The sequence below is a fragment of the Miscanthus floridulus genome, chromosome 19 (assembly GCF_019320115.1).
Source record: "Miscanthus floridulus cultivar M001 chromosome 19, ASM1932011v1, whole genome shotgun sequence".
In the NCBI taxonomy this organism is placed as follows: Eukaryota; Viridiplantae; Streptophyta; class Magnoliopsida; order Poales; family Poaceae; genus Miscanthus; species Miscanthus floridulus.
In genome coordinates, this window is record NC_089598.1 from 101,345,089 (window position 1) to 101,416,857 (window position 71,769).

Consider the following 71,769-nt stretch of genomic DNA (forward strand, 5'->3'; position numbering starts at 1 on the left):
CCAGGGTCCTCACTTCACTCCTATTGTTATGAGCTTCACTCTACCTCAGAGCTCCTCAGTGCTAGTGACTAACACCCCAGTATCCAAGAGTCTCGGTGCGACATTCAGTGAGCTTACAGGGTAGCCTACACCGCTAGAGTTGCGAGTCCCTATACCTACCATAGTTGCTCTAGTTACTAGGACTACAGAGATGCTCCCATCATCTGTTGCATCATCAGAGTCACCGCCTACAGTGATACCTCTAGAGTCATAGGCCACACCAGTCCCAGAGCAGACCCAGACCGCTTCAGCTTCACTTCTAGTGACAGAGGGTTAGACTGCTCAGAGCTCAAGGTCAGAGAATGATGATGCATAGTTCCAAATTTCTCACCACACCTCGGCGCCTGACTCGTCTGCTCCTGCCCCACCGTCCGACCCTTAGGTTTTGGTGCTTGACGCCAAAGGGGGAGAGGGATCGAGTATGTTAGATCTAGGGGGAGCGTTATATCTAGGGGGAGCATATCTAGGGGGAGCATATGGTTTATTTCTTTTGGCTCTTTATGTGTGATACATTATACATTCACGTTTACTTTCATGCATTAAACTACATACGTGTGATTGCGATACTTACATGTGATTGTGATACTTATGTGACATGTGTGCTCTCTACTTTAATTTATATATATGTCATGTCACTTCATTATGCTCATTTGCTTTGCTTTCGGGTTTTACTCCGATTCAAATGAGCTCTATTTCTTGTACTCATGCTTATTTCATATCTATTGAGTACACCATGTTGGCTTGGGTCATATAAGCATGTCTAACTTTTTTGCTCTTATTGTCAAAAGCTTATATGAACCAAGCATGTTGAAAACCTCATCTCTTTTACATATTCGAGGTTGTATTGTCATCAATCACCAAAAAGGGGGAGATTGAAAGCATCTAGGCCCCTAGTTAGGTTTCTGTGATTAATAACAATACGAGATTACTATGACTAACGTGTCTTTTATAGAGGCAATTAAGTTAGGTCATGGTAATGGCAATTAATTGGGCAATCATGGTTGTCATGCCCCTATGATGGAAATCGTTTCGGTTTTCAAAGAATGGACAACAAGGTTAAGGATGGACTAGTTCTAAGTGTCGTTTGGTGTTGAAGAGACACTTATAGTAGTTTATGACTTTATTTTTCCTTTGGCCATACTATTAAGTGGGGTATGGATAGGTAGCTTGACCTAGGTGAGTCTAGTAAGTTAGGTGTAGTGCACACTTGTCAAATCTAGCACTAGGTAGCTCCGGTGTAGCCCTAAGATCAATTGGAGCAAACTCCACTCACATATAATTTTGAGTTGGAAGTGAATAGAGAGTCAAATGACTGACCAGACACTAGTCTGGTTGTGACCGGACGCTGAAGGGTGAGTCCGGTCAGTTCATTTGATCAACTAGAGCCGTCTAGTTGTGACCGGACGCTGAGTGAAAAATGACCGGACGCTGGGTGCCCGTGTCTAGTCAACTCTAGAGAGGTTCCAGAGAGGGAGATTCCTGATCGGACGTGTCTGGTCATTACTGACCGGACGCTGGTCTGGATCCGGTAACTGACCGGACACTGAATAGCGAAGTGACTGGACTCTAGGTGCCAGCGTACGGTCAACATCAGTAAGGTTCCAGAGAGTAGTTTTCACAACCAGACACGTCCGGTCAGTGCTGACCAAACATAGGTTAGAGTCCGGTCAGAACTTAATAGCTTTTTCTAACACAGTGGTGGGGATAATTGACCGGAGCGTTTGGTCAGCCTGACCAAAGCATTCGGTCACCACGCAGAGTGATGACTCAACCTCCAAACGTTATGTTTTGAATGAGGGGGTATAAATACTTCACTTGTCCAAGGGAACTCTCTTGCCCATTTGTTCAGCTGAGAAACACCCTTGAGAGTGCAAAGGAGAGCAAGAGCCTAGTAAGGTGATTGAGATTTGAGAATCCAAGATTAAGGCCTCATTAGTGCAAGGAGAGTAGCAAGTGTGCATCCACCCTTCTCATTAGGCTTGTCATGGTCAAGTAAGAGTTTGTGCTTGTTACTCTTGGTGATCGCCATCACCTAGATGGCATGGTGGTGATTAGGAGTTTGGTGATCATCCGACGGAGCTTGTGGATGGCCCAACTCAAGTTGTGAGCGGTTGTGGGCGATTCACCACGACGAAGTGTCGAAGAATCAGCCCGTAGAGAGCACTTGATCCTTGCGTAGATCAAGGGAGAGCTACACCCTTGCGTGGATGCTCCAACGAGGACTAGTGAGGAGTGGCGACTCTTCAATATCTCAGCAAAACATCACCGGGTTTCTTCTCCTCTCTTTACGTTAAGCATTTACATTTGAGCAATTTATTTCTTGTCTTTACATTCTTAGAATTGCCATGCTAGAGTAGGATTGAAACCTAGGGTGCAAAACTTTTGTGCGGTAGAACAATAGGAACACATTTTAGACACAAGGGGTGAAGTGGGCTAAGTGTAGGATTTAATTATTGCAAAGAATTTTAGAATTAGCCCAATTCTCCCCCCTCTTGGGCATCTTGATCCTTTCAAGTGCAAAAAGAGTGGAATCTAACAGCAGCTAGGACAAAGCTTGCGAGAGCTAGAAGAATAGCAATGAAAATGGTAATGGGTGATGAAGCAGAGCAATATAAGCTGCTGTGGAACTATGCTCAAGAGCTAAGAAGGACCAATCCAGGCAGCACATTGTATCTGAACCTTAATGGTAATCTTTTTTTACCTCACTTTATATGTTACTTGATGCTTGCAAGAGGGGCTTCCTTGAGGGTTGCAGACCTTTAATATGTTTAGATGGATGTCACTTGAAAACCAAGTATGGGGGGATAATGCTGACAGCTATAGGTATTGATCCTAATGATTGTATTTATCCAATAAGTCTAGCAATTGTTGAAGTTGAGTCACTAGCAACTTGGAAATGGTTCTTAGAAACTTTGAAGGCAGACCTTGGCATTGAAAACACATATCCATGGACACTTATGACAGACAAACAAAAGGTGAGAACTTGATGATTCATTGTTGTTATAGTAACTTTTATTGTTATTTACCTGATGTTCTAGACATAATTCATATTTTCACTCTGTGCAGGGCCTCATTCCAGCATGCAGCAAAGTTTTCCCTGAAGCTGAGCTTAGAATCTATGTTAGACATTTATACAACAACTTCCAGCAGCACTTCAAAGGTGAGAACCTAAAGATACAACTATGGAAATGTGCTAGGTCCACCACTGTGGATCAATGGAATAGAAACATGGACAAAATGAGGGCACTAAACCAGAAGGCATATGAGTGGCTAGAAAGAATGGCTCCAAACACTTGGGTGAGGGCATTTTTTAGCACTTACATCAAGTGTGACATACTTTTGAACAATAGCCGTGAGGTTTTCAAGAACTATATCTTGGATGCTAGATGTCGGGTTCATAAACCCAAGGTCCCTCATGGATCGGCTTCCCAACAAAGTCTCGGCCTAGCAGACAATGTTGCGAATGACGCACAAACTCTTGGGTTGGCCCAAACACCTAAAATGATAGGCCAAAAAGGCGATCTAATCTCCGACAGGAAGGCCTCGCAAAGGAGGAACAACGCTCGCTTTCGACTCTGGCCCACCTCTCCGACTAGAAGGCCCGGCCAAACACCGCTTCCAAACTCTGAACTACGTCTCTGACCGAGGATGCACCGAACCCCTGCTTACAGGTCTTTTCTAACTAGCACAGCTGAAGCCAACTAGGACCAACCGATTAGGGACGCCCGCTCGGTGAGGACCAAAAAACGGACGGAGCAAGTAAGGCAGGGCGCCCAAGTCAACCGCAAAACCGAGGACCATACCTTATACACCTATAGGATAGTACCAACATGACATGTTAGAAGAGTGCCCTCAACCTTCTAGGTATGTCAGAACCTAAGCAGTGTTGTGGGTGTCGACATTTGCCCTATAGTGTTGTGGGAGCCCGCAACACTCCCATATCGGACGAGCACGGTAAAACCCCTTGCATGCCTCTAGGCATCAATAGTATGGCAGGCACTGACATCTGCCATATCAGAAGAAGAAGACGCAATCTCCCATGTGCATCTAACATTAACAGTGTTATGGGCGCCTACAATCATCTTGTACCCAACGGCGTGGGCAACAAGACTTAGCATACGTACACACTCTCTCTCACTTGTAAGGCCATCCCCTTTATCTATAAAAGGGGATGCACTCTCTCCCAACAGATAGATCCCCTCAGTTCACTCACACACCACAATAGAACCACTAGGTTCAAACCTCGAGCACATGCTCGAACACTTAGCACATAGCGGAGCTCCCGTCACTCTTGGCCCTTTAGACTAGAGTCCGACCGGACCTCTTGTACCCCCCATCTTTCTCCCTTCCATTTGTAACCCCACAGCAAACTTCGAGCACCTAGGTGAAAGGTCCTTGTATGGTTTTGGTAATTGAGTGACAACCTAGGTGGACTAATTATGTTTATGTGAGATACACATATGATTAGTCCACAGGTACATATGTGTGAGCAACATATGCCATTGAGGTGGAAATGGCTTGGAAATGTTGCAAAGCTGACACATGTGATGATAAAGGAGCTTATTGCACATGAGACATGACATTGAGTCATGTGATCAAGGTGGAGAAGATCAAGACAAGACTTGGCTTGATGGATCGGTTGCAGGCATGAAGGGCAAATCGGAGGCTTTGGAGCGATGGACCGTGTGGCGGTGAAGCTTTAGCAAGACTTGGCGCCAATGGACGAAGGCAACGGTGAAATGCAAGTGAAGTCAAGATCGATGAACCAATATGATCACGTGATAATATGAAGTGGATCATATCATTGTTGATCATGTTGGTGCATGTGTTGCATCGACTTTGGAGGAGATGGAATGGAATACGCAAGGCAAAGGTATAACCTAGGGCATTTCATTTCACCGATCATAGGTGTGTAGAGAAGTTGGTGACCGGGTTTAGGATAGATGGCCATACTATCAAGAGGGGCAAACTTGTTTGCATATCGGTCATCTAGTGCCACTCGTGTGATCTAACTTTGCATCGTCGCTAGGATCGAGTGGCATGGCAAGTTGAGTGGCTAATCCTTTGGGAAATGAGTGTGAAAATGCTAACACACATACACATGGTGGTGTACACTTGGTGGTATTGGCACATTTACAAAGGAGATAAAGTTGGAGTTGATGTGGATCAACTCGGCGATGAAATAGAGGTGAGAAGGGTTTGACACTTCACCGGTGCCCTATATAGAAAAGACAAGGTTCCATAGTGTGCACTAGACGCTGGTCACGTAGTGACCGGATGCTGGGGTCCTACGTCCAGTCACTGGCAGCGGTAAAAGCGCAGGTGTCGGTCTTTGACCGGACGCTAGGTCACTTCATGACCGGACGCTGGGTGGCTACGTCTGGTCCCACTGATGTGGCAGCATAGAGAAGAGGAGAAACGACTGGATGCTGATGCTGTGTCCAATCATGACCGATTGAACGTGTCTAGTCATGAATTTTTACCTCTAGAAGCTTACTGGAAGTGACCAGACACTAGGGTCCTATGTCTAGTCACTTTAAGCAGTTGTGTCCGATCATCACTTGACCGTTGAGATCAAGCGGATGAGGTTGAATGGAGGCAACACGTGGTGAGCATCCGTTGACCGGACGCTGAGGTCCTGCGTCCGGTCGATATGACCGGCACGTCCGGTCAACCGAAAAAATGTCTAGTGAAGGGGTAACAGCTATTTTAGCCCATGGGGCTATAAATAGAAGGGGGTCTCGGACATGGCTTGAGTGGAGCACCTCAGGGGACTTTGTGTCCATGCTTGAGAGTGCTTAGGAGCCCTCCATCTCACATATGCTTGATAGTGATCATTTGATTGTGTGAGAGAGCGATTCTAGTGCGATTGCATCGAGTGACACTAGGTGATCGAGTTGCAAGCCGGTGGTGCTTGTTACTCTTGGAGGTTGTCACCTCCTAGATGGCTTGGTGGTGATCTCTGTCGAAGCCCACAAGAAGCTTGTGCGATGCTCCGGAGAAGAGCTTTGTGAGGGGTATTGTGCTCGCCCCGCGGGAGCCACGAAGAGCAACTCTAGTAAAGCGTGTCATTGAGCTACCCTCACTTTTAGGGTAGGTTCTTGTGGTGCCCGACGTGCGGGCTTGGTGGGTGATGCCAATTAGCCGCCGAACCACCAAGTGAGTGGTCGACACAACGGGGGCTAGCGTGTTGGCAAGCACGTGAACCTCGGGAGAAAAATCACCGTGTCAACTTTATTCTTCCTGTTGGTTTGCATCCTCCTTACACAAGCTTGTAATTACTTTCATATACATTGTGCTTGTGTAGTTGCTCTTGTAATTAGTTTGCTTGTATAGCTCACTAGTTACCTTCTTGCTTGATTAGGTGAACTCTAGCTAGCCCAGCACCTTTGTTGCTTAATTAGGATCTTTGCAAGGTGCTAGAGAACATAGATAGAGGGGTGTAGTATTGGCTAGACTGATAGTTTTAATTCCGCACTTGTTTCAGTTAGCCGACGCGTTTAAGTTTTAGTAACGACTATTCACCCCTCTCTAGTCGCCATCTCGACTCTACACTGGGCTCAGGAGTAAAGTCACCGACCAACTCAAACTGGACGTAGGGCATATTGCCTGAACCAGTATAAACTCTATGTCATTGAGTGCGAGGCCACCTCCAATCACAACGTATAGTAAAACTACAAATATTTACGTGTTGGTCACTTTCTACACCGATAGTTCACGCCGTCCGTGGGGAAGACGCTGTACATTCACACTTTTGGTCATCGGATGGCCCACATTTCTGCCACCTTCATCATGGCAGGCTCAAGCGATACGACTCGCTTTAGCTCGTTGGAGTTTCCTGCATCCCCACCTGTTGGGACATGGGTTCCACCCGTCTTTGTGCCATCCTAGGCCTTCCTCTTCAGAAGCCTGGACTTCGTCGCCGACCGGCTCGGTGTACTACACCTCCGTGAGGAGGCACTTGTTCCGGCGCCCGTCGGAGGGGCACCCTCCATCAGCTCCGGGACACATGACAACTTCAACGACGAGGCACCTATGCTTCATTCTAAGCAAACGCTCTACTCAAACCCCACTGTGAGTAATGTACGTACTATTATTTACTCGCTCTTTATTGTCTTTCCCCGATTCTCCGGAGGGACCCCGTTGCCCTACCTCAACCTCCATTCGATCGGTTCCCCTACAGCCTCACGTCCCCCGTGGACGCGTACACCCAGGGGCTCCGAAGGAAGCTAGCGTCGCCCCCTCTCATGTCCGAATTCATGGGGATGGCGATATATGCTCCCACCTGTTTCCTCGACCTCATGGATGATGATATCGAGAGTGACGGCTCCAGCATCGGTGACGTGGCACCTAGCCACCATCCATCCCAGGAGTGTGCTATGGTAGACGCTCTGGGACATCCGCCAGTGGTAGCGGAGTCCTTGCAGACTCACACCCCTCTGGACCCTTGTGCGGGGGCCCTCGTGCTGGCACAAAAGCACAGCGAGGAGCTACGACAATGGCGGTAGAAGCAGCCGCCACCTGCGCTGGCGTGCTTGGCGCACCATGCTACGCCCTGTGCGTGTAACCCAGCGAGCGGCGCCCGAGGTCATCCCTACCAGGTCCAGCGCAACATCATGGATGAGGGGAATGACCCGCCATAGTTCGCTCAGGCTGGCCAGAACATCGCCGCCGTGGCAATGCTTCTGCACGGCCTTCTCGAGCCAAACGACCCCTAGGAACAGGCGATCCATCGAAACCTCTGAGCACTGGTGGAAACCACCACCGTTCAATAGGCGGAGGGCTCCGTATTGGGACACCAACTCACGGCCTCTCTTCCCACCAGAAGAGTGGGGACGCACCCAACGAATTGCTCCATCCGCTCACCGCTACGGCCGCCGAGCGCGGCGTAGGAGGCCGCAGCCACACCATGATCTGACCTGGCCCCCGCTCCACACCGACCACCTGTGCGCAAGCGGCTCGGGCCAAACCAAGATGCTCGTAGCGTCATCAGCAACTGGCGTTGGTCCCGGCATGATGATGATGTCCATTGAGCGGCAGTGAGGGTAGGTGACATAGACCCCGGTCGAACCATCATGGGGAGTGGTGAAACATGCCCCAGGCATAGTTGCCGGCCAAATGACCAGAGTCCCAGCCCGAATGGCTCAGGACCACGAGCCTTTGGCCAACACATCCAGAGAGCGCCGTTCCCACCGTGCTTCCGACTGCCTACCAACATCACCAAGTATACCGGGGAGACAAACCCTGGTATATGGCTTGAAGACTTCTGACTCGCCTACCAAACCAGTGGAGTGGATGATGACCACTTCATCATTTAGTACCTCCCTATCTACGTAGGGGAACATGTTCGAGCTTGGCTTGAATTCCTCCCGCACGATAGCATCTGTGACTGGGTGGACCTCAAGAGGGTCTTCGTCGAGAACTTCCAGGGGACGTATGTCGACCCTAGGAACTCCTAGGATCTCAAGAGCTGCTAGCTGGACCCCAATGAGTCCCTGTAGGATTACATTCACAGGTTCTCAAAGTGGTGCAACTCCCTTCCTGATGTCATCGGCGCAGACATCATTAGTGCATTCCTCTCTGGGACAACCTGCAAGTCCCTGATCCATAAGCTTGGCTACCTGAAGCCCCATACCACCCATGACCTACTCGACATCGCCATGAACCATGCCTCCAGCGAGGAGGTGGTCAGAGCGGTCTTCAATGGAGGCCGGGACAAAGGTAAGGCCAAGCACGAGGATCAGGACGAGGGCTCCTCCATGCAGAGGGGCAAAAAGAACAAGAATGATCGGCGCCGACCGACCAACCCTGCGTTGGTCGCCGTGGCTGATCGCATGAGCAAGTAGCCCTAGCAGGGCCAACCTGACCACTTCAACGAGCTCATGGAGAGCCCATGCACCAACCATGCCTACCCTGTCAAACAACTCTACAAGGACTGCGAGCTCCTCAAATGTTTCCTACGATAGGCCGGTGGGCCAAAAGAAGGAGACGACAAAGAGGCGACAGCCAAGAAAGGAGGCACGGCGGGCAAGGATGGGGACAACTTCCCCAACCCCAAGGAATGCATCATGATCTTTAGGGGATCCGATGCCATCTACTCCAAGCACCAGCACAAGGTACGCTATAGAGAGGCATGCACCACCGAGACGGCCGCCCCCTCCTTCCTTAGCTGGTCAAAATCTCCGATCACCTTCGATTAGAGGGACCATCCCTCTCGCGTCGCCAGACCAGGACACTATCCGCTCATCGTCGACCCCATCATTCGCAAGAAGCGCCTCACCAAGGTGCTGATGGACGTTGGTAGCGACCTCAACATCCTCTACGTCGACACCCTCGACACCATGCGCATCCCCCGGTCGAAACTCTGCCCAATGGGCTCTCCCTTCCACGGCGTGATCCCAGGAGCGCAGGCGTACCCGCTCGGGCAGATCGATCTACCTATCATGTTTGGCAACCAAGCCAACTTCTGCTTGGAGGCCCTCACCTTTGAAGTGGTGGACTTCCCAGGGTCCTACCACACCATCTTGGGGTGACCATGCTATGCCAAATTCATGGCGATCCCCAACTACACCTATCTCAAGCTGAAGATGACGGGACCGAACGACGTCATCACCATGGGTAGCGCCTTCTCGCACGCCTTCACATGTGACCATGAGCATTTCAAGCTCGCCACCACGGTCATCAACTCATCCGAGCTCCCGTAGCTCAGGGAGTCATCGACCCCAGCAGTCCTGAACTACAACAAACCAACATTCACGAACCTCCGAAGGTTCAATATCAGATTGAATCTCGACAAATGTGTTTTCAGGGTTCCAAAGTGGAAGCTGCTTGGATACATTGTGTCCGAGCGTGGCATCAAGGCCAACCCTAAAAAGATCACGGCCATCTCCAACATGGGCCCTATATGCAACATCAAGGGCGACCAAAGGCTCACCAGCTGTCTGGCTGCCCTGAGCTGATTCATCTCCCAGCTCGGCGAATGGGGGATGTCACTCTACAAGCTCCCCAAAAATACGATCGGCTTCGTTTGGACTGAGGAAGCTCAGTAGGCTCTGGAGAGCCTCAAAGCATCACTGACATCAACCCCAATCCTCGTCGCTCCCAAACGGGGAGAACCCCTCCTCCTCTACGTTGCAGCAAGCAACCATGTGGTGAGCGCCACCCTGGTCGTCGAAAGGGAGGAGCCAAGACACCATCTTAAGGTCCAGCGACCCATATACTTCGTTTGGGAGGTACTCACCAACCCCAAAGTCCCATACCCCCAGGTGTAGAAACTCCTATACACCGTGCTGATGGTGACTCGGAAGCTCCTACACTACTTTACCAACCATGAAGTCACGGTCGTCACTTCATACCCGCTCGGGGACATCGATCGTAACCGCGATGCCGTGGGATGGATCTCCAAGTGGGCACTCGAACTCATGGGCCACGATATCAGGTATATCCCTCATACTGCTATTAAATCTTAGGCTCTCGTGGATTTTGTTACCGAATGGACGGAGGTCCAGCTACCGACCCCGGACGTCACCCACGAGTACTGGACAATGTACTTCGACGGGTCCATAATGGCACCCGGCTCAGGGGTTGGAGTGGTTCTAATCTCCTCAGATGGGAGCAGGCTCTGCTACACCATCTGCCTCCATTTCTTGGCCTCAAACAACGCCACGGAATGCAAGGCCCTCATCAACGGGCTACGCATCGCCATCGAGCTTGGCGCTATGCGACTCTACGTCCGCGGTGACTCAGAGTTGGTCGTTGACCAAGTCATGAAGGAGTCCTCCTACAAAACCCCCCTCATGGTAGCATACTACCAGGAGGTGTGTAAGCTCGAGGACAAATTCTAGGGGATTGAGCTGCATCACATCCCCCGAAAGGACAACGATGCCACTGATTTTCTCGCAAAATTGGACGCCAGGCGGGATCCATCTCTGAGCGGGATCTTCAACAACAATCTCCATGAGCCGTCCACTCACATCCTAGAAGGTCTATTCTAGACACACCCCGACGCCAAGCCAGTGCCCGGGGGCTTTGACCCCAACGCCAAGCCGGTGCTCGGGGGCTCTGACCCTAGTGCCTCCATGACGATGTCACCCACCGACGTCGCTGTGTTGGCACTCGGTCAAACCAACTAGCGAGTGCTGCTACTTGCCTACCTCCTCAAGGAGGTTCTCCCACCCAAAAGGACTGAAGCCCGATGGATTACTCAACATGCCAAGACCTTTGTCGCGCTCAGTGATGAACTCTACAAACGGAGTCCATCGGGGGTGCTCATGAAGTGCATCCCTACCAACCAGGGGAAGCAACTCCTCCTCGAGGTCCATGCCGAGATCTGCAGACATCACGCGACCTTGAGGTCGCTGGTCAGAAAAGCCTTTTGCCAAGGTTTTTACTAGCCCACTGCACTATGAGATGTAGAGGAGGTCGTCTGCAGGTATGAGGGATGCCAATTCTACACTCGGCAAACTCATTTGCCGGCATAGGAGCTTCAAACCATCCCCATCACCTGGTCATTCATGGTCTAGGGCTTCGACATGGTAGGACCCCTTAAAAAGGGCCCAGGCGGCTTCACTCACCTACTCATAGTGGTCGATAAGTTCACCAAGTGGATAGAGGCCAAGCCCATCACCAACATCTGCTCGAAAGAGGCGGTCAAATTCTTCCTCGACATCATCTACCGGTTTGGCGTTCCTAATTGTATCATCACTGACCATGGGACTAACTTCACCGGGAAGAAGTTCCTAGACTTCAGTGATGGATACGGCATCAGGATCGACTGGGCCTCGGCCGGACATCCATGTACTAACGGTTAGGTTGAGCGTGCCAATGGCATGGTCCTCCAAGGACTTAAGCCATGCATCTTCGACTGACTCAACTAGTACACTAGACAATGGGTTATAGAGGCCCCAGCGATCCTCTGGAGCCTGAGAACGACCCTGAACCGATTCATAGGGTTCACACCCTTCTTCCCGGCCAATGGAGCTAAAGCAGTGCTGCCCTTCGACCTCGACCATGGTGCCCCAAGAGTGATGGGTTTCGACCATGACCGAGCCATGGAGGCTCAATAAGACGCAGTCAACCTGCTCGAGGAGGCCTATGAGACAACCGTCATCCACTTCGCTCACTACCAGCAAACTCTCTGCAGGTACCACAAAAGGAAGATCAGGGGGAGGATCCTCGAAGTCGGTGATCTCATACTCCGGAGGACCTAATCAATGAAGGAGAAACACAAACTCTCTCCACCATGAGAAGGTTCCTATACGGTGACCGAAGTGATCCGACCGGGCGCCTACCGACTGAAGGACGACAACGACAACGTTCTCACCAACACTTGTAACATTGAACATCTACGTCGTTTTCCCCCTAAATTCGGTCTTACCGCTTTTATTCAACACTTACTCCTATAGAGCACCCTAGCCTAAACACTTTCAGCCCGGGTCACTTGGGGGCTCCATGAGGGTACAATACTAAATACTACCTCATTTTTTTACTATCACATGGTAAAAACTTTTTTGCCCGAACGAAAGGGCATTCCATTCCTTTGATTACCCTATGTGACTTTGTTTTTTCTCCCAACCGAGCGCACACCGCCATGACCTATGGTTACGAGTAGCTAAGCCTCACGGGCCACGCCCAGGTTCTTAAAGTTGCAGCCTACGGAACGAACGGGTAGGTGCGAAAAAGAAAGGATAAAACAAAGTCACGTTCGGATAAAAAACAAGGAACGGATAGTGATTCTATCACAAAGTGGAACTGATATATTCATTAATACAACAACTGTTCACATGGGGGCTCTCCCATGAACTTAACGATTACATTTACTGACTGCTTCTACTCCAAATGCTATTGTGGCCGCTCGGCGGCATCGGCTAATACCAAAGGTGAGGCCACGACACACGCCGCCAGACATAATCACCACCGCAAGGGCCTTGCCCGGTTCTGCTCCCTCGACTTCGGTGAGCGCAATGGGTACCTCAAGGGCGTCGCACCCATAGATGCTTAGTAGAAGGGCATAGAGCTCCTGACCTTCTCATGCAGTCGAGGCAGCTCCTAGACAGGGACGCTGCCCGCCAAAGTACGACCACCGTGGCTAGAGGATGTCTCATCAAACTTTATGAACTCACCAACCTGAGCAGTTGCAAGGGCGAAACCTCCCACCGGCGCAGTCTCGGGCATCTTCCTCTCTGACAAGGCTTGCCTAGAGAAGATTCGCCGGAAGGAGTCCACATGTGGCCCCATCCCGATGAAAGCCTCACAGACGGTTGAAAGTTCTAGTTTGGTTTTGATGAATTGATGAAACCCTAACTGCTAACCTAGTTTATCAAGTTATCATGAGATATGTAGCACATTCCAAGTGGTGAAGCAAATGAAGATCATGACATGATGATGGTGATGCCATGGTGATGATCAACTGCTTGGACTTGAAAAGAAGAAAGAGAAAAATAAAAGGCTCAAGGTAAAGGTATAAATGGTAGGAGCCATTTTGTTTTGGTGATCGAGACATTTAGTGAGTGTGATCACATTTAGGATCGATAGTCATACTATTAAGAGGGGTGAAACTCGTATCGAAATGCGGTTATCAAAGTGCCACTAGATGCTCTAACTCATTGCATATACATTTAGGATCTAGTAGAGTGTTAACACCCTTGAAAATGTTTGTGAAAATATGCTAACACATGTGCACAAGGCGATACACTTGGTGGTTGGCACATTTGAGCAAGGGTAAGAAACTTCATCGGCGGAGTATCTGGCCATAGAGTGCGGATAGTCCGACGGTGTCACCGGTGCTCTATACAGAAAAGACAGAGGTCACTGTAAGTGACCGGACGCTAGTCTCGGTGGGACTGGCGTGTCCGGTCAGGGGTAGAAGTGAACGTGCGGTTTTAGTCTCATGACTAGATGCTGGCATGAAAAATGACCAGATGCTCAGGGCCTGAGTCCGGTCAGTATGACGTATGATGACATTGAGTGACCGGATATTGGGTGTGTCTGGTCGGGCATGACCGGACATGTCCGGTCATGATTTTTTGCTTCTAGTACCTTACTAGAAACGACCGGACACTGGTGTTGGTGCATCCAATCACTTTGAGCAGCGCGTTCGGTCACTACTTAAATATACTGATGACCATTAAGATTGGGCGATCAACGTTTGAAGCCGATGACACATGGCAAGCATTGGGCGACCGGACGCTGGGGTCCTGCGTCCAGTCGATCTGACCGGCGCGTCCGGTCACCCCGTGTTGTGCCCAGTGAAAGGGTACAATGTCTTTATTTAGTGGGGGCTTCTATTTAAGCCCCATGGCCAGCTCAAGCTCATGCTCTTGGCCATTTGCATTGACATAGCAACCTTATGAGCTTAGCCAAAGCCCTTCCACTCATCTCCATCATTGATTCATCATCTTTGTGAGATTAGGAGTGAATTCAAGTGCATTGTTTGAGTGTTTGCATCTAGAGGCACTTGGTGTTCGTGTTTTGCTGTGGGATTCACTTGTTACTCTTGGTGGTTCCCACCACCTAGACAGCTTGGAGCAGTGAGGATTGTTGAGCGGAGGTTGGTGATTGTCTCCAGTTCCGATCATGGTGATTGTGAGGGGTTCTTGACCTTTCCCCGGTGGAGAGCTAAAAGGTACTCTAGTGGATTGCTCATGGCCTGTGTGATCCTCACCTTGTGTTGGTTGTGTAGCACCCAATTCAGGGTTTGATGTGTGATGTCAATTAGCGCATGAACCTTCAAGTGAGTGTATCGCCACAACGAGGACTAGCTTGACGGCAAGCAAGTGAACCTCGGTAAAAATCATTGTGTTATCATTTGATTCCGAGGTGATTGGTCTTCATTGGTATTCATTCTTGTGATTGATTGGCTCCTTTCTCAACACGGCGGTATAACCATCTTGCGAACTCTCTTTACATGCCTGCAAACTAGTTGTCAAGCTCTTTAGTGTAGCTAGTTGTGAGAGCTTATTAGTTTAGTTAGTGTGGCTCTTTAGTTAGCATTTGAGGGCGCCCTAACTTAGTCTAGTGACATAGCTATTGTGTGGATAGAAACTATATAAACTAGAATTGTGGTAGGTGGCTTGCATTTTTAGTAGGCTAGCAACACTTGCTTCACCTCATAATTGTCTAACCAGTTTGCTAAGTGTTGTTATAGAAATTTTTAATAGACTATTCACGCCCCCTCTAGCCATTAGGACCTTCCAACAGTGACGAAGCCGACAACATGCAATACCCTCTAGTGCGCCACCTCCTTCGACAGAAGTAGCCCCTTCTCGGTGAAGGCGGCCAGCACCACCTCATCTACGCTGGATGACCTCCAGCTCAACATTTCGCTCTAAAATCATGAATGGGTCTATGAGTTCTCCTTTCCCTCTCCCTTCCCTTATTTAAAGAAGAGATGCAACAGTTGAAGAAGGGCAAAGGATTGAGGAGAAAAAACCTCTCCCTTTCCCCCATTCAATGCGGATGGGAAACGATGGGACGCGCCCTGACCGATGGGACACACCCTGCCCAACGGAATGGCGCCTGGTCAAACGGGATGTGGCCTGGGTATGGCCCACCACTACCGCACATCGAGTGCGAGAAACAAAGTACCATCATGCGCAGGCGGCCCTCCGCCTTCCTAGGCAGGACATGGAAAGGCCCAACTATGGGATCTCCGCCCAGGAGAAACCATCGGGCTTCCTGAGTCAATCGGACGGCTCAGGCAAACGCCGAGAGATAGGTAAGGAGCAAAGGGACACCCCATGTGGGCCATGCCGACTCCGTCACAAACGACAAGCGTGGATCCCGGTCGGACATTTCTGATTGGAGCTCCTCAAACCCCATCACTCGAGTCATCAAGGTAACATTACCAACCCCCACTATTTCTTTATCTAATCATTCATTCATCTATACACACATTCATTCATTCCATACATCTGAGGCATCGCATATGCAGTTAAATGCATCACAACGCTCCGTGTTGTGTCACGAAGCGGTAGTTGCCTCATTCAACATGAGCAATGACCGACCAGGGTTTGAAGGCCAGCCCACGAAGGGCTTAAGGCTGCCTTGCATCAAACAGAGCTGGGGGAGAAAACATAGATGAGCCCCGAGCGGCCCTCGCCTAGTCTGCCCCAAAGCAGACAGGGTCATCTCAACCTTCTCGTTCGATCCAAACCTTAGCCAAACCCATAGAATCTCCATCGTGGGGAGGCCAGCGGGCCACCTGGGTCAGTCTCCAGAACAACCCAGGCATCTGCCGGGTTGCAGGTTAAGGAGTAGTGGAATGTCATATGAGGGCTATGGCGACCCCATCACGAACGATGGATCCAGATTTCACTCGAACATGCCTGTTAGCGAGCTCACCGAGTGGGTCACTCGAGCCATTAGGGCAAGCGACGTTAGCTCAGCCCCTCTGGTTGTTGTTGATGTTTCACCACCGATAGCCTGCCATGGGGGTCCCCAGGGCAGTATTGTTCGGGCTTCAGCGTATGCGGAACTCAACGGTGAACGCAAGAGACAGTCGATTTATCCTGGTTTAGGCCCTCGACTGTGGTCGAGTAACAGCCCTACGTCCAGTCGGCGTTAGCCTCTGCGTTGGATTGATTGTGTTGTAGAAATCATGATCTCCCTTCTCTAGGAATCCTACCCTCCTTTATATAGTCAGGAGGTCAGATTCCTAGTCGGTTTACAATGAGAGTTCCTAGTAGGATTACAAAATAATACTACTACTAAGATTACATGGGGAGAATCCTAGTTAGACTAGATCTTCTCTCTTCCTTGCGGGGCATCCTGTGGGTCCTACACCGACAAGCCCCCGAGCACTTCATGGTTGTACTTCGGAAGCCTTGTCTTGTTCCTCTAGGTCTTGCCGAGCAGGGACAAGCGTCGTCCGAATGCTTTCTTGAGTGAAACCATGTAGCGCTTCTTGGAATCTTCGAGTGGCGTGCGCTTTTTTGAAGAAAAAGGTACTCCCATCTGAGTGTAGCCCCCGTGCCTCTTGCTTTTTGGAACAAGGAGCTGGAGGGTCTTGTCCTGAAATTGCTCTGATTCTTCGTCGAAGGGCTCTTGAGCATACTATATCTGAGTTCTTTTTGGGTGGGTGCAATTTTTCATAAAAATTGCACTCATTGAGTGTAGCCCCTGAGCCTCTTGCTTTTGCTTGCAAAAGTTGGAGGGTCCAGATTCTTGTCTTCAAAAAATTCTGGGGCTATGTATCCCGCAGCCCAGACCCTTCTCACCGATAGCCTGCCACGGGGGTCCCCAAGGCAGTATTGTTTGGGCTTCAGCGTATGCGGAACTCGATGGTGAACGCAAGAGACAGTCGATTTATCCTGGTTCAGGCCCTCGACTGTGGTCGAGTAACAGCCCTACGTCCAGTCGGCGTTAGCCTCTGCGTTGGATTGATTGTGTTGTAGAAACGTGATCCCCCTTCTCTAGGAACCCTGCCCTCCTTTATATAGTCAGGAGGTCAGATTCCTAGTCAGTTTATAATGAGAGTTCCTAGTAGGATTACAAAATAATACTACTACTAAGATTACATGGGGAGAATCCTAGTTAGACTAGATCTTCTCTCTTCCTTATGGGGCATCCTATGGGTCCCGCACCGACAAGCCCCCAAGCACTTCATGGTTGTACTCCGGAAGCCTTGTCTTGTTCCTCCAGGTCTTGCCAAGCAGGGACAAGCGTCGTCCGAATGCTTTCTTGAGTGAAACCATGTAGCGCTTCTTGGAATCTTCGAGTGGCATGTGCTTTTTTGAAGAAAAAGGTACTCCCATCTGAGTGTAGCCCTCGAGTCTCTTGCTTTTTGGAACAAGGAGCTGGAGGGTCTTGTCCTAAAATTGCTCTGATTCTTCGTTGAAGGGCTCTTGAGCATACTATATCTGAGTTCTTTTTGGGTGGGTGCAATTTTTCGTAAAAATTGCACTCATTGAGTGTAGCCCCCGAGCCTCTTGCTTTTGCTTGCAAAAGTTGGAGGGTCCAGATTCTTGTCTTCAAAAAATTTTGGGGCTATGTATCCCGCAGCCCCGAGCCTTCTCCGAGTTCTTCTCTTTAGAAAAGAAATTGGATGAAGGGTCTTGATGTGTTGTCGTCGTTGTAGTCTTGAGTTTCTTGTATTCTTGGTCCTTTGTCTTTGGTTCCGAGCCTCCGGGAGTAGTTGGAACGAAGGCCGAGCCCCCTAGCTTAGTGTTGATTAAGCCATGATGCTGGCCGAGCCCCTGAGCTTAGTGACATGATATATGAGTTGTTTTCGAACACTCTTACTGTTTGGAACAAAGAGTTGGAGGGTCTTGAGTCTGATTTGTTCGAGGAACTGAAATTTAACTGAAAATTTCTCTTGTTGTGGTAGTCTGCCGTTTGCCAGGTGAGGTTGTATGGTGGCGGTTGGGTATAAATGTTGCCTGTTCACATGTTGCACAGTGTTGGTATATTCTTCCGAATATGCTCGATTTCAAGTACTGTGCCTGAGTCTTCTATTATTGAATCCTGTCTTTTCACTGTGTCCTTTGTAAGGCCTGTTTCGTTGGTACTCCTAGTCCATGTGCACCGCTCCTTCGATCTATAAATACCCTCCTGGAGTGCTTGTTTTCTTCCATTGAACATCTTGAATCTTCGTAGTCATGAACATGGTTGTTTGCGAAGTAGAGCAGCCCCTAGGCGTCTTTTGTAGTTCCTGTGCATCTTGTTGTAGCTAGAGGAAGTCTTGTGATAGGGGTTAGAGGTAGACTAACCCTGCAGCAGCAATGTACTAGGAAGTACGTAGCGGTAGTTGGAGGAAGTCTTGTGATGTGGGCTTCGTTCCTTCATCCGGCAGTTCTGGGTTGATCTTCGCCGTCTGTCTTGAAACTGTTCGGTGCAGATCAACACCTGATCCTGCATCACATCGGGCTTGGGTAGACAGATGCCTACCGACTTCCCCTGGTCTTTGTCGTCCTGCCGTGGTGCTGATTTCCGCCTTGGATGCACTTTGTCCTTCCTTTGAAGAAAATAGTGTAGCCGATCGCGGTTTGTTCTACCGAGTAGCAATTTGGAGCACGTAGTCGTTCTAGAGCCTAGTTGTGTCCAGGCTCCTCTTTGCTGCCTTGCTTATCGTAGTGCCGAGTTCATTGGGTCTTGTAAGATGTGTAATCTTCTATCTTTGAAGCCATTTGTAATGGAAAGAATCTTGTCTTCAGAGTTGTCGTTCATTTTTCTGCTGTAATCCTAGTTACTCATGAGATTCCCGAGTTCTTTCTTTAATAACCGGGTTCTTTTGTTCCTTGCGAGGTAGCCCTTTCTTTCTTCTTGGTTGACGGGTTGTTCTTGTAGTGATCTGATAACCCTGCCGTGGTGCTGGACGGATAAGTCTGAAATCTGCCCGTTAAATTGTACCGTTGTGTGGGTTTGTGCCGTCCGTCATTTTAGCTGTGTCAGTAAATGGACCGTTGCATTCCCACACCGTGCTTTAATGGGCCTTGTGGGCCATTTTTATCACTGAAAAATCTATTTAAAGACCTTTTATCTTCCTTTCCTTTGCTGCCCAGCTCTTGCCTTGAAACCCTAGCTTTCAGAAATCCGCCGCCGTCATCGTCGCCGTCACCCGAGCACCACCATCCTAGCTTCATCTTCCCCAGTACCTTTTTGCTTCCGCTAGTTCATGGGTAAGAAGAAAACCGCGAGCAAGTCCTAGGCGACCTTCGTGGCTGAGGAGTCATCCCTTTCTTTGATCGAGAACCAAGAGTTCGTGGCTATGAGGGCTGCTCAGAAGGTTTGGCCGGCTCCAACAACAAGCGAAGACCAGCTGTGCGAGCTCGTCAGCGACGGCTTGATCCAAAGCAAAGACATCGCTGAATGGAGAGTTCTGGGTGAGCATCGGGTTCCTGCTCCGGGTCCTGGTGAGATTGTCCTTTTTGTTTCCTTTGTCCGCGCCGGACTTTGCCTTCCTGCTTCCGCCTTCCTTCACCAGTTTCTTGGTTATTTCGGGGTTAGTCTGAACCATCTAACCCCTAATGCCGTTCTCCATCTTTCCGTTTTCGTTCATCTCTATGAAGCTTTCCTTGGAATCCCTCCTTCTCTATCTCTTTTTCGCTACTTCTTTTGTTTGAAGCCTCAACCCCGTCGTGAAGAGACCAATGTTCTCGGCGGCTGTGGGATCCAGTTTCGCTAGGGTCTTAAAAGCAAGTTCTTTGACTATGTCCTGGTTGATTCTGTGAGGGATTGGTGTGCTGATTGGTTTTATGCCGCAAATTTGATTCCTTCTCTTTCCGTACATTCTGGATCTGGTCCCTTGGTTAATGACCGGTGGGATAAGAACCCCGTGTCGCCCGCTGAAATCCAAGCAATCCAGCCACTCCTTAATAAGATTAGTATGCTAAAGCAGTAGGGTTTAACCGGTTTTGGGATTGTTTTGAGTTTCCTTCATTGCCGAGTTCAGCCTTTGAAGGAGCGTGAGCATTTTGGCTTCGAGTATTCTGGGGCTGAGGATCCTTCACCTATGGTCCCAGCTCTTGAGCTGACCGATGAGGAGGTACTTGAGCGTCTCCAAAAGATGTTGAAAGGGGCGAGCGTCGTCCCGCTTACTATCTTCGAGTTCTCTGCTAACAACTCGCCTCCAGCTGTAAGTTGTTTATCTCTTTGTCCGGGTACTTTGTGTACTCTTGTTGTATCCATTTTTGTTTAACTTTTCTCTGTCTTGTTGTATAGGAGTTTGGGCGCAACTTTGTTGACCCGATCCCCCTAGATGTTCTCCCTGTTTTGGCAAAAGCTAGGGAGAAACTTGCTAGAGCTTCTGCAACCAGTAAGTTCCCGTTCTCCACAGTGCTTCCTAGAGTTTCTTCTGGATTTGTCGACATATATGAAGAATATGTTCCTCGTCTAGTCCCTCGTGGTCCTCGTAGTGTCCTGAAGAGGGGGCGAACGGATGGGTCTTCATCTGGCCTGCCTGTTTCCAAGAAGTCTCGCAAGCCAAGTACTCTTCCAGGTACTCCAGTTGTAGCTAGCATGCTCTTAGGTGAGCATATTTAATACTCTTTGTCTCTTTGTCTTCTCCTTTCCTTTTATCTTGAACCGGGTACTTTTACCCTTCCTTCAGCGGGCGGTCTGGTGGCCTTGGTTGAAACCGAGGAAGAAGATGATGAAGTTCCCCTCATCGTGCGGCGGTGAGTTGCTTTTATATTCCCCTTCTATTGCATTCCTCCTCTTTGTCTTGATTTTTAGTCTTGATCTTTTTGAAGGAAACGGGCGTCGGGTACGAGTTCTTCTGAGGTCTCTACGCCGGCTTCTTCTGAAGCTCCGGTGTTGAGTTCCTTGGTACCGAGCTCCTCCGCACTTCCGATGCCTAGCTCTTCCGCGGCCTCAGCTCCGGCTTCTTCTGAAGCCCTGGTATCAGCTACACCGCTCCTGTCGCCAAGTGGTGGGAACGTTTTCGCCGCCGTTGTTCCCCCTGCGAAGCCTTCTTTGTGTTTTACGAAGAAGAAGATAGTCGGGTGAGTAACTTCTGGCTTCGTCTTTTTGCATCTGCTTCCCTTTTCCTTTGTTCTTATTGGTAAGTTTATCTGTCAACTTTTCAGGCCTTCGTTTTCTCTTGACCCTCTGCCGACTTCTTGCCAGTTTTCTAGTGTGCTATCGAGTACCGAGCCTCAGGGTTCGGAGCGCTCGGTAGGCGAAGCGGTTGCTGAGGAGACAAGGTTTCCTGGTGAAGGCGTTGTTGTTGGCTTGGTTGCTTCTGAAGTGACCACGGCTATGGTGGTAGGTTCATCTGAGGGATTGGTCTTGACTTCCCGTGAGATTGCTCCGGTCGTGCCTTCTTCGCCTCGACCGGCTTCTCCTTCTCCTTCTCTTACTTCCGGTGGTCTGCCTTTTGCCGATGAGGTGGTGCAGCAGTTTGATGCCACCCATCGACTATCGGAGTTAACCGCTGCCTGGGGGAGCTTATCGGCCCTCGTGACTTCTTTTGGTGAAAAGCTCCAGGTAAGTTTTACTGCCACTCCTCCTTTGTATGCTTGTTTTTCTTCTGTCCTTACACCTTGTTTTTCTTCGTCTCTTCTTGCTCAGTCTTTCTCTCATGATCATTCTGGCTTCTTTTTCTCATCTGAAAATGAGAAAAAGTTGTCTTCTGAGGTGACCGCTCTGAAAGCCGATCTTGACCTCCTCCGGGCTTAGTTGGAGACAGAGCGTCAAATGCACCAAAAGGAGGAGAAAACCCTTCGTGCCCGGGTAGTAGAGACGGAGAAGCAGAGGGATGCCGTGGTGGAGTCTGTGAAGAACGAGTGCAAAGGTGCCGCGGGTTCTGCTTGTTTCATCTTGTATTTTGACTTCTTTTTTCGCTGACTTGTTTTTCGGTGCCTTGTCTAGTTCTCCGAGTTGAAAAGCAGAAGCTCTCGGAGAGTATCGATGAAATGAAGGTTCTTGTCCGCTCTAGTCATAACAAGGCTGAGGAAGAACTCGCCCTTGCTAAGCTGATTAGGCATGGAGCTGACAGAGATCTTATGTAGGCTCAAAGAACTATCGAAGACTTATCTGGCAAGTTGGCGATGGCTACCGAAAACTAGAAAGCTTTATGGAAATCCTTTCGTTCAGTAGCCGACGTACTCCGAACTCTAGCGGACGATGGGCAATCTTGGGCTCAGTTTATTCCCTGAATTCTGACTCGTTTTCAAGAGTTCGTGAAGAGGTGCGCCCAACTGTGTACCAAGAATGTCTTGGCTTAGGTCCGGGTTCTTGCTCCAGAGGCGCCTCTGTCCAAGATAGCAGAGGAAGCCGATAGTCAAGAGTACATTGACGCCATTGAGCGGATGGAGCCTGAGGTCGAAGACTTAGCCAGTAGAGTTGTAGATAATCTTAATGTTGTTATCTCCTCTCCTGATGATGATGCTTGAACATAATCGACCTCTGTACTTTTGATTTTTTATAACAGAGTAGTTATATTCTTTTTTGAATGAAGATACTTTGTTGATACTTCCTCTATTTGGTTGCCTTGTTTATTCCTTGGATGAGTTGTCCATGTGATCAGAGTTGTTCGACTCGCCGAGTACTTGGTCTTGCCTTCGTCTTTGCCATGTAAACAACCCTGCATGTTGACAACCTTCTTTGATCTGTTGAGTTCTTGTCTGGCTTTCGCCTTCGCCGTATAAAACAACTCGGTGTAGACCGTTGCCTTGACAGACTCTATGATCTCAAGTATCCTCAGTGTAGCCCCCGAGCCTCTTGCTTTTTGGTACAAGGAGCTGGAGGGTCTCGTCTTGAATTTTCCCTGATCCATGCTCAGGCTTGGTTGTTTTTTTTTTGGGTGTTAGCTTGTTAGCTACCCTTATCGGCGGGCTCAAGCATCTTTTCAGCTATTTTGCTCTCTGCCGGTAGGCTCAGGCATGTTTCGGCCATTTTGCTTTTTGGTTCGGGTGTTAGCTTATTAGCTACCCTCATCGGCGGGCTCAAGCATCTTTTCAGCTATTTTGCTATCGGCCGGTGGGCTCAGGCATGTTTCAGCCATTTTGCTCTTTAGTTCGGGTGTTAGCTTAGCTACCCTCATCGGCGGGCTCAAGCATCTTTTCAGCTCTTTTGCTCTCGGCCGGTAGGCTCAGGCATGTTTCAGCCATTTTGCTCTTTAGTTCGGGTGTTAGCTTATTAGCTACCCTCATCGGTAGACTCAAGCATCTTTTCAGCTATTTTGCTCTCGGCCGGTAGGCTCAGGCATGTTTCAGCCATTTTGCTCTTTTGTTCGGGTGTTAGCTTATTAGCTACCCTCATCGGCGGGCTTAAGCATCTTTTCAGCTATTTTGCTCTCGGCCGGTAGGCTCAGGCATGTTTCAGTCATTTTGCTCTTTTGTTTGGGTGTTAGCTTATTAGCTACCCTCATCGGCGGGCTCAAGCGTCTTTTCAGCTATTTTGCTCTCGGCCGGTAGGCTCAGGCATGTTTCAGCCATTTTGCTCTTTTGGAAACAACTCGGGGTTTAGCCATCATAAGACATATGTTGTCGAAAAACCATCTTTATTGATTATGATCGTTTGATACACATTTTGTCGAGGGACAACATCTTTATAGGTCATGAACGTTGATCTCTTGTGTTTTGTACATGTACTCTCCTTTGAGTTGTTTTCATGCGTAGAATCTTCTCAGTTGGCTAATGTGCCATGTATTACTGACTTCTTTCTCATCTTCAGCCATTAACTTGTACGTTCCTGGTCCGATGACTTTTGAGACAATAAAAGGACCTTCCCATGGACTGAGTAGTTTATGGCGTCCGTCAGTTTTTTGTATTCTTCTTAGCACTAGGTCCCCGACTTGTAGTGATCGAGGCTACGTACTCTTGTTGTAGTGGTGTCTTAATCCTTGGAGGTATCTTGCTGATTGAAGGGTAGCGTTTACCCTGACTTCTTCTATAGTGTCAAGTTCTAATCTTCTGGTGTGTTCTGCTTCTCCTTCGTCATACTGTTCTATCCTTGGTGACGTCCAAATCAAGTCGGCAGGTAGCACAGCTTCTGATCCGTAAACTAAGAAGAAAGGCGAGTATCCGGTAGCTCTGCTTATTTCGGTCCGTAGTCCCCACACTACTTTGGGTAATTCTTCAATCCATTTTGATCCATAGTTTGCTAGTTCTTCATATAGTCTTGGTTTCAACCCGGCTAGTATGAGTCCATTGGCTCTTTCTACTTGTCCGTTGGCTTCTAGGTGTGCGACTGATGCGTAATCTATGCTAAAGCCACAATCTTGTGCCCAACTTTTGAACTCTGTGGCTATAAAGGGTGAGCCTAAATCTGTTATGATTTGATTGGGCATGCCAAAGCGGTACATAATGTCTTGGATGAACTCGACTGCTTTGGCCGCGCTGTATTTTGCGAGTGGTTTGTATTCGATCCACTTGGTGAACTTGTCAATTGCCACGAAGATGTACTCAAAACCGCCCTTTGCCTTCTTGAGTGGTCCTACTTGATCTAGCCCCCAGCAGGAGAAAGGCCAAGCAGGTGGGATGCAGATGAGGTTGTGAGCTGGCACATGAGCTTGTCTTGTGAACATTTGACAGCCTTTATATTTTCTGACGAGTTCTTCTGCGTCTTTCAGAGCTGTTGGCCAGTAGAAGCTGGTACGGAAGGCTTTGCTGACTAGTGTTCTTGAAGCAGCATGATTTCCGCAGCAACCTGAATGTATTTCGTCTAGGATTTCTCTGCCTTCTTGGAACGAGACACATTTTAGGAGTACTCCTGATGATGCAGCTCTTCTATAGAGTTTGTCCCCCACTAGGACGTAGTTTTTGCTTCTACGAACAACTCGGGTGGCTTCCTCCTTCTCATCTAGTAACTTATTCTCTTTGATATAATCAATAAAGGCTTGTGTCCATGAAGTGTTGATTACCAGAATGTGACTGCCTTTGGTTGGGGGTTCTGGGGTTTTCTCTCTGGTTTGTTTGATAGAAGGAGTCGATAACTCCTCTATGAATACGCCAGGTGGTACCTTTGCCCTGTCTGATCCGAGTTTGGCGAGGACATCTGCTGCAATGTTGTTATCGCGCAGGACATGCATAATTTCTAACCCCTGGAAATGTTTTTCGAGTTTTCAGATTTCAGCGCAGTAAGCACCCATGTTTTCTTTGGTGCAGTCCCAATCTTTGTTGACTTGGTTGATGACTACTGCCGAATCACCGTATACGAGTAATTGCTTGATTCCGAGAGTAATTGCCACTCGTAGCCCGTGAATGAGAGCTTCGTATTCTGCTTTGTTGTTTGTAGCTTGCCATAATATCTAAAGGACATATTTAAGTTGTTTTCCGTCCGGAGAAATTAGGAGAATGCCTGCGCCGGCTCCTCCTAGCTTGAGTGACCCATCAAAGTACATCTTCCAGTGGTCAAGGATTGTATCTGACAAAGGCTGTTGAATCTCTGTCCACTCGGCCACAAAATCGGGAAGGGCTTGAGATTTGATTTCTTTCCACGGGGTGAAATCGATGTTAAGAGCTCTGAGTTCAACTGCCCACTTTGATATGCGTCCCGTCGCATCTCTGTTGTGTAAGATGTCTCCGAGCGGGAAGTCTGTCACCACTGTGATCTGGTGGCTTTCAAAATAGTGGCGAAGCTTGCGTGAAGTGATCAATAGAGCGTAGAGTAGTTTTTGCACATGCGGGTACCATATTTTTGATTCAGATAATACTTCGCTGATGTAGTATACGGGTCGTTGTACTTTATACACGCGTCCTTCTTCTTCTCTTTCTACGACTATTGTCGTGCTGACCACAGTAGTAGTCGCCGCAATGTATAGCATCATATCTTCGTCTTTCCTTGGGGGTGTGAGAATTGGTGAGGATGTGAGGTATGCCTTAAGTTTCTTGAAAGCTTCATTGGCTTCTTCTATCCATTCGAACTTATCTGTCTTCTTTAGTAGTTTAAAGAAAGGTAATCCTTTTTCACCGAGCCTTGAAATGAAATGATTGAGTGCCGCCATGCAGCCCGTTAGCTTTTGCACATCTTTGATGTTTCTGGGTGGGCCCATCTCCGTTATGGCTCTAATTTGCTTGGCGCTTGCTTCGATTCCGCGATGACTGACTAAGAAACTGAGTAGTTGTCCTAAAGGAATCCCAAACACACATTTGTTCGGGTTCAATTTCCATCTCCACTTTTTCAGGTTCTCGAAGGTTTGTCTTATGTCTTCAATCAGTGTATCCGGGTTCTTTGTTTTTACAACTACATCGTCCACGTATGCTTCTACATTTTCACTGATTTGATCGCCAAGGCATGTTTGGATAGCTCTTTGGTAGGTGGCTCCAGCGTTTTTGAGTCCAAATGACATGGTCTTGTAGCAGTAGGCACCAAACAGGGTGATAAAAGATGTCTTGCTCTGGTCTTGCTCTTTTAATGCTATCTGGTGATACCCTGAATAGTAATCAAGAAAGGATAATAGGGCGGATCCTGCTGTTGAATCAACTATCTGATCAATGCGTGGTAGCCCGAACGGATCTTTCGGACAGTGCTTGTTGAGATCTGTGTAATCAACACACATGCGCCATTCGTCCGTGTTCTTTTTCTGTACTAGAACTAGGTTTGCTAGCCAATCTGGATGAAGGATTTCTCTAATGAATCCGGCCGCCATTAGCTTTGTGATTTCTTTTTTAATTGCTGCCTTCATGTCAGGTGAGAATCGTCGTAGCTGTTGCTTTACAGGCTTGGAGCTTTCATTAACATCAATTCTGTGCTCAGCCAACTCTCTTGGGACACCTAGCATGTCGGCCGGCTTCCAAGCGAAGATATCTTTGTTGTCTCGAAGAAAGTTGGTGAGCGCGAGTTCCTATTTTGCCGAGAGGTGAGCACTGATGGTTGCTGTCTTGGAGGTATCGCCAGTGCCCAAGTCGATTTGCTTGACGTCGACTTCTTTTGGTGGTGCGATGATGCTGGGCTTTTTAGCCGGTATTTCTAATTCTTCTTGGCTCATCTCTGTAGCAATTGTGGCTATTTCTTTTCTTCCATTGTCGGCTTGTGCTTTGGCTGCGATTTGGATTGCCTGAACGTCGCAGTCAAAAGCACGCTTCAAATCACTTCGAAGAGAAAGGACACTGTTGGGTCCTGGCATCTTAAGCAGTAGGTACGGATAATGTGGTATTGCCATGAATTTTGCCAATACTGGGTGTCCGAGGATTGCATGATATGACGAATCGAAGTCTACAACCTCAAATTTGATAAACTCTGTTCGGTAGTTCGAAGGAGTTCCAAAAGTAACGGGTAAAGTAATTTGTCCAAGTGGCATGGCTGCTTTGCCTAGTACTATGCCGTAAAAAGGTGTACTTGTTGGTGTAATCATCCCGGCGAGTTGTAGTCCCATCTTCCTTAGTGTTTCTGAAAAGATGATGTTGAGTCCGGCTCCCCCGTCGATTAGTACTTTGGTGACAGTCATACCAGCAATAGTTGGATCTAGAACCAGTTGATAATGGCCTGCGTTTCCCACGCTAGTCCATTGGTCTTCTCTGGTAAATTGGATAGGATACTGTGACCAATTGACATATCTTGGTGTAGCCGGTTCTGCTGTCATGATAGTCCGTAGTGCTAGTTTTTCTTGATGTTTGCTTCTGCAATCTGGAGCCCCTGAGAAGATCACTGCTACCGTTCCCCTAGGTTTTTGGAATCCTTTGTCCTCGTGGTTGTCATCATCTTTTTTCTGATTGTCCTCTTTGGTGTTCTCCTTACTATCTTTTCTTGTGTATCGATCATTGAAAGTGTAGCAATTTCCGATGGTGTGTCTCCCATTGGGGTGCAATGGGCAACGTATGTTTTCAATGTCATCATATCTTCTGGATTTGGAAAACTTCTTTGATTTGTCGGCCATTGCCACGGTATTGTCTGGTCTATGTTTTCTTTCTTGATGTCTGCTATTTCGATGATTTTGCTTGTCCGGGTTGTCCTGGTTGCTTCTATCCGGGAACCTCTCTCGTGTTTTTTCTTCTACAGTAATCATCTTTTCCACTGTTCGTCTGAATTCTTCATTGTTTCTCGGATTTTCTTTGCAGAAGTCTTGAAATTGCCACCTAGCCATGATTCCGTGAGAGAAAGCTTCAATTACTTCTCGTTCGGTGATGTCATGCACTTGAGCTCGTAGTTCACCGAATCATCGATAGTAATTTCTAAGACTTTCGCCTCCCTTTTGCTTGAGTCCTTTCAGTTCTGCATGAGTGATTGGGTGTGTAATGATTCCTGCAAAATTTTCACAAAAAGCTCTTTGCAAGTCCTCCCAATTTCTGATAGATCCTGGATTTAATTTGTTGAACCATTGGAGGGGCATGGCTTCTAGTGCCATGGGAAAGAACAGGGTCTTGATATCGTCGTCACCTCCGGCTAGTTCAATTGATTGTGAATATATTCTAAGCCATTGCCTTGGTTCAGTTTTGCCATCATACTTAGAGTGATTAGACGGTTTGAACTTGTGAGGTAATCGTACCGATGCAAGCCTGTTCGCGAAACAGGGGAATCTGTCGTGTGTTCCGGCTTCTTTGAATTCGGATTCAGCACCTCCTTCTGGCCAACTGTTGTTTTGATGGGAATAATTCTGCGAGGCTATCTGGGTAGGCACCCTACTCCTGGTCTTTCTTGGTTGTTCAAATTGGTGGCCTTGATTATGTTCCTTCCTACTTTCTCCGTTATGGCTTCCACCTGGCCCAAGTCTTTCGAAAGCGGACTTTCTTTGATTTTGATCTTCTTGCCTGTGGGTTGTTGATCTGGCGGGTAGTCTTGATTGGGCTCTCTCTTCATGCGTTCTCGGGATCATCGACCGAAGCAAGTCCTAGAGCTGTTCATACTTCTCGCCGGGATGTGAAGTTGCTCTGAGTTCTTCTAATGCTTCTCGAATCTTATCGTAAGGCGTATTTGTCGTGCGTCTTCCTTTGACTTCTCGTTGTGATTTTCTTCTGTCGTATTCAGCCAACTCTGACTCGTATCTGATCCAGGCTTCCCTGTGCTGCCTAGCACGGTGTTGGCGCCCTTGCTTCAACTTGTTTTTTCTTTCTCTAGCTTGTTTCTGACTCTCGGTTTCTCCATCGTAGCCCTGGGCAAAGGGTGATATGTTGGATTCTGATTCATCTGATGACCTGACATCGGGTGCTTCTGGGGGATTTAATGGTGACCGATGACGTCGAACCATGAGTACTTCCTGTGCGTGAGCCGTTCTGTTATTGGCGTTGGTTTTCATACTGTCGGAGTTGCTGATGACTTTAGTAGATGCCTCGATGTCGTAGATCGAGTCTCCTTCTTGGTAGGGTAGAATAGCCGTTGTCGTCGTGTTGTCTAGTTGGGTACTGTTATCCTTAGGAACAGAGTCTAGCCAGTGAACGATGCAGTCTTGAGATGTTATAGTCAGGACGAGACCTTCCTGAGCTCCCTTCAGTGGCATTCTTAGTACTGGATCGAGGACTTCTCTAAGCCGTGCCTGATAAGATCTTGCCATGTTTAGGAGTCCGAGTGGAGGAAGATCCGACTTCTTGAAGGGATTCTGCGCGTACTCCGAGTTGTATTCTTGATAGGCCAGGGCCACGTTAAGTCCCATCGAAAAAGAACTCAGTTTCCCGAAAGGACTCGGATAAGACTCCAACTCGGATGCGGAGCTCGAATTCGAGTCGGATGCGCAAAGCTGCGGAACCTGAGTTGAATCAGACACTATGAGCTACACGAATCCTTCGGAGATTTGATCTGTCGTGGTCGTCGGAATAGAATCGTCTTCATGGTGTTTCAAATCCTCGAGGAGACGACTTTGGAGCTTGCCATTGTTGTCCGCCTCACAGATCCATGAGCCGAAGATGAAAGTTGATCCCGTTGAGAAGATCATGTTGTTGAGGTCTATCGAGCTCTCGGATGCAAATTCACCGAAAGCCCCTACCTGGCGCACCAGCTGTCGATGTTTCACCACCGATAGCCTACCACGGGGGTCCCCGGGGCAGTATTGTTCGGGCTTCAGCGTATGCGGAACTCGACGGTGAATGCAAGAGACAGTCGATTTATCTTGGTTCAGGCCCTCGACTATGGTCGAGTAATAGCCCTACGTCCAGTCAACGTTAGCCTCTGCGTTGGATTGATTGTGTTGTAGAAATCATGATCTCCCTTCTCTAGGAACCCTGCCCTCCTTTATATAGTCAGGAGGTCAGATTCCTAGTTGGTTTACAATGAGAGTTCCTAGTAGGATTACAAAATAATACTACTACTAAGATTACATGGGGAGAATCCTAGTTAGACTAGATCTTCTCTCTTTCTTACAGGGCATCCCGTGGGTCCCGCACCGACAGTTGTGAGAAACTGCGAATGGGGTAACACACAAAACTCAACCGACCCCGACCAAAGCCCAATGGGGCTCAGGGGCTCAAGACGCCCAATGCCTCGGCACGTCCGACGCCAGGATCCGCAAACTCTGTCTTGCCCGATCGCTAAAAACTGCCTCGGCACGTCCGACGACAGGATCCGTGACTCCGTCTCGCCCGATCCCTAAACTACCTCGGTATGTCCGACGCTAGGATCCATGACTCCATGTCGCCCGATCCCTAAAACAACTTAGCACGTCCGACGCCAGGATCCATGACTCTATCTCGCTCGATTCCTAAACTGCCTCAGCACGTCTGACGCCAGGATCCACGACTTTATCTCATTTGATCCCTAAACTGCCTTGGCACCAGGATCCGCGACTTCGTCTCGCTCGATCCCTAAACTACCTCAGCACGTCCAATGCCAGGAACCGCGAGCTCCGTCTCGCTCGATCCCTAAAACTACCTCAGTGCGCCCGATGCTAGGATCCACGAGCTCTGTCTCGCTCGATCCCTAAAACTACCTCGGCTGCGTCCGATACCAGGATCCGCGAGCTCCGTCTCTCCCAATCCCTAAACTGCCTCGGCTACGCCCGACGCTAGGATCCACAAGCTCCGTCTCGCCTGATCCCTAAAACTGCCTCGGCTGTGCCCGACGCTAGGATCCACGAGCTCCGTCTCGCCCGATCCTAAAACTGCCTCGGTGCGCCCGACGCTAGGATCCACGAGCTTCATCTCGCCCGATCCCTAAAGTGCCTCGGTTACGCCCGATGCCAGGATCTGTGAGCTTCATCTCGCTCGATCCCTAAAGTGCCTCAGCTGCACCCGACGCCAGGATCTGCAAGCTCTGTCTTACCCAATGCCTAAACTGCCTTGGCTGCGCCCGACGCTAGGATCTACGAGCTCCGTCTCACCCAATCCCAAAACTGCCTCGGCTATGCCCGACGCCAGGATCCACGAGCTCCGTCTCACCCAATCCCTAAAAACCGCCTCAGCTGCGCCCGACACCATGATCCACGAGCTCTGTCTCGCCCGATCCCAAAACTGCCTCGGCTACGCCCGACGCTAGGATCCACGAGCTCCGTCTCGCTCGATCCCTAAAAACTACCTCGGCTGCGCCCGACGCTAGGATCCACAAGCTCTATCTCGCCCGATCCCTAAAACTGCCCGCTGACAAAACCCCCTAGGTGATTCTACCCGAATCACCTGGGGGCTCAGGGGCTACACCCACGGGTGCGCTCGCGCGCACCCGCTGACGAAACAAACCTCCCCCGCTAGCAAACACGAAAAAAACCCCAAATGATTCTGCCCAAATCACTCGGGGGCTCGAGGGCTACACCCGCGGGCGCGCTCACGAGCACCCGCCGTCAAGATAAAAATCCCCTAGATGATTCTACCTGAATCGCCCAGGGGCTCGAGGGCTCCTATCGGATTCATAAACCCGGGGTCCCTCATGGACCTACTTCCCAGCAAAGGCTTGGCCCAGTAGACGACGTTGCGAACGACACGCAAACTCTTGGGCCAGCCCAAACACCTAAAACAATAGGCCAGAAGGGCGATCCAATCTCTGACCGAAAGGCCTCTCAAAGGAGGAACATCACTCGATTCTGACTCTGGCTTGCCTCTCTGACCGGAAGGCCTGGCCAAACACTTCTTCTAAACTCCGAACTACGTCTCCGATCAGGGACACACCGAACCCCTGCTTACAGCTCTTTTCTGACTGGCGCAGTCGGAGCCAACTAGGACCAACCGATCGAGGATGCCCGCTTAGTGAGGATCAGGAAACGGACGGAGCAAGTAAGGCAGGGCACTCAAGTCAACTGCAAAACCGAGGATCATATCCTATACACCTACAGGACAGTACCGATAGGACATGTTAGAAGAGTGCCCTGCAACCTTCCAGGCATGTCAGAACCCAAGAAGTGTTGTGGGCGCCGATATTTGCCCTACAGTGTTGTGGGCACCCATAACACTCCCATACCGGATGAGCACGGTAAAACCCCTTGCATGCCTATGGGCATCAACAGCATGGCAGGCACCGACGTTTGCCATACCAGAAGAAGACAACGCAATCTCCCACATGCATCTGACATTAACAGTGTTATGGGCGCCTACAATCATCTTGTACCCGACGGCGTGGGCAACAAGACTTAGCATGCGTACTCTCTCTTTCTCTCTCACTTGTAAGGCCATCCCCTTCATCTATAAAAGGGGATGCGCTCTCTCCCAACAGATAGATCCCCTCAGTTCACTCAAACACCACAACAGAACCACTAGGTTCAAACCTCGAGCATACGCTCGAACACTTAGCACATAGCGGAGCTCCCGTCACTCTCGGCCCTTTAGACTAGAGTCCGACCGGACCTCTTGTACCCCCATCTTTCTCCCTTCCATTTGTAACCCCATAGCAAACTTCGAGCACCTGGGCTCAGGAATAAAGTCACCGACCGACTCAAACTAGACGTAGGGCACGTTGCCTGAACTAGTATAAACCTTATGTCATTGAGTGCTAGGCCACTTCCGATCACAACGTATAGCAAAACTATAAATATTTACGTGTTGGTCACTTTCTGCACCGACACTGTGTTAGACATTTGTACAACAACTTCCAGCAGCACTTCAAAGGGGAGAACCTGAAGATACAACTGTGGAAATATGCTAGGTCCACCACTGTGGATCAATGGAATAGAAACATGGACAAAATGAGGGCACTAAACCAGAAGGCATATGAGTGGCTAGAAAGGATGGCTCCAAACACTTGGGTGAGGGCATTTTTTAGCACTTACAGCAAGTGTGACATACTTTTGAACAATAGCTGTGAGGTTTTCAACAAGTATATCTTGGATGCTAGAGAAATGCCAATTCTCAGTATGTTGGAGCACATCAAGGGCCAACTGATGAGTAGGTACTACAGCAAGGAGAAAGAGGTTGGAGAAGTGTGGTAGGGACCAATCTGCCCGAAGATTAGGAAGAAAGTTTAGAAGAATTTAGAGTTTGCCAACACTTGTTTTGCAGCACCTTCTGGACATGGTATATTTCAGGTGCAGGATAGGGAGTATCTGTTAGTAGTTAACATTGGGCTGAAACAGTGTGACTGTAGAAGGTGGGATCTCACTGGTATACCTTGTTCACATATCATTTCTTGCCTAAGGCATGAAAGGATGCCCACTGAAACAATGGTCCATGACTGCTATACTTCAGCAAGATTTCTGATTGCATATGGTCCCAAGATCTATCCATGTGCTGACAAGTCCATTCGGGAGAAGGTCCAAGGAGTTCTTGTTGTGCTTCCTCCTCTATACGAAAAGAAGGTGGACAAACCTCCTAAGAATAGAAGGAAAGAACTAGTGGAATTAGAAGGAACTAGTGGAATAAAAATGTCAAAGCATAGAATGCAAATGACTTGTAGCTACTGTGGGGATCAAGGCCACAACAGAGCAGGCTGCCAGCTAAGGAAGTCAGGAATAAGGCCCAAACTACAGCCTATGAGGAAAACTATAGAAGAACCACAAGTAGAGGACCCTACACAGCAAATAGATGACAACTTAGATGAAGAACCAGTGATTATACAGGTAGTATGGACTGACCAAATATTTTACTCACAATACACCAATTTTTCACTATGCTTGCACAGCTAACTGTCTATGCTTGCAGGTTGCCATTCATTTTCTAGAAACCAACACACCACTACTGTCATAGTTAACAAACACTATGCTTTCACAGCTAGAAGAAGAGGTAGGACACTATGCTTTAACAACTACTATTGTCACATTTAACAAACACTTGTTTTCTTTTAGTCTTCACAGACCAGCAGCATGGTGAGGCAACAGGAACCCATGCCAGCCTCTGCATTCATTAGAACAAACCTGCCAACCACAAGACCACTGCCACCTACAACTACAACAAAGCTGGGGAGGTCAACAGCATATAAGAGAAGTGCCAAGCAGGGTGACAAGTCCAAAGGTCAGCAGAAGAAGGGAGGAGACCCTAAGAAGAAGAAGACCTGATGTCCAAAGTCTACAGACCAGCAGTAGAAGATGACAAGTCCTTTTACGCTTTTGTGTAGTCCTTCTGTGCTTTTGTTCAGCACCAGCATAAGGCTTTAGATTGTGCTGTACAATCTTTTGTAAATCTTATCATGGCCCCAGAACAATGTTTGAGATGGTGGCAATAGTCTTTTGTTTAGATCATCGCATGAATCATTGACCAAAACAGTGTATGTGCACATGGATGCTATTACTGCTATCAGGTGAACTATGAAATAGATGAAAAATTGAGATAAAAAGGATGGTTTCCATTGCTTCTGATGTCCACAGTACACAATGAGTACTCTTGTAGAGTTGTGACTGAGTTTATTTGCACAACTGAACAACCACAACTAACACAAGTGCCAACACTATACACACATAGAGAACACATATCACATTCAGCAAACGAACTGCGTCTTGGTCCTTCCTTTGATTTCCTTGAGCTTTGTTGACCACTGCATTGTCCATTAGGCCAGCATAGGGACGTAGGTTTGATTCTCCTTCGGACTGGGCTTCACATGTGCCATTGCCGCTTTCCTTCAATATCTTTAAGATGTGCTTGATGTAGTCTGCTTCCTAGTAGAAAAATGGACACCCGCTGCCATCCCTCTGCCAAAATAACCAAATCCAACTCAATCGCAACAAGGACACAACAATCCAAGTGCCAAAGATTTGAATCATCAAACCCTAACTCACCTTATGGTTTGGGCAATAGTAGAAAACCTTCCCTGCACTCCATGGCTGCGTGGAAACGCGCCTCAGCACCATTCAACCACCGCATTCGGTGCACAGGATAAGGGGAAGGTCGTCCACACGCCTATTGAAGCACGACATGCTCCCTGGTGGCGCCATGGAGTAGATCGACAAGGCGGCGGCAGCGGCTTGGAGAGTGAATTCAGACAGAGAGACAGAGACAGAGAAGGGAAAAGTAAGAGGAGGGGAAATGGAGGAGAACAGAAGAACTGGGTGGCCTCTCTGCTTATTTGCACGCCCATAAACCAGGCTCACGCGCGGCTCATTTGCACTTGGACCCAGTGAGCGCCACGCTGTCCACGCCACGTCGGTCAAAACCTTGCTTCCGATAAGTTATGGACCTAAGTGACATACTTAATAACATTAGGGTGCCAGAAGTACGATTTAAGAGTCTGTGAATTTAAATGACACCTCAAGATAAGTTCAAGGGCTAACATGTATTTAACTCAAATGAGAACGAAAAGTAAGCATGTACAGATCTGACCAGTCTCTCCAGAAGCAAAACCGTCCAAAGCACACCTACCGCCCAGAGTCAGCACTTCTCACTTGTAAAAAAGGCTCCACCTTTCCTCGCTTCCTCTGCTCTCTGAGAGAGGGAAGCGAGCAGCAACACTGCAGCAGAGAGGAGAGGAGAGGGAGTCTGTCCACCGTCCAGTGTCCACGCTCCACAGAAGAGAGAGAGAGATGGCGATGCGGATGGCGGCGGCGGCCGCAGTGGCGTTGGTGGCGGTGATGGGCGTGCTGGCGCCCCGAGCGGCGGCGCAGACGACGCCGAACTGCGCGGCGAAACTGGTCCCGTGCTCGCAGTACATCAACACGACGGGGACGCCGCCGGCCACCTGCTGCGATCCGCTCAAGGACGCCGTCCAGAACGACCTCAAGTGCCTCTGCGATCTCTACGCCACGCCGGAGATCTTCAAGGCCTTCAACATCAGCCTCGACGCGGCCCTCGGCCTCTCCAAGCGCTGCGGCCTCAACGACACCACCGCCGCGTGCAAGGGTAATTCTACTTTCATTTTCAGCGCAGTAAATGAATGTTCTTCCTTTTATCTTCCAGGTGAGATTTTCCAGCATCTGATTAATAGCGACCGGTTGCAAAAGTAGGTAAAGCAAGCATCTTTAGCGATCAAGCTGTCATGCTTAGTGATCGATCTGCGCAAAGTAGGCATCAGCTAAGTGATTAAGCAACAAGCAGCAAGCCAGCAACACAAGGCCGGGAAAAGTGTGCAAAGGGCCCGTGACTTACGTTTCCGCGTTAGTTGCTACTGGCGTAGGCAAGTTGGGTACGTTGCCATCTCTATCAGGTCAATGGCAACTAGGGGGAAACATCTAGTACTAGATGCGAACATTGAAATGAGATCCATGGTCAGTGTTGATTAAAGGCTCAGAACCATTAAAATTACAGCTGCTGTGTATGTTTCCTCAGTCTGACCCGTGATGAGCATGAGCTTAGTTTAATCTAGCTGTGTGCCAGCTTGTCTTCCATTAAAAAAATACCAGGACCTCATGCTCTCAGTCCAGTATTGGCAGTAGAAATCTAGGATAATATTTACAAGCCCATTCAGAAAATATGTAGTGTCAGTGTATGACACGATGTAATAGACCCTTGGTTCTGATTAGGATTTTCGTACTGTGGGTTGAATTTCATAGGGGTTCAGAAATTCTACTCTGAAAGCCACATAGCGAAACCCCAAACCTTGCACTTTGACATAATGGTATTAGGTGTGCTGTATCTATCCAGGTGTTCCACTTTTATTCTACATTAGCTGCACACAGTTTTTCTTCAAATAAATTTGATGTATATCTTTTGTTTTCTGATAAATGTCTTTAAACTTTTATTTTACAGGCCTTTCTCCTACACAGTCTCCTCCAGGTAAACTATAGTGCTCTTCCCCTTGCTTTGCTTGGTTACAACACTTTGTTGTGTGATATCTTGCTAATTGGAACTTCCTCCATTACCAAATAGAAAATTCATGTGTTTAAATTTCAAGTGTGATTTTAGGGAAAATTGATTCAAGTCATATATATTGAGTCAGAAACTTTTCAGAGATTATGTTACTTAGCAAAGGATGAAGCGCATCCAAATCTACTCCTAACCAAGTGAGAGCACAGCGATTGCACTAGCACGCTTAAAGTTTCTGTATGGTTAGGCATGGTCCCAAGGATTACTATTGCCAACAATGCAGTGCATTCATTTGCAGATTGGATCGCTTCTGTATGTGTATACACATTTGGAAAACCAGTTATTGGCAGAAGCCACCAGCTACTGAAACAGATAATAAATGCAGTACAAAGTAGGAATTTTCGCATGCTTAATAGTGGTGATAGGATTGCTACCAAACAACTACTCGGCAGAGATCAGTCGAGCACTATGTCAGGAGTATAATTTCATCGTAATTGATGGTGGCCCAACACTGCTTCATATGAACAGTTTGTTCTAAAATGAAACTATAAACAATCTGTTGGGTCTGCCTAACAGGGTGATGCTCGTAGTGTTTTAGTGGTGTTGCTTTTACATGCTAGTCACCAAACTTGCTAATTTTCCATGAACTATCTAGCCTAAATCCTTGTAGTAAGTATCGTTTGTTGTTCCAGCTCTTAACTTTGAAGTTCGAAGCAGTGGTTCAGTGCACCCCACCCACCCACACACCAAAAGGAAATTGTACATCTGACTGTTTAAATGGAACTATTAACTAAACTTCTTTAACTGAATTAGCTCACATCATATGTCAATTGCAACTTCATCTCAAACAGGAAGAGACCTTGAATAAACCTTTCCAAACGGCACCTATACAATGCAATTTCGGCCTCACAAACTGTACTTGCAGGTTCACCATCAGGTGGTGGCAGTGGCAGCAACGCCGGTCATCGCACTCTGTCAGTCGGTTTCCCAGTATTGATGAGCTTGTTCCTGGCTTTGTGGTCTGTATTGGCATAAAGTCTAGCACGCTGCAGTGGACAACTCGTCTTATCCCGCGGTAGATGATTTGCACCTACAATGTTCTGAGATGGTGATGCTAGGCTGTATGTATTCCGAGACTAACACAATCAACATTTGTTTTGCTGTGTATTGATGTGGTCAGCCAGTAGACTGGTGTATCTAAATCAGAATTTGTTTTGCTGTGTATTTGATATGGTCAGCCAGTAGAGTGGGGTATCTGAATCAGAATTTCTTATTGGTTTCATCATGGTCTTTGTATTAGACTCTGCACAATTAGATGAAAGGTTCTTGCTAGTTTTTTTTTTTGATGAAAAAGGTTCTTGCTAGTTGTTACCATGTACTGTATATGTGCTTCATCATTACCAACCACCACTACAGATCATTACTAAACCACTTGTCCACTTCCATATGGAACGCGAAGAGAAAATTGGAATTTTGCCATTATGAAACGTGGGCTTCGCTCGTTTGCCATCCCGCAAAAGAGATTCGCTCGTTTGCCATTACGAAACTGGACACACTCCTGGAATGCCCTTTTATCCGCCCACCATACCAACATGACCGTTTTGCCCCTGCTTCTTCTTCAACGGCAGAAGATGGAGGCGACGTCGCTGAGCTCGCTGACGCAGGTCTGCGACGTGCTTGGCGTAACGGCGCAGCGGAGGAAGAGCGTACGGCTCACCGTCTGCACATAGGTGACGCAGCACCACGTCTGCCGGGGCGCGCTTGAGGCGGTGCTCGGGGATCTCCAGGCCGACATGGCGTCCCTGGACACCCCGTCCCCGGCCACCCAGATGGCCGAGCAGATCGCGTCCGCCTATCTTCCTGTCGGAGACAGCGACGTCCTCGTCGCCGTCCTGGAATGTCGCCGTTCACGCCACGCAATGTCGTCGTCAGCGCGTAGGTTCAGGTCAAGGCCACCGCCACCGCCACCGCCCATCCAGCGCTTGGACTCGCTCGGCATCCGGACGCTCTCCGCCTTTCTCTTGAGATCGCCGGACGGCGGCGGCAGCTCGCAGGTCGACAACCATGGGACACTATTCATGTCGCTGGGTTTAGCTGCCGCCGTCCTGGCCTCCAGCATGCCCTCGCTCTCGTGGCGGTGGGCCTCATCGGATGTCTCGACAGAGTCCAGGAGGAGGCTCAGGGTGGTCATGACGTCCTGGTGCTTGATCCTGCTCCTGCCATGAAAGGTGGGAGCCTCCTCAAAGCTTAAGCACAGCCCTGGGTTGCTATTGCTATTGCTGCGAGATTGGTGCCTGCTGCCTTTGCTCTCACAACCGATGCTTCATTTTCGTAACAAAGACAGCAGACAGCCAGTGGCGGATCTAGGATGGTGATTAAGGGGGGGCTAAACAATGAAGATCTAAGGCTAACACTAAAGATTAATGGTGATTTGCCACTATGTAATAGTGATTTATGAAGAGATTAGGCTCACTAGGGGGGCTGTAGCCCCGGCAGCCCCCCCCTGTGGATCCGCCACTGCAGACAGCCTTGCCATCAGCCGGGCTGCTAAGACAGCAGACAGCAAGAACAGATGCAACTATTACGCTTCAGTGTTGCATATACTGTAGTATTTTTCATAACAAAGACGAAACAGTAGGCAGCAAGATTTATAGTAGTAGTAGTAGGATAAATATGAGTTGCGCATGCAATCAGATTGTTTGCATTGGAGATTCCGAATCCTGCTAAGGAAATGAAAAATGAGAACATGTCCTCCTAATAGCCACCACTACTCCAGTTTTCTGATTATTTCAGGCTAGTATGTCTGTCTACTCTAATGGATGGCCAAGCATACCAAAGTGAATGGTTTCAGGGGTATCCTCAGTCCAAACTCCAAACTCCAAACTCCAAACAGAAGGGACCAAACCAAAAGAGAGCAGGACAGGACAGCCGACAGCAACACATCAGTCACAGCAAAGTGAATCAAAACAAAAGCAAAGCGTACTGTACGAAACAAACAACAGTAGTAGGAGTAAAATAAACAACAGGTTTGTCACCTTGCAGTTGCAGCGCGAGGGCCGAGCGCCAGGTCGAGGCCGCCGCCAGCGCCAGCAGGGACGGACACCGGCTGCAGGTCCCACGTCACCTCCAGGGACGACCGCTGGCAAGGCATGAAGGTGCCGTAGCTCGCTGCCGCCACCAGCCAGGCGCGCCCGCCGTGCCCGTGCGACGCGGCGCGGAGGCGGAGCTCGCCGAGCAGGCGGGCGAGCTCTGCGGCCAGGTGCGCAGCGGGGCTGAAGCCGTGGGCGTCGTCGTTGCTGCTGCTGTCGACGGCCCAGCGCATGTCGCCGACGTAGATGACGAGGGTGCTGTCGATTCCGGTGGCGGCGCCAACGCTGCGGCACAGGTCGGCCGCCCACGCGTCCACGTTGGCGCGGGTCATGAGCCGGACGTGGACGTGGAAGAAGCAGGGGCAAAACGGTTATGCTGGCATGATGGGCGGATAAAAGGGCATTCCAGCGAGTGTGTCTAGTTTTATAATAGCAAGTGAGCGAATCCCTTTTGTGAGATAGCAAACTAGCGAAACCCATGTTTTATAATGGCAAAATTCCAATTATCTCGAACGGGAAGCAGCCACTACAGTGAGAGCTCTAGTGGAGGTGTGTGTCCTCAGGTGGCTGAGACTGCAGAAGCCAGAAAAGTATACAGGAGGTGTAGGATGCCAGGGAGGAGGAGAGAGCTGTCAGCTGCCGTCCGGCTAACGGCAGCGCTCTGCTCCGGCAAGCGGCGGCGAGGAGCTCCAGGCTCCAGCTAACCGTGTTTTTTATGTCAGCCCGGTTAGGTGTTTTTTGTTGGCCGTCCGATGCGGCTTTATGCGGCCCAGATCGAAGAGCGTTAGGGAACTGGAGGACGTTTCTTTAGGAGGCCCTCAAACTATTCTTTGTTTCCGTCTATGCCCTCAGAATTTGTATCCCGATGAATAATCGCCATCCAAACTGGAGCTATCGCTGACCGCTCGATCAACCATAGGCGGCCTTGATTGAGCAAAAGGAAACGGCGAAGGGGTCTTTTGCGTAAGCACCCTCGAACCCCTTTCATTTTGCAGTGACTTCCGCGGCTCGCCTCCCCATCCCACTTTCTGTCGCTCCCGAGCTCCGGCGAGCGGCGGCGGAGACGGAAGCCGAGCGAGCAGCACAACGCCGTCGACACAAATCGCGAGGGTATATCAACTACAAGCAGAGGGAGACCCAACACGGAAGCTTTAAAGTAGCCCTCAAAGCTGACCAACTGAGCGCCCGCCGCAATGCTCTCGCGTGCCGCCGCCATCCGTCGCGGCGCTGCGGCGGCGTTCTCCACAGTCTCGGAGAAGCCGGAGACGGGGCTATACGGCTTCGACGTGCTGCGCACGGCGAAGGGGTTCCGCCGCTTCGTGGACGACGCCATCCAGCGGTAAAGGGGAAGCCTGAAGGCCGACACCACTCACCCAGTGCTATCACGCCTCTATCAAATTATGGGCTGCTAAACCTCAGTGAAAGCTTGCTCCAACTCGCAGGTCGGACGAGCTCGTGGCACGCGTCGCGCGGCTGCCGTCGTCCCCCGAGATAGTGCGGACCATGGACGAGATTTCCAATACAGTAATCTACATCCTCCTTTGCTGGTGTTGTTTGAATGTCCCTTTTTGAATCAATCTGTTTGAGTTGATGCAGCGTAGGAGTAGGCGCTTAGCTGATGTGTCTATGTCTTGATGGTGTTGTTAGGTTTGTTCTGTCATTGATTCGGCCGAGCTGTGCAGGAATACACACCCTGATAGGTGAGTCTGTGCTTCTCATGCAATTTGGGTGCTGGGTGGCAATGTGTCTTCTCGTTTGTGAATTGGAGATATACTTGTGTGCTAGGGAGTTTGTGGAGGAGGCAGATAAGGCGTCAATGAGGATTTATGAGCATCTTCAGGTGAGCTTGACATCGAACATTGCTTGATATGGACTTGGACTGTTATCTGTAATAATGGCTTAAACAATCAACATGTCTGCATAGTATAGTGATCGTAAAGTATTATGATAGGTTGTCAAACACTTTTGTGAAACCTTGCCATCCTTTAGCTAATTGCAAAAGATGTGAAATCAAATCACTTGATCAATTTATAGTAACATTTTGATTTCTGTAACGCGCTGCAGTACCTGAATACAAACACTACTTTGTACAATGCTATACTGAAAGCTGAAGGTGAAAGTGTCCTGCTCACAGAGGAAGCTCGAAGAGCAGCAACTACCTTGCGCATTGACTTTGAAAAAGGAGGGATACATCTTCCTAAAGGTTGCACAACTGAACTTTATATTTCTTTTTCTTTACTAATGACATTTGACTGTTAAAGTAAATCATAGTTCTCCTTTTTGGCAGATAAACTTGAGAATGCTAATCAGCTGAACCTTGAGATTGCCCAGCTGGGTAGAAAGTAGGTACATTAATTGGACACTTTCCTTTTGCTTTCTATAAAAGTTGGCTATTACCTCTGTCAAAAAAAAAATATTAATTGGACCATTTCTGTATATAGTCGTTGCCATCTTTGCTGCTGAACTGCTTTGTAATCTGTATTTTTAGTTGCATGTTTTCAAGGTATCTATTGGCAAGTAATTTCATCACTTAACGACATGGCTTTTTGGTAAGCTATATATGTTCCATTCTTGATGTTTGCACAAGCCCTAGAGTCTCTTCTGTCTTGAAGAATAGATTTCTGCTTGCTTGTTTGCCAGTTCAGCTAAATGATGAAAGATAACTGAGATGTTTGGAATGGCTTACTAGTTGATTCTTATTCTTTCAGTGCTTAAAGGTATTGGGATTTTTTTTCTATATGCCCAGTAGTCTTGATGTTCGTAATAAAGCAATTAGGTTGCATGCATTGCATATTTTGAGGTTAAAGAGTATTTGTGTTGAGTTATTGCATTTATTCAAAAAAATTTGATGATTGCCTTTGATATTTTTCATTTACTGCTGAAAAATGAAAAAAATGGTGTTGGTTGATTTTAAAGTATTTTGCCCCATTGTGCACCTATTATGCATGCAACTAGTTGATCCCATTGTCAGCCAAATAGCCCTCTAAGCTGTGGAGTGGAACTCTGTTTGTTTTACTAGAAACTTTTATGGACAGTTTGACTACATCTCTCCGTGGATCCTGTTGCTTTCCCTTCACTGTGCAATGCCTCATTTTAGTGAATTGACTAGTTGCTTCAGAATTTATGCTGAGAGTGTCGATTGATACTGCCTTTTGGTGATAGTGTATACTTTTTTTTTGGCTGTGCCAGGTTCAATGAAAATGTAATGAACAAACCAGGTTTTGTGGATGTGTATCCAGCTTCACGGATTCCAAGGAATATGCAGCGTCTTTTCAAGTCTGTTTCCCGTTTTAATACTAGCAAACAGATGAACACTGAAAAGCAAAAAGGCCTAAGGATTGTAACAGAATCAGGAAATCTATCATCAGCACTAAGATGGATTTCTGATGAGGAAGTAAGTTTTCTTCCACTTGCAAAACATCTCTAATATTCATAGAACCAAACTTTGTAACTTGGATAAAGATGTCTCTATAGCATCGAACAATTCTTGTATTTCTTATGTCACCACTAACTTTTCCTCTTGATTGATTCAATGAGTACGGTTGCATACTATCAATCTAGTGCCAGTGGAAATCTAACTATTTAAAATTTCCAAAGGTCAAAAAACAGGTATATATTGTTGGGAACTCTGAACCTCATGAAAATATTGGCGTTCTTAATGAACTTATACATGCTCGTGATGAACTTGCAAAGGTAATGCATCTTCTTCGTTCTATGAAGTTTATTGGTTGTATTATTCAAATCATAGCATTGACATTGATCTTAACTGTAACTCGTGGTGCACAACTGCCCTAAATAATGAGTAACATAGTTTCCCCCTGTTCATGGCCTTACAGATTATGGGATGCAAATCATATGCTGAATTTGCTATTCGTCCTAACATGGCTGCATCAGCTGATGTGGTTATGTCATTTCTTGAAGATTTGAGCAACATTGTTAAGCATAAAGCCGAAGAGGTTTGAATGGATCATATTTTGGCAATATGCATTGCGGTGTTCTGTCTGTTGAAATTCATCATTAAATTCTATGATCCATCTCTCTCTTGATAACATCTCTCATGCAGGAATTTAAGATCATACAGAATTTCAAGAGAAGGACATGTAATGAAAAGAGCGCCAATCTAGAACCCTGGGATGAGGATTACTTCATTGGAATGATGAAATCATCTGTATATGACCTGGACGCTTCAGTATGTGCTAAACTGAGAAGCATCTCCGAGATGAAATAACTGTATCTAAAGCTAATGTTAACTCTGGTTTGACATATATATAATCCTTACCCTTTTGTAGGATAAGTCATTGACCCCCCGTTGTTTGGTATCTATCAGGTCATTGCAAAATACTTTCCCTTGTCGCAGTGCCTAAAAGGGCTAAATGTTCTGGTTGAATCATTATTTGGTGCAACATTTCATCAAATTCCTATGAGGGATGGGGAGTCATGGCATCCAGATGTGATAAAGCTCTGTCTCCATCATCCCGATGAGGTACAATCGTGTCAAGCATGCTTTTTAATGATAATTCTACAACAAACACAGAATAAATACTTTCAGCTTCTCTGCTTTGGTTATTTGTGTATGTGCCCAACTTATGTATAATAAGATAAAATCTGTAATTTGAGCTGCAGTTCTTGGAAATATGCAGATGTTACCATCATCACCATGGTTTTCTGCTATTCATTATCAAAACTGAAATGACAAATCGTAAATTAAGGCTAAACACGTACTCGGTGGCTTGAATGACCATCCTTCACAATGTGTCTTGCCCTGTTTGTGTTCATCTGGGCTAAGTTGATGATTCCCAACTTCACGGTTAAAATTAGACTGCTTGATAGTGATGGTTTACACTGTGCTATCTTGATGATGATGGAGATCATTATCTAGTAATATTATATGTTTTATTGTCAGTTCTTGTTGTTTGTAATCATGCAAATTTCATAAAATATTAAATGCTTAGGGGAAATCTAATCAAGGATCCCCTTTACTACTACTTGGACAGTGTACTACCTTCTTTTCTTACCTATTCTAATGTTTGCTGGGCCGAAAATAACTAAAGGCTATGATGTCTCATGAACAGGGTGATTTAGGATTCATGTATCTTGACCTCTACTCCAGAAAGGGTAAACATCCAGGATGCGCTCATTTTGCTGTCCAAGGGGGGTGGAGATTATCAGACTCAAACTACCAACTGCCGGTATGTATTCTCTTGTTCATTATTCATTCCATGTTGCTGGACAATATGCAAAGTTCTTCTATCAAGATCAAGGCTTTCCATAAAAGGAAATGGTAGCTAAAAGCATCAATAGTTTGCTTGGTAGTTATTTTACACAGCTTATAAGCCTAAACATCTGTGTGGATCAACTTTTACAGGTTATGACTCCATCTGCATAACTTTATGCTCATACATTATATTGAACGACATTAAGTAAAGTAAAAATCAGATAGATATATCATAGAATATTGCTCAAGTACAATTTCACGAAGTTGCTTCATTTGGTCTTTTAACCTATGGACTCCATGCTCACTTTTCAGATCATCGCCTTAGTATGCAACTTCTCAGGTGCTTGTGGAATAACTGCAAGGCTTAACCATGGAGATGTTGAAACTCTTTTTCATGAGTTTGGGCATGCCCTTCATTCTCTGCTGTCAAGAACGGTATTTTGCTTGTTCTTCTTAATATATTAGTTCTGCTATTACCTTTACTCTAGTTACCTGGTAGTATATTATATTTGCAGGAATATCAGCATTTCTCTGGTACTAGGGTTACTCTTGATGTGGCTGAAAGCCTGAAACCCCCTCAAACCTGTTTGAGTATGTACAAGTTTTTAGTTTTTACTTAAGATGACAATTTATTCTGTAGCACATCTTATTTTGGCTAATCCAAATATGATCTTTTTATTGTCAACCCAGTTGAGTTGAGTTTTGTCACATTTACAGATATTATGCCTGGGACTATCGTGTCTTGAAGACATTTGCTCTAGATGAAACAACTGGAGATGCAATACCAGAAAAGCTGGTAAAGGCACTAAATGCTTCTCGGAATATGTTTCCTGCTACTGAGCTCCAGAGGCAGGTACGTTTTTCTTTGCAGTTCTTACACCACTAGGAAGTAGGAACAGTTGGCGTTTCCTATTTCTTGTTTCACTTAGTGCTGTTATGCTCCCCTTCCCAGATCTTCTACTCTATAATGGACCTAACCTTGTTTAGGGAGCAAGCATCCAAGCCTATGGACACGATTTCCACTGTTGCCGATTTGAGAAGGAAACATGCAAGTTGGAAATACGCAGAAGGCACACACTGGCATACTCGATTTACTCATCTCATAACCTATGGTGCTGGTAAGCATTTGAGCTGTCCTCTAGTCCGTGAATTGCATCATTCTTCATTCCTCGTAGACATATAGCTACATCAATTATATTACACTATTGCAGGCTACTATAGCTATCTCTATGCTAGATGTTTTGCCACAACTATATGGCAAGAAGTATGCCAAGAAGACCCATTGTCCTGCAGTGCAGGCAGTGCCATCAGGGACAAATTCTTGAGGTTCGGCGGGTCAAAGGACCCATCATCCCTGCTGAAGGATTTTGCAGGTGATGCCATCATTAGAAACTCTGGGAGTGGAATAATCCCTAACATTGGTTCCTTGTGTAAAGAAATTGGATTGTGAAATACCACTGTGGGGGCGGAGGCTGGCGTCGTTCAGCTTGAGCTAACCTCGAAGGGGCAGAGTCGCTGGAGTTCTGGTGCTTGACCTCTCGGCATACATCGGTGGTGCTAGTGGAAGATGAAGGTGATATATTCTTCTGGGATTCTGATGTGAAATTGGATTATACCCCGAGGCATACGTTATCTTCATAGTTTCACCTGCGGATGGTTTTGTAATCTGTCAAATTTTACTAGAGGTGACGCCATGACGGTACCTGTTCGCTTGGAGGAATTTGGAGAAATCTGGAGAAATTTGTGGGAGAGTGCACAGTGTTTTTCAGCTGGGAACAGTGAATTCTGGCTGAAAAACTGACCAGCCGAACTGCCCCACCCGTTGTCTGGGATTTTTCCTTCAATGCTATGATGAAGTGACAGTCGGCCCTATAGGTTTTCCTAGCTATAACACTGATTCATAAGAGTGAAATGGTGACTAGAAGAGTGTGATTGATGCCTTGCTCGTTTCTTTTAAACAAGGAAAAGATTTTTAATGGAGCTCAGCTCTCTATCACCGAGGCCTTGTTTAGTTGGCGAATTTTTTTTAGGAAATGGTATTGTAGCACTTTCATTGTTATTTGGCAATTAGTATCTAATCATAGTCTAATTAGGCTTAAAAGATTTGTCTCGTGAATTTCGTCTAAACTGTGTAATTAGTTTTATTTTTTATTTATATTTAATATTTCATGCATGCGTCTAAAGATTCAATATGACAGAAAATTTTGAAAAATTTTGTAAAATTTTGGGAACTAAACCGGCAGTCGGTGCTTGTTCGTATCACTATTCTACTACAGCAGAGAGTAGTGGCTCCGTGCCTCCGTCCCAGAAAGAAGCATAGTGTCCTTTTTTTTTTAAGTATGTTATATTAAGCTTGATCAATTATAGATAAAAAGTATTAATAAAAATATTTATGATATTAAATAAATATAATTAGATTAATTATAAAATATATTTTTATATTAAATTAATTTAGAGCCATAAATATAAAACTATTTATTAGAAATTTGGTTAAACGTGAACTACTTTAATTGACGTGTATGTTTTTTTTTTTTGAGAGAGAGTATTTCATAGGACAATGTTCGGCTGCGCTAAAAAAAAAGCAGGCTGCAGGCCCTCTCACAAAAACACCGTGGCAACAACTGGGAGTGGCTGACTGCGAAGGCAACTATGATAAATTTAAGGGCATCACGAGGCTAACACTCTCAGCGGTTCTAGTACAAATAAAGTGATTTACGTAGACTAGAAAATATTAAGATTACTATTCACGTAATGCAAACTATTACTATTTGTGGTTTGTAAAGAAATTTTTTTTCTTTCATCATGTCTCACCTTTATTTCCTCTTTCTTTTTCTTTTTTAGCATAGACCACCTTCTTTCTCCAAGCATATGTAGGTTCTCCAAGCCACTATGATAAATTTAGAACACCTACTTTATTTATCCTATCCTACATGACACTTGAGGCTACTGCTCAATAAACAGCGTTGGGGAAGCCCTAACAGCACACAGGACAGCCATCAAGGCATCGTCAGCTGCTGTTCCTTCCAGAAATTCTTGCGTAACGCAGATTCCACCAGCATCTGCCAATATTCCTTTCGTTCTTTTCGGCCCATCTGGCAGTCCAGCTTTCTTCCGTTCTTTTTGGCCCATTTAGCAGTCCAGCTTTCTGCTTCTTAGCTGTGCCAAAAGGGTAGGAGTGATGGTGTTGGCGGCTGAATTTTTTACTATTTGACCCTTTTTTCGAAAGTTTCTCTCAAACAGACCCCTGACGGAAACAATTCCAGAAATAGACCCTTGACTCGGCGCCAGAGTGACTGGCGCCGAGCTCGGCGCCACGGTGACTGGCGCCGAGGTCCTGGGAACGGGCAAACGGCCTGCCAGGGGCTCGGCGCCGTAGATCTTGGCGCCGAGCTCGGCGCCAGCCTGAATGGCGCCGAGCCACCTGCATTTAGCCCCAGCCCAGCCTTTTTCCCCGAGCGTTCTTCCTCTTCTTTCTCCTCGGGTTATTTTCTCGCCACTCCATCCTACCTCACGAATCGACATATTGGACCTTGAAAACCTTGATTTGATCCGTAGATCTTCGAGAGCAAGGTATACTCGCTCACCTCCTTGTTTTTCTCGCATCGATTCGGTACATATTAGTCGGATTTTTGAACCTAAGAATCGTCATCACTTAGGGTTTCATTGTATCCCTCAATATATGTATTATACAATCGTAGGTTAATTTCAAGGCGTGGAAAAAGCTAGCAAACCAAGCCGCATGTAGTTATGTTATGGGTTTATTGTTGTGGATGAAATGAGAAACCCTAGGTTTAGGGTATAATGTTAACTGCTTTTGGTTCTTATAACGAAATTGATTGTATTGTAGTTATGATTCTCATTGATATTTTGTTGTGATGTTTTTATTTATGTATGTTAAATTACATCCTATTTGTTAGATGCAAGAAATGTTTCGGGAGGAGTTTTGGCGAAAACGGGGTCGTCCTCGAGAATTATACCCCGACGCGTCTAGCAAAGATGCCCCCGTTCCCCCTGACCTTTCTGTCCCTAACTGTGATTATGGTTTCCCGGCCCATGTTTTTCAATCGAAACATCCGGACACAGCCGCACGTTGCTTCTACACATGTAGTCGGTTTAATGTAAGAAATTATTTGTACTACCTTTTTCTTTATTTGTTTAAGTATGGTACTAATATATTATTGGAATCTCGTTGTGTAGGACCATGAGAGGTGCTTTTTCTTTCAGTGGATCGATGGTGCAGAAAAGTTTGATCCTAGGTACCTCTTTTTCGACGATTGGTTTAGAGGAAGACATCCACGTGAGCACTTCAAGCGGTGGGTTCCACCCCCCCCCCTAACCCTCCGGCAATGACAGCTAAGGAGAAGCACCTAGCCGCAGTTAGACGACTGGAGGAACCTTCTCTGTGTGATTGCGGAGATCAAGCTGTGATAAACCCTGAGAATACGTTGGAGTTTGTGTGTCCAAACAAGCATAAAGTAAGTGCAAAGTGTATGTGTTAAAATCTTGAGCTATATGTGTTTATGTACTAATGTCTCATTATTTAGGTGTATTCAATGGCGAAGTGTCGTTTCAAGGAGTGGTTGTATGGTCCTAAGAACCAATGGCCAGAAGAACCGCGGAGGATTAAGGAAAAGAAGAAAGAACGAGTAATCTACAAAGCACCTCCTGTCATGTGCGAATGTGGTGTAAAATCCAACTATGGCCTAGTCCCTTCGGAGCTTGGAATAGGTCATTATTGTGGCCATATGATTGAGTATGATGAGGTTCGTTATGTTTCTGGTAAACATGAAATCGTATTTTATTTGTTTTCCTGATACATATATGATATAATATTTGTTTTGAATAGAGCACTAGGAAATACAGTTGGGAATGTTATGATGGTCAAGCTAAGTTCTTGGATGAACTGAAGAAGAGGCAAGTAATTGCACGAAAGAGGGGATATGGACCTGACTACGTCAATCTATTCGTTAAACATCACAAAGAAAAGATGCGTGAGTTTGCTAGACAACGCGGTATTTGTAACCCGATCGATGTTGGGCTTAACAAATGGGGATTGGAGAGGCGAACGACGTTAGAGGAGGAGAGGGCAAGGAATGAGGCAAGGGAGGAGACAAGAGTACAGATGCAGGTCTTGAATGAGCATGTTGCTACATTATGTGCCAGTGAGTGCTTGAAAACCTTTTTTCGTTATCTGGTTTTAAATGTAATATTATCGAGTTGCTAACTGATTGCATTTTATACATCAAGGGATTGGTTGCAGCGGGGAACATGCTGCAGAGGTGGCTCGTGCAAGATATGAGGAGAAGAAGTTAGATGCCCATAGATCATGAGCTGGTCGCACTGTTCAATCACCGATTATGTTGTGTGATGATGGAGACGAGGATGAGGACGACACTGGCAGACTGAGTGAGCTCATTACTTTAGCAGAGGCGGGCATACAGGCACAGGAGACTGAGGATGGCACAGGCAGACTGAGCGAGCTCATCTCTCTAGCAAAGGCGGGCATTCAGGCGTAGGAGGCTGACGACGACACTGGCAGACTGAGCGAGCTCATCGCTCTAGCAAAGGCGGGCTTACAGGCAGAGGAGGATGACGACGCGTTCTTCACTCAGGCCGCAGCGGCCGCAGACGAAGCGGAGGCCGCTTACTACAGGCGACAGGTAGGTCAGAGCAACGCAGTTGAGCCTAGCCGCAGCAACAGGGTTGTAGTAGAGGACTGGTACTCGGATGATGAGTTGCTTACTCAGTACGTTTCAGATTGAGGATTTGGAAGTGCATTTGCCCCTTTGTCTACTATCGGCATTTAGTTATACTATTAATATGTTGTGTAATGTGACATAGTATCAAACTTTTCATTGTGTGGTTGTTTTCATTATCAATGGTCTTAATATTTTGCTTAATGATACAGACTTATTTCTATTTGAACACGTGCTGCAAAAAATAGTTAACGACATACGACATTATAGAAATCAACACACAAAACACATTAAATGGCATGTGACTATAGGTACCGAACCTGGGTACATAGTTTTCTTTGACTAAACCTAACATGCCTTAGGTAATTAAACCATGCCTTCGGTAATTAAACCTAACATGCCTTAGGTAATTCAACCTGGGGTTCTCCACAAGAAAAACATAAAGTCATCCTAGTAGTGTGGCCACATAGCAAATTGTGTTGCACCTTCTCCATAGTAGCCTCCTATGGTTGGTGGTGGTGGTGGCAGGGGTGATGGGGGAGACCCCTTTTTCTTGTGGTTAGGGCAGGTGCAATATGGATCATTGCAGAGTGCCTCCTGTGAATCAGCACCATTGTTGTTGTCGTCCTGTTCGTCGTCTTTGTAACCGCTGCTAACTTCCCTTTCTAGATCGAAGATACGGTCTTGTAGGTAGTAGATGTACTCCGCATGCGGATAAATAGGTCGAGGATCGACCCACCTACTGAACCCACAGTTTTCTTCGGCCAAGGAAGAGTACAAAAAGTATGTCATGTAAGTGATATACAAGACAAACATATTGAAGAAACAAATAGTAATAGAAATTACCCATGCTCGCGGGCATTTGAAGAAACGATGACCTTCATCTATTTCCTCGGTGAACATCTGCACTAGGCAGTCCTCACCATGCATGCATTTTGGCCACTCTTCTTTCCTTTCATCGTATCCTATCAGTGGTGCCTCTTTGGTGAAATCACTTTTGCTCTCAACTGGGAACCTCTCATAAAGAGCTTCCTCAAAGAAATCGGGACCCAGAGGACCCTCCCACCCCTAGGTAGTTTTCTTCCCCTTTCCTCTCCCTCTGAATGACCCTCCAGATATTGGTACTACAACAAAAGCAAATGCTGAGGAGTGTTCTTCTTCCTTATTGTTTGTGTGAATGAGAGGGAGTGAGTGGTTATTTATAGGTCGAGAGGAGGAATGGAGGCCTGTCAATGTGCCATGTCAACGATCCGTGTGCTGCTTTACCTTAGCCCTTGGATCAAACAGTCATAAGATGGATGGTGGAGATAGAGTTTAGTTGTGCTTCCTTGCATGTTGTCCTTGCATCTGAGAGGTCTATATCAATAATGTGATAATTCGATGTTGTACGTTTATCTGAAAAGTCTATGTTTATTCTCTGAAAAGCATAGATTCTTATACACAGCGTATGTACAAATATTCCTGGATTATAAACATAATAAATTTATAGTTAATCTGTGTACTACATTTGTGCCTTTGTACAAGTATAGTATGATTAAAGATTCACGCAAAAAATTCGCAAGATACGGTCTTGTATTAGAAGCATCCACAGTTACAAACAGAGACATCAATATATATTCCAAACATTTAATCATCCAACAAGCATAATGCAACCACAACGAATATCAGAACCAACGTAATATGTCATGCAAAGTACAAATAGTCCACAATGTCCATACAGTCCCGAATAATTAAGGATAAGTAAATACAGTAGTTCATAGTAACATCTACCACGTCCCTCACTGTCTCCTACTCTTGCCCCTACCCTTGTGACCCAGAGCGCTGGTGCCTGGAGTGTAAGGGTCACGCGGACGGCGTCGCTTAGTGCCTAGAGGCGGTGTAGGATGAGTCGATGGAGCGTCATGGAGCTGAGAGGGCCCAAGCTCATCGTGCCTCTTGTCCATGTCATCGTCGTCGTTGGCCTCCTCGTCCTCCTCCTCATCCCCTGTAGCTACTTGACTAGAGGAACCCAAGGCTCCTCTTCCTGTGGAAGGATCGTACACGTCATGCGTCATGTTTGTCCTGCAACCACAACGACCAGCCACACGGCGTAGACGATGTGACAGCCTCTGTTGTACAAAACTATATTAAGTGAAAGAATATAACGTATTAATGATTTGTTTGAAAGAATATTTTTAATCTTACATCTAGGAAGCCAAGTATGTAGTCATCATTGACTCTAGGCCTAACGCGCTTGATCTCTTCAACTGAGCTTCTCAGTGTATTGCCCTACAACAATGTTTTCAATAATAAGACTTCTGAATAGATATCATTTAGTTTTGTTTTCTTTTGTACAAGAATGTAACTTATTATAAGGGTTATACAGCTCGAAGGTTGCAATAACTACAATAGATAACTCCTAACGTCGGTCCAAGAACACCTAATGTATTGTTATGTAACTAAACGTAACAAAATAAGTCGATTGGCTTACCACTCTGTCCAAGATCGGTCCTGCCTCCACCTGCCTTCCTGCACGAGTGGACCGGTCGTACGTCGTGTCCTCATCGTTGGAGGACTCGATATCGGTGTAGTCAGCTTCGGTCCACTATAGTCTGAGCCTGCACCTTATCGAACGCTGGTACCAAGCTTGGTACCGCCTAAACTCACGGTTCGTGTGCGGCTCGTTGTTGTCGTCTAGGTTGTCGTGCATCTCCTCCCATTCCTCAATGTAGGACTGGTGGTGCCTCTCCCAGTCAAAAATCTTCTTGTTCCTCTGACGATCCAACCTGCACGTATGTCATCGTTACATTAATCCACGTACGTGGCACCATATTATAAGAAATGGACCATCATCATGACTCATTTGAAATATCAAAACACTTACTTGTGTAAGTCAACGCCAGTCGAGAATAGAGGCATAGGCCAAAGCTGTCTCACTCCAAATTGGCGTGCAACCCTATCTGGCAGGTGGTACTCGATAGCATAGAAGCAGATTAGAGGGCACCTCATCCTATAGAAGTAGTCGTCGGCCCCACATACGGTGCTCAGCTGAAAAAGTAGTGCGTCCTCTCCACCATACGGCTCCCACTCTACCTGCATCATGTTCAAATAAGATGTTAGATGGTATACTAATCCTTTTAATAGCTGCATGGAAAATAAAATTTACTTACACTAGACGCCGTCAGCGAATCTAGCTCATTCATGTACTGAATGTACACCTAGTCTATCCTCGTGTGTGAAACCCTGACCTGGTCCCAAAGGTACACCCATGTCGGCTGGCGACTTGGAGGCTGACCTTGGAACCACTCACGACGAGCCAGTACCTCTAGATGACCAACTAGAAAACGAGCCCACATCCATAGCTGTAACAGGTACATGCATCCACCAAGTGACGGGTTCACCGTAGACCGACGACACCCCTCGCACAGCTGCCGATATAGAAAACACAAGACTGCAGAGCCCCAGCTGTACTAACCTGCCTGGTCCCAGTTACTGAGGCAGTGGATCCACATCCAGGATGCATTGTCACCCGTCGCGTCGAGAAAGAGAACGCAAGCAAAAAGGTGTAGGATCCACGCCCGGCAGTAGTACCCAACTGTCTCCTCATCTGCCTCCTCGACGCACTGTGCGAACTCTGTACGTAGACATGAGATGGGAACTCCAGAAGTGCGAGCTCCTTGCTCGCCAAGCTCACGCCCAAGGAAGGCCTCCACTCGTGCTCTCCATCCCTCTGACCTGCACTGCCCGGTGACTGGGTTCCCATGAATCCTTAGGCCTAGCATCTTCTGACAGTCCTAAAGCGAGACTGTCATCTCTCCAAAAGGTAGGTGGAAGCTGTGAGTCTCCGGCCACCACCTATATTTAAGACCAAGCAAGATTACTTGTCAAAAAGTCAATCACATTAACAAATGGCCATGAATGGAGGCAATGATTCACTTTAATACTTGTCTACCAACGCAGTTATCGCCGCTGAGTTGAACTTGGGCAACCCACGACGAACCTGAAAGGAGATGACATCCAAGCCAGCTCTTTGCAGGAAAGGAGTGTACCTATCGTCGTACCGAATGTCCAAGAACCCACTGTGGGTCCTAGAACGAAGGTGCAGAAGGTCCTGCATTGAATATAACATAGTCACATGTTACTTTACGAACACATGTACAAATAAAACTTAATGATTATTACCTGCCCCAGCGCAACGAGACGTCCTCTGTGGGTCTCCTCGTACGTCGGGTCAAGCAGGTGGAATTGCTCCATCCTACAAAAAAAGTGAATAAATTAGAATTGCAATGTATAATGAAACATGAACTTATAAATGTATAGGTAATTGACACAAATACAAGCATAAATTGAGACATGCATAATTAATTATATGATACGACAAAATATAAAATAATACTATAAACCAATAGTCCTACCTCACTAATCTGCCAATGGCAACTTCGTGAGTTGTGGCCAAGTCTACCGCACTTGCCGCACTCGTGCTGCTCAGGATCAGTAACAAATGGAGTTCCTCTCCCACGCCTAGTTCTTCCGGGTATCTGATCCATAACCATCCTATGCCTCGTCCTCTGCCTTGATCCATGCTTGTTCCAACGGTAAGCTAGATCCGCAATGTACTTCGGCCCATCATAAGGAGGCCACTCTCTAGGGTCCCGAAAAGGCACGAAGCGAGGGCTCCATGTGTTCACAAGCGTGTTGACACTGAACTCGTGAGGTATCCTCCTCTTGATATTATAGTTGCGATACCTAGCTACTGCCACCAAATGCGAACATACAAAGTGGTATTGCCTTGGTTTACCACAAGTGCACTTGAAATCTTGGAGGACAACCACATGTATCCTCGACTCTCGGACCTCGCCATCGGACGTTGTACCGCCCCTATGCTTGACCTGATAAGTCCCTGTGGCATGGTCAAAGCATGCAACCTCATGTGTGCCAGCCCTTTCTCTTGCCTTCTCTAGGTGTGCCTTTGGTTTCGGAGCCCATATCTCTCCATCACTCCTCAACTGCAATGCATGGGCGTGTCTATCGTTGAACCAGGCAACAAGCTTATAGAAGGTGAATTGAACAATTGCATTCATGGGCATACCACGTATCCCCAATAGCAACTTATTGAATGACTCTGCCATGTTGCTATACTGAAACTCGTACCTCCAGCCATCGTCGTCATGAGCTCTTGTCCATTTCTCCAAATCCCTCATCAAACCTATGAGCCATTGTCTACCTTCTGCATTTGATGCGGTTCTGACCTGCTGCAACTTTTCCTTAAAGTACTTGTCCTCAAGCTGTCGAGCAGCCTCCTGCAATAGATCAAAGTTTTTCTTGACACTGTCCTTCTGTAGTAGATTCTCGGTAAGGTGTCGAGTACACCAACGATGGTGCAAAGGTGCATACCCCTCTAACTGCTCTCGCACGGCATTAAGTATGCCCTGATGCCTATCAGATATGATGCCAACCTCCCTGCCAGGGCCAACCACATGTATCCGGACTAGCCTCAAGAACCATCCCCAACTGTCATTGTTCTCCTTCTCAACCAAAGCAAATGTCAAAGGAACCAACTTGTTGTTCGCGTCATAGGATATGGCTATAAGAAGTGTGCCCTGGTATTTACCAATCAAGAACGTACCATTAATGGAGAAGACGGGACGACAGTGCCTAAAGGCCTCAACACACTGAGGAAAGCACCAAAAGGCACAGAAAAATATCTGCCTCCCATCCTTCCATGCATTAGGTTTTGGGATGTACTTATAATGTATGCCTGGATTCACCGCTTTGATTGCATTGAAAAGAACTGGCAGCTGCTCATACACATCCTCCCAGTCCCCATATATCATCTTCCACGCTCGCTGCTTAGCCCTCCATGCTTTACCATAAGTTATCACATATCCTCCATACAACACCTCAACAGTTCTGATAATTGTTCTCACCTTCATGTTGGGTTCTCCCTGCAAAATTCCCATCAACCGCTTGGCAATGAGGGTAGATGTCAACTGCCGATGCCTCAAGGTCAGCTCATGGTCAGCACAATTGTGTGGCCCAACTACTTTTGTGATCTTCTATTTTCTGACCACCTGTTGCTTCCTTGCACAAACCCTCCATGGGCAGCGTTCCTTGTCACACACAACTATGTAACGGCGCTCCACATATGAATGCAATGCCCTGTAAGGCCTCTTTCGTATCACTGCAAAAGCCTGCAACCACCTCTTCAAAGCAGAGAGGTCATTGAACACCCTCCCCTCCTCAATTACCATGTTAGGACTGGCCTCAGGAGCTTCTAGGAGCTCATCATCACGTCCTTCTGCAAACGCCAGATCAGAATGAGCAAGATCACTAAACTCATGAACTCTAGGATCACGGCGGTCAGGAAAGATACGCCTCATCATCTCAACATCACTCTCCATCAGCTCTCCAACAGGACGATCATCATCAGAATCAAGAGCCCTAGCCATCTCATATGGCTCCGAATCATTCATAATTTCAACATTATTGGAGCCACGAAATCCATCTGAAAAGTGCACTTGCGCAGCAACATGGGGCACATCGATATTCTCAGGAATGTCTCCTGCAACGTCATTACAGAAATGAGGAAAGAATGAAAGAAATAGATGTAAGGAACGGGATAAGCTCCCAAAAACCATGCGGTTAAGACACTTACTCGGATGATTCTGTGTCAAAGGGATCTCATAAGGAGGATCTACCACCAAAACATGAGTATGACAACCATCTCCAAATAACGCATTGGGGGCAGATTAAGCATCAGGAACCGTAGGCGCAATTTGCACATGCAGGTAAGGTTCCGGAATGAGAGGATCGATGTGTGCCGGATGATCCATTGCTGGGGGAAACCCATGAGGGATTGGATCAACTAACACCCGACGAACAACCACGTCCAAACATTGCATCTGGCTCTTCATAGCCGATCTCACATAGTTGTCCCACTGACCCGCACAACTAATTGAGATCATTCGCCTGAAGATGTTCGGAGGACAACCTAGGTGTAGTACACCATCAACTGCAATGTCATCATCTCCAAAGCAATGCAGCTCCTCCCGAGCCCTTGCAACCATATCACTAAATGAAGGTCTATCATTGAATAGCATAGGCACGCTTTGCATGTCAAGAAACTCAACATATCTATAACGATCGCTTTCAACCGTGCCTCCATGATATATGGTCACTAAGTTGTCCATCTATTTCAAAAACGTAATGAAACACATGTCCTTTAGTCAAAATTAGACGATAGATAGTACCTAACAAGTACTTTCTAACTACAAACTAAGTAATCATGATAATAACTACGTATATACTTATAGTGTACTCACTAAATAGCAAGATCATATGTAGTTAACTACAAATATAACTACATATCTAAGTAGCTATCTAACTATATTTATTTACCAATGTATCTATGTTTTTATCTATCTACATATATATCTAACTAAATCAACTAACAAAGTTATCACAGTATAACTAGTAAATAACATACACCAACTAAATAGGTACATTGCATATTCATATTTTTTACCTTTCTGGGTCGACGGACGATGGGCGTAGGTCTAGGCGAATATCTGGGCCTACGGTGGTGCGGCCAACGACAAAGGTGGCGCGCGGCGGTCGAGGGGTGGCCGGCGCTCTGTGCTGCGAGACCGGCTCGACGGCCATGGGAGGGGGGCGAGGCGAGGGCGGCCGGTGGACGTCGGCAAGGCGGGGCGAGGCCGGCGGTGGAGGGGGCAAGGCGGGGTGAGGCCGAGGCCGCCGGTGGAGACAAAGGCGAGGCCAGCGGTGGAGGGCGTGGCGGCTTGGCGCTGCAGCCAACCAACGGCCAACAGCGCGAGGGCACGGCGGCGCGGTGCGGGCTCGGGCGAGGGAGCGGAGTCAGCGGCGTGGCACGGGCTCGGCCGCCGGAGCAGCAGCGGCTCGGGCAGGCGGACTTGCAGCGGCGCGGGCGCGCGGGCGCGCGCGGCGCGGCGGGCGCGGGCGGGCAGGTGGCGCGGCGTGGCGCGGGGCGGGCGCGGGCGCGGCGGTGGAGCAGCAGCGGTGGCTGGGGCGTGGAGATGGGAGATGGGGAAGAGGATGGAAGATATTTAGGCCGAGCTCGGCGCCATAGTGGCTGGCGCCAAGCCCCTGGCAGGCCGTTTGCCCGTGCCCAGGACCTCGGCGTCAGTCACCGTGGCGCCGAGCTCGGCGCCACTCACTCTGGCGCCGAGCCAAGGGTCCATTTCTGGAATTATTTCCGCCAGGGGTCTATTTGAGAGAAACTTTCGAAAAAAGGGCCAAATAGTAAAAAAATTCGGTGTTGGCGGCGCTACGTGAAGTTTTTGTCAGGTTTGCGGTGGACAGGTTTGTCAGGTTTTTTGTCAGGTTAGCTAGGACTGGGTTTGCACGGGGTGTGTCCCTGGCCAATGTTTGCTAGGGTTCTTCCCGTTCATTGTGGGATGCTATCGCAGCTCTTTTCAAAGCCACGGATGAGGGCTGTTCGTCTCAGCTTTCACAAGTGACATGGTCGATGGCGAAAGTTGGCGAAAGGCAGCGACTCCGGTGGAATCTCTCAAGGACTTTCTTATAACTTTCTTTTTCGCTGAGGACCTTTGTGCAGTTTGGACGGGGCAGCTTCCTCTCCTGTATCCTTTGCGTATGTATTCGTATGTGTACGCGTGTCTGTACGTTTAGTTTTCCTTACTTGGTAACATATGCAACGGGTACTGTGATAAAGAAGATGTTTGTCTCCGTTTCAGGTGACTAATGGTTAAGCTAACCATCGGTCACCATCCTAATCTCACGGCTGCCATCCCATGTGTCAGCTACGTTTTAGGAAGATGGCCGTACGGCGACCCGCAAAAGAAACAGCAATAATTGCCTTGCTTGTTACTACTAGTACTCCGTATTTCCTTTCCGTGCCAGGCCTGATACAAAACTAAAAAATGAGGTCTACTAGTCGAGAAAAAAATCTCTATTTTTTATTTTTTTCTTATGCTTTTGCCAACTTGATTCAAAATTTTTAGACCGATTTGCAGAAGATATGGTTTCAATCTTCAAACACTAGTCCACTAGGCGAGTCTAGATGAAAAGAACAAAATTTAGAGATTGGTCCGCTACTCGCTATAGTTCAATATGAATGGATTGGGAAAAAAAAGAAATATGAATAATTAGTATTACCTTCAGCCTTCAGTACCTTGCCTCGGTGCCTCGCCGTTGCTGTCACTCGCGATACATGGCCAATAGGAGACGGACAGGTTTGGGATCGCAGGAATCGGGAGATAAAACGACGCCGTGCGACCTCCGGAAAACCATTTTTTTTATTAAGCTTGCTAGTGGGTGATTCTGTTTTGGGCCAACGAAACAAAATCTACTTAGTTATATGAGTTATTGTACTAGAAAATTTGAGGCGTATGAACTGGAGGCCCTGCGCCGTCGCCCTGGATGCACGCCCGCAGGGACGGCCCTGCAAGGGCACTGTGCACGTGATCGCCAGGTGCAGTTGTAGGTGCAGTCTCTAGTCCCAAAGGGCTCGTGGGCGTGCTCGGGCGCATGGCCGCCGTCGTGCTGCAATCGTGCTGTACAGATTCACGCAGAACGATACATCGACGGCCTGCACTTGGTGCAGCACGGGAGCCACGGGACAGCAGAGTTGCTGAGAATTTTTTTTCCCGTCGACTGACGGATAAGCAGGATAGAAGGCAACTGCTACTGAGGACTTGTTTAGTTTCGGGCGTAAAGTTTCAGGCTGTCACATCAGGTATGAGGTGTTTAGATATTAATAAAAAATAAATTACAGAATTCATTAGTAAATCATAGGACGAATTTATTAAACATAATTAATCTATCATTAGCACATGTGTTACTATAGTAAGTGTCGGTTCTAGGATTTTGAGGGCCCTCTGGCGAACTCGGCGCGACGGCCCTATAGTCTATTTATAAATCTTATATAATATAACGGCCCCTCTAGAATATATATAAATCTATCATGTGCTAGTAAACTTTTGTTTTGACTTGATTTGAATAATTTGCAGTAATAACAAAAAAAAACTTTGTCCATATGTTTAGAGTAATCTAACCATTTTCTATCAACCGCCTCACCATTGGTTAACTTTCTGGAGTAGTAAACATATGAAAAAACGTCTATTAAGAGCATCTATATGGAACTCAAGATTCAATTATCTCACCGACCCCTTTTCAATCAATATATCTCTACCCTTATTATCAAGATTTCTTCAAGTTTTAGGATCAAAGACATCATGAATAGAAGTTTATTACACATCATCAATTGAATTTTAGGTTGAGGGGAAGGCTGTAAATTTTTATTCTTTATAGCATCATTATTGGCATCAACTTTTTCATTTAAATTGTCATTAACTTGTTGCTGCCCTTGTTCTTCAATATCAAGTGCATCTACAGGATTATCATCAGGCACAACACTGCATCTATAGGATTAAAAAACGATCAAGAAAAAAAAATACCTAGGGGCTAGGGTCTGATCGGCGGCTGATGAACTGATGATTGATGAAGTGATGATCGGCTGCAGGCTGCAGTGATCGGCTGATTGAGTCGAGCCTGCCAGTCTGGGCCCTGGAGTGCTCTGCCAGTTGCCGGTCTGCCCCCTGATCGTCGCCTGGACGTGAGCGGTCCTGATTGGTGATCTGTTCCGTGTCTCTGTGACTCCGTGAGAGGTAAGTTGAGTCCGCGGCGGCTCCGTCCCTCCGTGACTCCTCTGCCTCTTCGCATTCGGGTGCTGCGACGCACCGCGCTCGCGTACGCGGTATTCTACATACTAAGGGCTGGGGGTATCGTATACCTGGGCCTGAGCCCCTCACTCCCATGGGCCCTCGGTCGTCGCACCTCTAGCACCTCTCCAGAGCCGACACTGACTGTAGTACTTTATTGTTAAATCATAGACTAATTAGGCTTAAAAGATTCGTCTAGTAAATTAGTCATAATTTATGTAATTAGTTATTTTTTAGTTTATATTTAGTATTCTATGCATGTGTCCAAATATTTAATGTGATATGGTATAAAGTTTTTAGGTGGAAACTAAACCAGGGCCGAGTAATTATGTAAAGAAAAAGGGCAAAATGACTCGTCCTGTGGTACCGGCGTACCGCTGTGTCCATCAGTAGGACCCCGTCGTCAAGCCTCGGGAACGCCGCGAGGCTGATGCATGCGTCGCCGAGCCCAGCCCTGGCCTGGCCTGCATGGCTGCATGGCGCCGCCATATGGCCTCCGCAGCGTCCGCCCTTTTCCGTGCTGGCCGAGCACCGGCCTGGTCTTGCAGTGCACTGACCTTGCCACGACACGAGGCTAGATTGCCAGACAGGTCAGCGGCAATGCACGGCAACGTACGCAAGTCGCAGGCAGGTACACGTACACGGCTGCTGGTATAGGCAGCGATGTCGGCGTCAGAGCGTGCGTATGTCGACGTCAGCTCGCGCGCGCGCAGCGCACGCTCTGACGCCGTGCGGCGCTCGCGAGCCGAGCCGGCCGGCCGCTGGCAATACTTATTCATTTATTCTAGTGGGCGGCGAGCGAGTGTTATAAGCTTGGCGCGACCTGGGGGGCCGTTCCCGCCTCGTTCATGCCTCCCTCCGTGTCCTTCCTCCAGCTCCACCTCCTCTTGGGCCGGCGCCGGCGCCGGCGCGGGAACAGCAGCGGCGGCGGCGGAGACGGCATGGGGTGCGCGCAGGGGAAGCCCTCACGGGGCTCGCCCGCCCGCAGCGACGGCCGCGGCGTGGACCTTCTGAAGCGCGACAGCGCCTACCGCCCCGGCTCCAGCGTCTCCCGCCTCTCCGACCCGCTCCCGGTCGCCGCCGCCGCCGAGCGCGCTCCGGCTCCGCCACACAAAGAACACGCCCCCGGCGCCGCCGTCGTCCCAGCGGGGAAGACGCCGGACGCCGACGCCGCGGCACAGCAGGCGGCGTCGTCGGCCGCAACGCCGGCGATGACCCCGTCGCCGCTCCATCCACACCCGCCGCGGCGTGACGACAAGCTGGTGGACGGGTGGCCGATGTGGCTCCTGGACAACGTGCCCCGCGAGGCGCTGCAGGGCATCGTGCCCAAGAGCGCGGACGCGTACGACAAGATCGAGAAGGTCGGGCAGGGCACGTACAGCAACGTGTACAAGGCGCGGGAGCGCGGGACGGGGCGGATCGTGGCGCTCAAGAAGGTGCGGTTCGACACGTCGGAGTCGGAGAGCGTGCGGTTCATGGCGAGGGAGATCCGGTTCCTGCAGCGGCTGGACCACCCCAACGTGATGAAGCTGGAGGGCATCGCCACCTCCCGGATGCACCGCAGCATCTACCTCATCTTCGACTTCATGTACTCCGACCTCGGCAGGCTCGTCCTCCGCTCCGGCCAGCGCCTCACCGAGCCGCAGGTATCGTCGTCCTTCCCTTTCTTTTCTCACATTCGCAGACCATGCACGACGACGACGACGACGGACACCTGGCCATGGCGGCCGTCCTCTTCAGAACTCACTCATCGCTCGTCTTGGATACCTCGCCTGTTTCTGGCCGTTTGTCTTTCCCTTTTTGGACCCACCCATCCATCCATCTGACCGGCCGGCAATGGCCATGTTGGGCACCTTGTGTCAGTGAAGATCGAACGCTCGGATATTCCACCGTCTGGAAATAGACTTTCCTATCAAAAATACTGTTTGCCATTGTCTGACAGTGATTGTGTCTGGCATATTGTTAGCACACATCTTAGGTCACATCTATGGTCTGTGGCACTTGGGAACCGGTCAATTCAGAGGTACTCTAGTCCTGCTCTGCTGCTCAAGCTACAAATAAAAATCGTAGCAAATTTTGTAGAGACCATATCACTGTACGGGTAGCTCCCTGGGCACTGCAGCAGGAAACCTGTAGCAAAGTGATCTTGGTCGTTCATGTCACCACTGTTCATTGTCTGACGCGGCCATATAGGAGTGACAATGGCAGTCTGCTGTCAATTCTGTCAATGGAGGCAGAGAACCCTGGTTCCTGAACAGTGAAATGCCCAAGGCCTGAATTTCATGAAATTTACTACTCCCTCGATCCCAAATTATAAATCATTTCAAAAATCTTAGAGAGTCAAAGGATCTCAAGTTTGACCAAATTTACATGATAAGATAATAATATTTATGATACCAATTACAATTAGATATCATTAGATTCTTTATTAATTATATTTTTCATTGTATACCTATTTTATGTTATAAATCTTTATAATTTTGGTTAAACTTAAGATGCTTTGACTCTTCAAGATTATTGAAATGCCTTATAATTTGGAATGGAGGGAGTATCACTTTGTAGTTTGTATAGTAAAATGTGCACACAGACCGGAAGTAATCTAAGCTAAGCATTTTGAATGTCAATTTTACTTCTTCTTTTTTTGAAATTCTAGCAGACTAGCACATTTGAAACCTCTTCTCGTGATGTTTGCCAATGCATGGTCGGTTGCAGATCAAGTGGTACATGCAGCAACTGCTCGCGGGTCTGCAGCACTGCCACGAGCGCGGCATCCTGCACCGGGACATCAAGGGCTCCAACCTGCTGATCGACCGCCACGGCGTGCTCAAGATCGGCGACTTCGGCCTCGCCAACTACTACGGCGCCAGGCGCCGGCAGCCGCTCACCAGCCGCGTCGTCACGCTCTGGTACCGCGCCCCGGAGCTGCTGCTGGGCTCCACCAGCTACGGCGTCGGCATCGACCTCTGGAGCGCGGGCTGCCTCCTCGCCGAGATGTTCTTCGGCAAACCCCTCATGCCCGGCCGTGGCGAGGTGACCAGCTCATCTCCGTCTCGTTCTCGCCGTCGTCTCCATCATGCAAATTTCTTGAGAAATAGTGGTGGGACTTTGATACTTCCAGGTGGATCAGCTGCTGAAGATCTTCGAGCTGTTCGGGTCGCCGCCGGACGACTACTGGCGGAAGATGAAGCTGTCGCCGTCGTTCAAGCCCCCCAAGCCGTACAAGTCCACGACGGCCGAGCGGTTCCGCGACCTGCCGCCGTCGTCGCTCGGCCTGCTCGCCACGCTCCTCGCGCTCGACCCGGCCGCGCGCGGCACCGCCGGACAGGCCCTGCAGAGCAGCGTGCGTCCCCTGAGTAACCAAGCAACCTCGTTACTTCTTGGCCCGCTCCGGCCGGTTCCTGTAGCTCCCTGCTGACAAGTGCTGCTGCCGCTGCTGCAGTTCTTCAGCACGCCGCCGCTGCCGTGCGACCTCTCGGAGCTCCCCGTCGTGTACAAGGAGGAGGAGGACGTCGACGCGAGGAAGTGAGAACCGTGGCGTGAAGAACCAGACAAGCACGTTTCGGAGAACGCCCTTTCGTTGGCTGACTGGCGCTCTCTGATCTTGCGTGCAGGCCGAGGAGACAGCGCTCGCAGAGGCGGAGGGACGGCAAGCAGAAAGCCGAGGAGGAGCAGCAGTCGGAGATCAACAGCGGGTCTCCTCCTGAGAAACAGGCGCAGCCCAGGCGGGGGCGGCCGTTGGACATTACCAGCCGGGTAAATCCAGGCCAAGAACCAGTAACTACCACAGGAAATCCAGGCCAAGAATCAACTGCTGCTAATGCTTCCTCCAGCGCTCACGACGCATCATCAGAAAAAACCATCGTCAGCGCCTCATCCAGCGCAATCGCGAACCGGTTTTCGGCTAGCCCGGTCGTTCAGGAAGCGATCCCGGTTCAGACGGTAGCGCAAGATCAGAAGCAGCTGCCGACAGCAAACACCTCCCACCACTCGGCCAGCGACGGCGACGATCACGTCAACCACCACCTGATCGCGGCTCTGGACCACGGCGAGGGCGACGGGGACGGCCAGGAGGAGGAAGAGGCCGAACGCGAGCCGCCGTCCGGCAGCGGCAGCGGCGATGTCGGCACCGTGAACCGCGGCGGCCCGGAGAGCAGGTCGGCTGCCTTCGGGTCGGACTTCGAGGCGGCCGGCGCGGTGCTGCGCGGATCGGACGAATTCCCTTCTTCCAAGCAGTACGTTCTTGTGGATCGTGTCTAGGCCGCGCGGCTGTTCTTCTCCAGTTGAGCTGAGCATCCTCTGAATTGTGGAGACCGATGCCTCATATCATTACATGTACCAATAATCATCTCTTCGAAAAGAAGAATCATTAGTTTTATTATTCATTCAAGGGTTCTTGGTCGATCCATCTTTGCTGGCTGCTGCCAACAGCATGCGTTCACTACGTGAAAAACGGTTTATAGCAACGAAACAAATTTTTTATAGGGGCGACTGGTGATGGAGCCGTCACTACAATGACGTGCTCGAGAGACCAGAGACAAGCCGTCCCTACAAATAGAACATCAGGGGCGGCTGGTGATACGAGCCGCCCCTACAAATGGGTCGAATTTGTAGGGACGGCTCACTCACCAGCCGCTCCCGGTGTTGCTATTTGTAGGGGCGGCTGGTGATTGAGCCGCCCCTATAAATGCCCCGCGTATAAATACCTGCGATTTGTAGGTGCGGCTCAATCACTAGCCGCATCTACAAATGACCACACATGTAAAATAAACTGCAGCATTTTCTTTCTCCTCGAGTCACTCACTCCAACCCGTGAAAGAAAGGTGAGGAGATCTTGGGCATCTCCTAAAAATTGCTCTACTAAGGGGAGAAGATTTTGGTCTCAAATCATTTGATGGAGAGGTTATAGAAGGTAACAAAATGCTATTCCACACTTTTTTAAGTTTTAATAGTTGGTTAGTGAATAATTAGAGTTTTGCTTTTCTCTCTCTTCTATGGTGCTTGAGCTACTTATGAAGCAAATTAGACCCCAGTTTTAAATGTACTTGAGTAAATTAGGTAGGGGAACAAGATCATACCCTAATTTGATCATGTTTCTTGATTTTAGTGAACAATTAGTTAGTTTTATGGATGTTTTATGTGCATGTAGATCTAGATCTAGGGTTTAGTTTTTTTATTAATTTTGTTTTTGTAAATTTATGTTTGATGAAATTGGACAAAGGTTTGCATGAAAGATATTGGGTAAAATATAATTATTGTTAATTATTGTCTTTGAAATTGTTTATTGTAATCAACAAATATGTATTTTAATTATTTATAGATAAATAGGCCATTAATTAATTTTCCTCTACCATGGTGTGTTTGTATGCTTCATGTAATTATATTTGATTTATATTCATATATATCTAAAGTATATACAATTATTCTCAAGTAATAATTATTTTGATTCATTTAATGTTTGTTTTGTTGTTGTTGTAAAAGATGGAGTACAGGAACTCTTGGATGCATGGTTCGTTAAGGTTCAAGGCAGGTTTCCGTGAAGAGGTGGATAAATTTATTGAAGCCGCAAAGAAGCATGCAACGACGTTGACAGAGAATAATGATACAATTATTTGTCCCTATAAAGATTGCAAGAACCGTATGGCATGGACAGATAAGACTATCATCAGATCACATTTGATTATGTGAGGATTTATTGAGGACTACACATTAGGGATTTATCATGGTAAAACGGTTATTGTTAACGACGAGGATAAGGAGGAATACGATGACAAAACCCTAGAATCTCTGTCTCAATATTCAGCAGAGCTTGATGCATGAATGGATCCTGAGTTTGGCAATGAACAAGGTGGTGATGCTAGTGGTTGGGATGGTAACGACGAAGGTGGTGCCAATAATGATAGTGGAGCACGTATCGGGGATAAAGATGATTTGGAGGACATGACTCGAGCCCTTAGACCAGAGATTTTACTAAAGAGCCCGAAAGGTCTAGAAAATTTGGAAAGGGTGACAAAAGCATCGAAGGAGACTGCGTATGGTGTTGAAAAGGGCTGTCCGACACATTAGACATTGCTACATTTTGTGCTTGAGCTACTTATCCTGAAGGCAAAGTACTGCTGGTCCGACTGTAGTTTCAATGATCTATTGCGTCTCCTGTCATGGGTGCTGCCATAACCAAACTCAGTTTTCGCCAACACATACCAAGCGAAGAAGGTCATAAGTCCATTGACAATGGGGGTTGAAAAAATCCATGCACGCCTCAACCACTGTATACTTTTTTGTGGCGAAACGTTCAAGTTACTGGATAAATGTCCCCGATGTGGGGCCAGCCGGTACAAGAACAATGACCTTTATGATGGGGACGAAGCCTTCATAGGGAAAAAGAGGAATAAGAAGGGTACAAAAAAGTGGTACAAGAATCTCAGCCCCCAAAAGACACTCCATTAGCCAACGATGCAAAGCAGAGAAGAATTCCTGCCTTGGCAATGTGGTACCTGCCAGTGACCGACCGCTTGAGACGTATCTTCCTAAACCCTAAAGAAACCGCACTCATGACATGGTGGGATGATGAGCGCAAGGTAGATGATGATAAGATTGCACACCCGGCTGATTGTAGTTAATGGCAAAGGTTCGATGAGAAGCACAAAGAATTCAACGATGACCCAAGAAATATACGGTTTAGCTTGAGCACCGATGGAATGAATCCCTTCAATGAGAGGGTGAGCGAACACAACACTTGGCCAGTGATCTTGACCATGTACAACATCCCAACATGGTTGTGTCAGAAGAGAAAGTACCTTCTCCTCACTATTCTTATTTCTGGCTCTAAACAACCAGGCATTGATATAGACGTGTTCCTCGAGCCTTTGATGCAAGAAATGGAGAGGCTATGGAGGCATGGGAAGCCGATGTACGATGCATTTTGAAAAGAGGACTTCATATGTAGAGTAATAATATTTGTTACAACCAATGATTACCCCGCGCTGTTTGCTTTGTCTAGACAGATCAAAGGAAAGACGTGATGCTTGGTTTGTTTGGATGGTACTAAATGGGTGTACCTAGATGCATCTAAGAAGATAGTTTACCTAAGAAATCGACGCTTTTTAAAGACAAGTCACAAGTGCCGCAGTAAATTATTCTTTAGATTTTATGACAACACCCTAGAGATTGAACTTCCTTGGGAGAGACGTCATAACGGAGAACATGTGTATAGAATGGTGAGAAACATACGCGTCGTCTATGGAAAAAAGAATTCGGATGGGACGAACAGAGATAGAAGCACACCTCCTGTCGAAGACGTACCTTTCAAGAAACAATCGATCTTCTTTCAGTATCCGCCTTATTGGCTAGACTTGGAGGTCCCCCATGCCATTGATGCTATGCACATGCAGAAGAATGTCTTTGAGAGTCTCATTGCTACCTTGATGGATACAGGCAAGTCAAAGGATGGTCTGAAATCACGGAAAGACATGGTGCAGCTAAACGTGATGCCACAGCTTCGTCCGGTACCTGAGGCTAATGAAAAATACACTTTGCCCGTGTCGTGCTTCAACCTAACACCGGACGAGAAGAGAGCTATATACACTTTCCTGAGGGGGTCAAAGTTCGACTACCATAGAGACAGACATTGAGGCCTCTGCTCCATAACCTCAAGACACAACCACAACTACCAAGTCTAAGAGGAAATAAGGGGATAGAAAAGCAAATCAATATCCATATAAGGCATGCTATGTGATAACGGAGGTTGGGCCAGCAGAGGAGATCCTTGAGCCAAAGGAATTAAGAGGACGATTCTGTAATGCGATCGGGGCCATAGTAAGAGATAAAGAGGTACCAGAGAAGAAAAAGGATGAACTATGGGATAGACAGCTGAAGCTCAATTTTAGATTTTTGGAGGGTAAGCACGAACTGGTAAAAAAATACTTTCAGGACCATGGGAGAGTCATTCCGACATTGGAGGTCAGAGCTCAACAAGAAGTATATCCAAAAGGGGCTAACTCTCTTCAACGAGTTCGGCAACATAACTCCTAGTCAATGGGAGGAGCTCGTGGCTCAGAAGAATTCACCGGAGGTATTGGAGCTCAATGCCCGTAACACCGAGCTGGCGAAGAGGAACAAACACCACCATCATCTAGGCCTTAGTGGCTACTATGCCAAGGAAGAGCAGTTTAGGAAGATGGACGAAGAGGCTGCAGCTGCTGGGAATATCGATGTGATGAATTTGAAGGTACGCTCAAGGAATTGGATATATGCGAGGAGTATAGAATTATTCGACGGTAATCTTAAGTTTGATAAGCCAGAGACCCAAGAGGCAGTATCAAGGATATCGAAATATGCTGAAGACAAGGAGAAGGGCCTACTCAATCCTTCCAGAGAGAGGGACGAGCTTAGCCTTGGCTTGGGAAACAAGGAGCACACAGGCCGCACCAGGGGGCTAAGGAAAAGGATGACCTGGAAGCACGGATTCGAAGAGGATAGGCACATGTACAAGAAACATGGTAGAGACTGGGAGACTAATCTTGAGCTCCAAGTAAAGGCTCTAGTTGTGAAGGCGCTAGAGGAGCAAGGACTGTCTATGGAGCCACGAACATTAATGACGCCGCCGGGAAAACTGGCATTAGTTGGTAGCCCTCCGAAAGTTTCTAGCAGCCAAGGTTCCACTACAGCCACAACCCCCGTCGATCGCATACAGGAACCAACTAGTTACACCTTGGTGTTTCTCAGTGGACGGCAGGACATTGTGATGGAGGTAGCAACGGGTGTGGCACATCCTCCCGGTGGCTTACACCACAATAATAAGATACCACAGGACTACACTAGGATCGAAGTGCATACCATGCAGCTCGAGTTCATGCAGTGGAGGATAGACTATGCAACTCCCGAGGGGCTGGTGTTACTCAGAGACGTAATGGGGTAGTTCATCCTCTGGCACAAACGGGATATTATATTGACTGCTTCTTTGCCGCCTTCCCCTTGAAAGGTCCTTGTTTGGTTTTGGTAATTGAGTGACAACTTAGATGGACTAATTGTGTTTATGTAAGATACACATGTGATTAGTCCACAGGTACATATGTGTGAGCAACATATGCCATGAAGGTGAAAATGGCTTGGAGATGTTGCAAAGCTCACACATGTGATGATGGAGCTTAAATGCACATGAGACATGACATTGAGTCATGAGATCAAGGTGGAGAAGATCAAGACAAGACTTGGCTTGATGGATCGGTTGCAAGCGTGAAGGGCAAGTCGAAGGCTTTGGAGTGACAGACCACGTGGCGGTGAAGCTTAAGCAAGACTTGGCGCCGATGGACGATGGCAACGGTGAAGAGCAAGTAAAGTCAAGATCGATGAACCAATATGATCACGTGATGATACAAAGTGGATCATATCATTGTTGATCGTGTTGGTGCATATGTTGCATTGACATTAGAGGAGATGGAATGGAATGCGCAAGGCAAAGGTATAACCTAGGGCATTTCATTTCACCGGTCATAGATGTGTAGAGAAGTTGATGACCAGGTTTATGTTAGATGGCCGTACTATCAAGAGGGGCAAACTTGTTTGCATATCGGTCATCTAGTGTCACTCGAGTGATCTAACTTTGCATCGTCACTAGGATTGAGTGGCGTGGCAAGT

The 71,769-nt window shown here is 47.6% G+C and overlaps 2 protein-coding genes and 1 pseudogene across 2 annotated transcripts; all 3 read left to right on the forward strand.

Annotated features, from left to right (window-relative positions):
- The first annotated feature begins 36,047 nt into the window (after window positions 1-36,047).
- Window positions 36,048-38,773, forward strand: LOC136527635 (non-specific lipid transfer protein GPI-anchored 7-like). Its single transcript, XM_066520426.1, has 3 exons — window positions 36,048-36,533; window positions 37,380-37,406; window positions 38,362-38,773. The coding sequence occupies exons 1-3, from the start codon at window positions 36,218-36,220 to the stop codon at window positions 38,469-38,471; spliced, it is 453 nt and encodes a 150-aa protein (XP_066376523.1). The 5' UTR covers window positions 36,048-36,217; the 3' UTR covers window positions 38,472-38,773.
- A 2,764-nt stretch (window positions 38,774-41,537) lies between these two features.
- On the forward strand, window positions 41,538-47,906 carry LOC136528103 (mitochondrial intermediate peptidase, mitochondrial-like; annotated as a pseudogene).
- Window positions 47,907-63,073: 15,167 nt separating this feature from the next.
- On the forward strand, window positions 63,074-66,437 carry LOC136527680 (probable serine/threonine-protein kinase At1g54610). The gene is made up of 6 exons (XM_066520473.1): window positions 63,074-63,782; window positions 64,849-65,166; window positions 65,255-65,476; window positions 65,576-65,658; window positions 65,748-65,810; window positions 65,859-66,437. The coding sequence occupies exons 1-6, from the start codon at window positions 63,078-63,080 to the stop codon at window positions 66,391-66,393; spliced, it is 1,926 nt and encodes a 641-aa protein (XP_066376570.1). The 5' UTR covers window positions 63,074-63,077; the 3' UTR covers window positions 66,394-66,437.
- Window positions 66,438-71,769: the final 5,332 nt, after the last annotated feature.

Coding starts and splice junctions, on each gene's coding strand:
- LOC136527680 (XM_066520473.1), top strand. CDS start 63,078: ATGGGGTGCGCGCAGGGGAAGCCCTCACGGGGCTCGCCCGCCCGCAGC. Junction 65,167..65,254: donor TCATGCCCGGCCGTGGCGAG/GTGACCAGCTCA, acceptor TGATACTTCCAG/GTGGATCAGCTGCTGAAGAT. Junction 65,811..65,858: donor AAAGCCGAGGAGGAGCAGCA/GTCGGAGATCAA, acceptor GGCGCAGCCCAG/GCGGGGGCGGCCGTTGGACA.
- LOC136527635 (XM_066520426.1), top strand. CDS start 36,218: ATGGCGATGCGGATGGCGGCGGCGGCCGCAGTGGCGTTGGTGGCGGTG. Junction 36,534..37,379: donor CACCACCGCCGCGTGCAAGG/GTAATTCTACTT, acceptor TTTATTTTACAG/GCCTTTCTCCTACACAGTCT. Junction 37,407..38,361: donor TCCTACACAGTCTCCTCCAG/GTAAACTATAGT, acceptor CTGTACTTGCAG/GTTCACCATCAGGTGGTGGC.